We start from the raw sequence: 72,089 nt of genomic DNA on the forward strand, positions 1-72,089 counted from the left end.
AAGCCTTGTCCCTTCCTTTATCTGGGGAACAACTTCATATCTCTTTCCCTAGTCTGTCTCCCTTCTCCTTGAGGTAACTCCTCCCCACCGCATCCCATTAAAGCTTTGCCTGTGTTTTGTACTTTTTTGGCTTGGTTTCATTTCTATTGCCACTCGTCAGAAGTCTCCAACTCTGGTATATGGTATCACTTTTTGTGGAAATCTCTGAAACTGTAGCCAGATTCAGATATTGCTGTCATCTGAAGTCAGAGCGTCTTGCTGGTAGTCATGACCTTGAGTCTGTGGGGTCTGACAATAACTTTGAGGGATTAGCATCAAATTTGTTTGATAATATACCAGTTGGCATCAGAGCCACTCAAACTTGAAGAAATATGGGATACAACTGTATAGCATTTCCAAACTTCAAAATTTTTATTTTTTAAAGCAAAGAACTAGATAAAATTAATACTTATATCTTGGCATTTACAGAAGTTATTACAGGAACTTAGGCTGCTTTTGCTAGATGCAATGATTTTTCACTTAGGCCTGCAGATATAAATGGGTAACTGAAACGGTACCCTGAAAGGGTAACTTCATCTTGAATTGTCTCCTTTATTACTTTAAACTTTGGGTCTGATCCTGCTCAGCTTTTCAGTAGACATGTTAACATCTACATTTAAGGAATATTAATTTTAAAACTAGTAATACAAGGTTTATTAGCCCTGAATTTACATAACTTATAGCATCCCCCTTCAATACTGAGAGATTTGCAGAGACATTTGACTCAGCTTTTATAGCATCCTGTTTTAGACCCCTGGAGTGGTACCTGGAGTCTTCAGGAGTTGTGCTACACCTTCCTATAAATCACCCCATAATAAAACTGTGCCCCAAAGCAGAAGTGGTCATTTCATGAGAACTGAATTTCCCCCTTCCAGGATCATGGTCTGATAAATATCCTGAGCAGCAAGTGGAAATATCAACCCCCTCAAGCAATAAACACTTCTCTGGAGCTACCTTGTAGAATCAGAACTGAAATAATGATCAACTGGAAAAGCAGTCTGACCAAAACTGCTTATTATGCCTACCTCTCACTCCTTGCCCCAGTTTTTTCTCTATTTAAACCTTAAAAACTCCTGTCAACACCTTGAAGTTTGGGCTGAGATGCTGGCTGCCAACTTTGTCTTCCCAGCATGGTCATATAGATTAAAGTTCTCTTCCTGTTTTGCACCATTACCTTTTCTGTTTGGTTTTTGGAGTGGCCACACGTGGTTTGTTGGGACCTTAGAGTCAGGCCTCTGACTTAAGAATCTGGTAACAAGGCTATCCATTGATTGTCTCCTTCGTTGTCTCACTTTATGAAATTTATGCTCAAAAGAAACAAAATGGGAATCCAGAATTTTTGAGCTCATGCAATTTCATATTACTAACTTATGTTACCATGGATTCCATCACTAACCAAGGCCTAGTGATGAAACAGCTTGTCCACAGGGAGGTTTGGCAGGCTAGGACAAGAAGGCAGAGCCCCTGACTAAATCAGAACATGGCCTGGGAGACACTGATAATCACAATAAGATGAGCATGCTCATGGCCTAGTGGCTTAAAAGTGGTCAAGATTTTTCCTTTCCTTTCTTTTTTTTTCAGAGAAACATGAATCAAAAATATCCATTACCAATTCCATAGAAATGTCAGGAGAAGGGAACCTATTTGCAAGATATTTCAGGGCCACAGGGACAATGCATTATTTTCCTAGTTCCTTCAGAAACAGCCCTAACAGCAGCAGTATTCATCCCAAACACAACATCTATTCAAATCCTGCCTGGTACCCCCAGAGATGTTTCCCTGTTCCCTTGACACAGAAGGGCAGAGAATTAATTCTCAAAACAGAATTGGGAACAAAGGTGGAAGGTACAGGGACATTGTCAGCTGAGCATAAGAAAAGACCTTCAGAATGGATGGAGTGCCTTAGGAGACAGATCACTTCCTGTACCAGCAGGGACAAGTCAATCAGAGGATGTGCACAAAGGCAAGGAGCAGAGACGCCAGATAACATCAAAGCCTCTGCAGTTGCAACAGTGTACATTCAAAGAAAAGTCAGGGAAAATAATCCCACAAAAGGCTTTTCAGTTGTGTTCTTACTACTGATATTTTTTAACAATAAATCCCACAAGAGTACCTCCTGCATGATGTTATTTAGGGCAGTTAAGGGAGAATCTGGAATTACTGCAATGCAGTTTAAATTCATTATCTAATGCTAATTAAAATGATCTGTTTCGCTGTCACCAAGGAGAATCTTGTTAGGGAAACTGATGAGCTGCATTGAGCTGAGCTATCCCTGGGCTGAGCACAGACACAGGCTCACAGCACCTCACATCCCGTGTCACTGATAATTACACGTGAGGGAGAATTAACCTGGCAAAACACCCAGCTTCAGGCAGGTTGAGAATCAGCTGGGCACCTGAAGAGCATTCCACTGGGCAGCAGACCTGCCTCTGACCCTCTATGTCAGTAATTTTGGGGCAGCCACCTAACCTCTCTGGGTTGGGCTAAATCAGTCAACCTTAGATGCATCTTAGATTCATCAACGGAACTTTTAACAATCCTGTGCCAGATCTGCAAAAGATCACTGAGATAAAAATCTCTGGAGGCAATGTCCAGGTAGAAGTATTTCAGAGTTCTGCAGGTCATTCTAATATGCAGGGAGGGTTGCTCACTACTGCATTTAATGGTCTCTAAGGACCTCCATTCTGTGTTCTTGTGCCTCTCCCCATTTCCAAACTGAAGGAAATCATTGGCTTACTTCTCTCTTGCAGTCATTGGTTATGAGTATATTTGTATATGCCTACCACATAGTAAGGGTGAGCCTACTATATATTCATTTGTTAAATGAATGGTGCAGAGGACTACAATTCAATATGCAATTCACCTTGGCTTTCTGCTTGACTTTGAGTACCATTTAACCACTTTGCTTTTTACCACTTACCAGAACAGGGAGAGTGAGTTATAAAACTTAAATAATGTATTAAATTCATCTTTTAATAACAGATAATCCCCAAATAGTAATGACTTAAAGAAGACAGTTTATTTCTCTAAGACATAAAACATCAACTTTCAAAATGTGGTCTTGGACCAGGACATCCACATCTCCAGGGACCTTATAAAAAATGTAAAATCTTGGGCTGCAAACCAGACCTACTGAATCAGAAACTTTGGGGGTACAGAAATCTGTTTTAACAAGTCCTTCAAATGATTTAAGAACCACTACCTTAAAATAATTTGAAAACTAGACAGTCTACGGTTGGTATAGCAATTCCATGAAGTTAGGGACCCAGCTGTTTGCTCACCACTTTCACCCCTAGGATACAAACCTATCCACAGGATCCAATAGCTGTTGGAGTTCCAACCATTACATTCAGGTTGAAAAGACGACGGAGAAAGAAAGGCATTCAGACTCCTTTAGCAGGACTTTCTGCAAAGCACAATACTTTCTCTTATATCTCACTAGCAAAAAGCATTCTCTGTGAAGAAAGCTGAAAAAAAATCAACGTTCTGTTTCTGAGGTTTTGAGGAAGTAGTTTCTGCCTTAACTAATCACCCAACAATGATAATACAGAAAACTAACTTGTGAGTGCTTTTTATGAGTCTAGTACTGTGTTAAGTGCATGATGCAACACTATTTTGTTTCACCTTTCCAACTTTATGGGGGATTGATTCTCATTTTATAGATGAAAAATCTGGGACTTGAAGAAGTTGGTTAGTGTACCTAATGTCACCTAAATAGAAAGTGATGGAGCAGAATTTCAACACAGGCAGTTTTATCTCCAGAGCATGCATTTCTTGGACTCTCGGGTATGACATTCTGATGAAAGTGTTGGTGGAGGAGATGAACATTTTGCTAATGACTGATAGTTTATATTTGTCCTCATTAGCAAGAACAAACAAAATTGGTTGGTTTCACCATCACTTGGTAAAGTTGAGCTTCCAAAACCACCCCCATTTCACTTCAAATGGCTGGCTTATTCTATGATAGGATTTTAAAGCTTTTTTTTTTTTTTTCCTCCTTGTATTGAACACTGAACCAAGGGATGCTTTACACTAAGCTACACTTCTAGTCCTTTTTATTTTGAGCCAGGGTTGCTAAGGCTGACCTCAAACTTATGACCCTCTGTCTCAGCTTCCTGAGTTGCTGCCAAGATGTGTTTTCAGATCACTAAACAGGTCTGCAGGGAGCCTACATATCAAGAAGCACAGGGTTAATGCAAGGAAAATCCAGGGTTTCTGGGGACTGAATTTTTAGATAAATTTTCTTTAAAAAATTAAAAAGTGGGCTTTGGAATGCCCAGCAAGGGAGGGGCTATGATGTTTAGGACTTGTTGGCATCATGGGAAATCTGCCTCCAGCCTAACATTTCCTTTCCAGTACTGTTGGCAGAAAGGAAAAGGACCAAGGACAGGATGCAGGTCACTGCAATCAGGCAATGGAGAACTGTTTCATCTAGGGACAACACTGGAGGTTTCCTTACTTTCTTTTTTTTTTTTAAGAGAAAGAGTTTCCTTACTTTCGTTTTTTTAAGAGAGAGAGAGAGAGAGAATTTTTTAATATTTATTTTTTAGTTTTCAGTGGACAAAACATCTTTTATTTTTATATGGGGTGCTGAGGATCGAACCCAGCACCCCGCGCATGCCAGGTGAGCGCGCTACCACTTGCGCCACATCCCCAGCCCCGTTTGTTGTTTTTAACAGCAGAACCCTGTTACAAAAGGAAGTCTCCCTCTAAATCTGAACACAGTAAACAGATGTAACTGGGGACACTTCAGTTGGAGCCTAGGTGATGGATCTCTGCTCTGCCCTACGCAGCTCTTGTTGCACCTAGAGGAAAGCTGGGACTTCAAGTCTCTTACGTGAAGAACCACCTGAGATTTTCCAAGCTTTTCTTCTTATGGAGGATAGAATAAAGACCAAGAAAGATTAAATATCTCGTCTTGAGTCACCATTGGCTTATTGGCTAGGTGATGACTAGAATAGATCTGTTCACTATATCAAAATTCCCAAGTCAGATTCATAAGCTTTTTATCAGGCTGTCTCTCATTTTATCCCAAATGTAGTATCTATAGTATGACAGATTCAAATTATGGTATTACCTGCTGCTATGGGAAAAGTCAGAAAATCTCTCTCACCCTTGCAATCCAGGTTGGAGAGGGGTATATACTCCTTCAGCTCTCATTAGCAGAGGCTACTGGCCTGAACTGCCCATCCTTTGTCTCCTTAGTTCATCCTGCACCACTGGCCAAATTCTTGGCATACCCAGGGGAAGGCAAGAGACAGAATGAAGATAGTGGGTGCATCTGTACCACTGAAGGTGTCATGAAGGTGAAATACATCCATCCCCCAATTCCTAGGACCCACTGGGGAAACCATGACAAAATCCACAGATGCCCAAATTCCTTACATAAAATGGAATAGTATTTGCATATAACAAAGTGCATCACCTGTTACACTTTAAATCACCTCTAGATTACTCATCTAATGCAAAGTAAATAAATGCTATATAAATTCTTATATTGTACTATTCAGAGGAAAATGACAAGAAAAAAATCTGTGTAATATTCAGTACAAATATTTGGCTTATTGGCTAGGTGATGACTAGAATAGATCTGTGTAATATTCAGTACAAATGTTTTTGAATCCCTGCGTAGTTGCATCTACAGAGTTGACTTTATATTTATAAATTACGCATACAGAAGTATGATATCTAATAAATTAAAAAAGAAAACATTTAAAGAGATAGTACATGAAGGACAAGTTATTTTCTGCATTTGATTTTTATTGATGACTTAAACATGGGCTGCAAACTTATTCCTCTTCACTTGCTGAAATTTCATGTCTTTTACTATATTTCTGATCTTGGCAGAAATTTGCTTTAGGAAGCTTCTTGTGAAGCTTTTTAACTTGCTGCTCATTTTCACAGAAGTAGCACTACTTTTTGCCCACTTACAACTTGCAAAAAACTTTTCTATTGTGTTGTCTGCCTTTTCTTTCACAGCTTTTCTTGATTCAAGCAATTCTCAACAAAACTGTTTATGGGCAAAATTACTTGATGCTGTCTTCTAGTTAGAGGGGAAGTTCTTCCATCAGTCTCTCACTTTGCTTAATTATAAAATTTCACTAAAAATTCTCAATCTGGTAAGAGGCCTTAATGTTATGCAGTAACTAAAATTGTACATCTCAAAAGCTTTTTTTTTAAGACAAACTAAACTTGAAAATGCAATCTGAACATAACAAAATAGCTTTCTACAGAATAGTAACATCATGATTGCAGGTGACAATAAAATAGCAACTAGAGTCTGCCTTTCCTACTAACGAAAGAGGCATCCATCACCTAATGTTATCTGCTGAAGTGAACAAATCTCCTTGGTTTTATTGTACTAAAACTTTACAAAACATAATTATATCTAAAGTGCAATATAAAAACAAAAAGCAAGTTTCCAATGTCAAAAGTACAAATATAAACTAAAGATTTATGTAACTCATTAATGAGAAAACAAGGAAGGTAGTTCAAAGGAAGATACAGCAGAGTAAAATTATACACACAAACATACTCACACATACACACATTCAATGAAAGACAGACTACGGGAGTAAGAGGTCAAACTTAGATCAACTCCAGGTAATACTCCACAGGAAGATAAAACTTATGGCCCCTCCCTGCAAAGAAACTTGTCCTGTGGCTCTGCAGATAGTGCTTTAGGATGTCTTTATACAGGGCATATCTTTTTGTTTGGATTTTACATAATTTTACCTAGTAGTAGAGGCTTTTGCTTGTTGTTCTTTTTGTTGTTTATTCTATAAACCACAACCCTGAAATGTGAAAGCAAAACAAGTCAGGGAAGGGCTGGGGATGTGGCTCAAGAGGTAGCATGTTAGCCTGGCATGCGCACGGCGCTGGGTTTGATCCTCAGCACCACATACAAATAAAGATGTTATGTCCGCCAAAAATTAAAAAATAAATATTAATTCTCTCTCTTAAAAAAAAAAAAAAGTCAGGGAACATCTGATCCATCTAGAGTCAAAAACCTATGAAGTTCTACAAGTTGCCTCACATGTACAATCTTATTTGATTCTGACCTCAGCCCTGAGACTTTAGGTATTATCCCTACCTCCACAATTAGGAAGCTGGAGTTTCTGAAGACTAGGACTTGCCCACATTCCTGGTCAGAACCTGAGCCAAGCTGCAAAATCAGAACTTCTGAAAGCAAACCCCAGGGGTTTTTCACCTTGCTCTTAACCACTCGCACCGCAGGGAAACCCTGTGCAAATTAGGGAACATAGATGCTTTGCTTTGTAGATGAAGAAACTGAAAAACCAAGATCACCTGCCTAGCAAGTTGGCAGAGCGCAAGTAATTTTCACATTCTCCAAGAGTCCAAGGCTATTTCACCTAAAAATAACCACCTAATTAGCCCATTCTCCTGGCACAGACTCATTAAATCTCTGGAGGCCACGACCAGTATACAACTGGAAGCCCCCCACTTCTTTGCTGTACATAACTTGTTGGACTAGGTAAGTGACCTCAATTTATCCCTTTCTCCTTCCTAAGGAAAAAACCTCCCTCTTTCAAGTCTAGCTCTCTGCTGTCTTCTCAAGCAAGCTGAGACTTCACAGGAAGGTTTTATGGCAGGGAATAGCTAAAGGTGCTATTCCTGCCACAGTCACTTGCATTTTAGGAAGCTATTTGGGCTCAAATATATTCACCCTCTGCTTCCTAACCTGCAGGCACAAGTGATTGCAAAGGGCCTGCAAACCTTTTTTTTTTTTTTTTGGTATCAGGGATGGAACTCAAAGACACTTGAGCACTCGACCACATCCCAGCCCTATTTTGTATTTTATTTAGAGACAGGGTCTCACTGAGTTGCTTAGTGCCTCGCTTTTGCTGAGGTTGGCTTTGAACTCCCGATCTTCCTGCCTCACCTCCCAAGCTGCTGGGATTACAGGCGCGTGCCACTGTGCCAGGCCAAACCTTTCTTAATCCTAGCTAAAAATGACAGCTTAGCTCATGTTTGACTGTGGTATGTGTAGGGGTGGGAGCCTTGGAAATATTCAATAGTAAAAACTTGAAGGATCAGAATTTTGATTTACAAGTTGTCATAGGGGCCTTTGGGGTAACCCCCAAATCTCCCATGGTTCTACTTACCCATAGGGAAGTCTGGCCCTGAGAGGCAGTCCTGACTGTGCCAGGCCCAGCTTAGGTACTTACATACAAACTTGTTTAATCTACAAAGATGTGAAATATTATCTTCATCTTATAAATGAGGAAACTGAAGCAGAGAGGTTATGTAACTTGCCCACTGAAGCTGGCTAGAGTGAGGCTTCAAACCATACTGTGTTCCATATTACCTCTCATTTTACCCGATATTCATCTTCCAAAGAAGTGTAATTCACGTGCAAATGTGTTGCAGAAGACAGTTCATCCTAACCTTGCTCACCTCTAAGGAGGGTTCAATAATAAAAACTCTAGAGGGGTGAAAAACAAAGCAGGCTTACACAGACCCTGGAAAACACTTAAAGGAAGGAGAAAGCAGAATATTGTATTTTATCAACTATAAATATACTTTTAACTCTAAGGTCCACAATTATTTTATGTATCACTAACGAAAAAAGTTGCCAATCAAACAATGGTCATGTTAATATGCCACTGATGTCACATTAATATACAACCTGATTTATTAAAATGTGAAAAAAATTAGGCAGAAACAAATTTGATGAAATGCAGAAACATACAGGCAGGCTGCTCCAGACCAGGGTCTGAGGAGCTTGGGATTCTGGGAGAAGAAACAACATTTTTCACTATTTTTATCAAAGAAGTTCCAGAACTCTCAATGTTCTGGTTGGAGTTCCCCACCAGATCCTGATTTGATGCTATTTATTTATCAGAGTACCATAAATTAACTAATCACTGTGGCTATAGGAATGGTGTTGAGATTAGGAAGACCTGAGTCATGATTCATGGGCTAAGATAGGTCTCCCCCAAATAAGATCAATGTTGAAATGTGGGAGAACCACCCGCAGAGAGGTGCCAGCCAGAAAAAAAAACACGTCTATTGAATTATTATTACCAGCAGAGTGAATTTGATCAGATCTATATTTAGAACTAGACTTTGATATTCAACAATAGATAGGGCAGGAAAGTTGTTTTGGTAAGAAAAACCTACATCTTGTCTATTTCCTCAAAAATGCTTTCCTGCTGTTATACTGGTCTTTAAGATTCCCATTACTGCCTCCAGCTGAATGCAGCAACAAGGCAGTTACATCTTCACTGCTAGATGTATCAATCTGAATATGAGTTTTCAATGCAGAAGAATTTCTATCTAAAAGGAAAGTCTGTTTTCAAGCATCTGGAAGTCATTTAAATTTTTAAATACTCATTATGCTTAATTATAGTCATCAAGAGCACAAAGTCAGATGATTCTTATGACCTCACCAGACTCCTATCACCTTCCATTCAAGTAGTTGTCACGTATCAGGCACTACTAAGAGCTAATCATTTCCTACCAAGTTATAATTAACTCCCTAAAAACAGGGAAGCTTGGGCCAAAATTCCTCCTTCCCACATTCTGCAGCTCTATCTGTCCATTTCCATTCAGCAAAGGCACGGTCCAAGCTTACAATTGGATTAAACATTTTTATAAATGAATGAAACATTTTCATTTTTATGAAAGACTCCAAACACCATTCTTTTATAGGGACAGAAGGAGAGGCATTAGCATTGTATTCCAAGGCACCATTTTGAGAACATGTACACAGCAGTGTCTGCACACTTTGGAATGCAGAGCAGCCATCTAGTTACTATTCACAAAAGACAGGTAGGTCAAAGAGCACACTGCACCTCCTGTTTGACCCTGTTCATCTGAAAATCTTAAAAATCAGAGAATAAAGTTTGGAGATTTGGGGTACCTCGGTGGTGTTTCAAATTTAGAAAAAAATGAAGATAATTTTAAGCTTGTTTCCTTAAGTTAAGCAATATGAGAGGCGACAAGAGCTTAAGTGGTAGTATTTTATGTTTGTTTAGTTCATTAGTTTTGGTCTAGAAATAGCTTTTGTTAACTGGCTCTCTTCTAAGCGCAGCAGCTCTGAGAGCTTGTGTTCTCTTAACCATTATTCCAAATACACACACCTCCTAATCCTTATAAGGCTTACTCATCTGCTAAATTAAGATATAACTTTTCAAAACTGCCCTGAGCACAAAAACAGAAGTGCCATCTCCTATTTTAAAGCACCAATCCTTTGAGTTTGGATCATATCCTCCAAGGGGTCCTTATTCCAATATGTGAATGTTTATTATGTCAGACCTACAGGAAAACGGATCTCCCTTCCTTCGTTCCTTGTAGACATCTGACCCTTGGAAAAAAAGAGTGGAGTTGATGCAAAGTGAAGACTATAATAAACTGTTTTCAAATTAAGAATATTTCAAATCCAATAAGCTCTTCCTTGGAAAACAAGCCCCCCAAACAAACCAGTTCTATTGTTTTTAGTTTGTTAAAAGTCATTTTTAGACGGTTGCTTAAAAATGGAATATTGTTAAATTTATTTGTTCCTTCCAGAAAGAATCAGACGTAACTAAAAAAATTAAAATGATATAAACTCACAGGAACAAAGTAAACAGGAAAGAAGCTATCAGTAGGTGAGCAATAGCAACAGTTATCTGGAAGAACGGGAAGCACTGGGGAAAGTGGCAGAATGGAAAGCTGAATAACCAGTGCATGCAGAGAAGCAAGTCAATTCTCAGGTCGATGCACCCGGAATCCCAGGTACAAGATGTGCCATATCCTGGTGGAGGAATCTGGGGGGCTGGTCCAAACTTTGACCCTCCACACTGACAGAATCTGGTGGCATATTTTGGGGAATTATGCTGGTCCAACTGCACAAGACAAGAGGACTCCACGTATGAGACAATGTAAGAGAAACTATAAACTATAATGGAAGCAACTTGATTCATTAAAACTTGCACACTTGAGTGCCAAGCAACTGGAACATGGGCTGCAGGTGGTTTGCTCTCAGGAGGGTACAAATACTGACATCTAGAGGACTACAGCAAAACAGCAGGATCCACAGCTAGAAACCCACATAGTACAGCCTACAGCAGAGAACAAGAAAAGCCTGCCTCCTTCCCATCAGTTTCAAGTGTCTACAACATACAAGGAGAGCCAGAAACCTCTCCCGCAAAGCCTCAAACACCAAGACAAAAAAAGAAAAAAGAAAAGAGCAGACAACAGAAAAGGGGCAAAGTAAAACAAAACAATCAGAAAATATGACATTCCCAGAGACATAAAGATACTGACTACATCCAAGAAACAAGACATTTTACTGGAAGGGCTGGCAGACAAAGGGGAAGAAATAAACACCGCACCCAGAAAGCAAAACAAACAAACAAAAAAAACCAAAGAAATAAAAAAATAGGAGTAAAGGAGGAAAACTGGAGCTTCAGACCACCATTCAAGATCCAAATACAGGAACTCCTGAAACAAAGACAAATGAAAACTGGGGAGAAAAGGTATGAAAAATCCAAGAAACAATACAAAATAATTTCCCAGGATAGAAGTGCTTGGCTTTTCTAATTAAAAATAGTTTACCAAGGGCCCAGCATGAAGAATGAAAAGCAGACATACATGACATACCACACAATCTTGAAATATAAGAAGGCTGATGATTTTTAAAATAATAGTGTAAATTTCAAGATTAGTCTATCCCTCCCCAAAAGGCCACATATGAAACTGATAACATGGTACTGCATTTCTGCACATTCTGTGTGCAGATTTGCACACACAAAAAACCCAATGCTTCAAATTATTAAAAAAAATTAATTTAAAGCTAGAATTCTATACCCAGCTAAACTAGGTATCTGGGTATGAAAGAGTAGAATACACCTTTAGACTTGGAAGGGCTTTACAATGTTACCTCACATGTATTTCTGCATTTGGAATGTGTAAGAACCTGTGACCATTCAATTAAATGTATTGAGCAAGAAAGAAAAATGCATGGCATCAAACAAACCAGAGAAAATGAAGGCAAGGAGCGGGAAGATGCTGCTAGACATATAGCCCATTCTTTAGGACATCCAGAAAGCTGGGGGCAAGGGCGGGGGACAGGTCTCCAACAGGAAGTGGAAATGTTAATTGACTGACATGTAGTATTCAGTTAGATCGCATGCTTTTAGACATAAGTTTCTAAAGATCCAATTCACAATTACCTAGGTGAAAAATGGGGGTCTATTTTCTTATATAACCAGATCTTCGTCTAGCACAGCTTCGGTTGATTTATGTAGTAGTTAAATATCAAAGTTCTAGATTATTTCTAGCTCTTGCTCTGTTTCTAGCTCTCTTTTCTCTCGGTTGCAAGATGTTGCAACAGCTCAGGCACTGGTTGCACTGAAGGGACTCTTCCTATGGGGCTAGGGTCTTAGAAACCTTTCCCGGGAACACCATCTCTTTCCCAATTAACTGGCTGAGCTCCTTCCTAAATCAATCACTGACTTAAGGAATGCAGCCCCAGGATTAGTTCACACCAGTGCTTTTCTGCACAAAACAAGGGAACAGGTGTATAGTTGGGCAAGTAATCTCACATTTATAACCCACTTGAGACACTAGTTGGGAAACATGGAACAGGATGGCTAATCCACATGGAAAGAAATAGAAACAAGGGCATCTCACTAGGCTAAAGAAGAGAGGAAAACGGCCATCCTGTAGTTGCTAATGGAGCCTATGAGGGAAGTTTAAGCGATTCTGGTTATAAAAAAAAATTAAAAATTATGTAAATGAAAACAAATGAGACAATGATTTATTCTAGGAAAAATAAAATGGCAGAAGAAATGAAAGTTCACTGCTTGATTCAATATTTAACAATTTTTGTAGATGTAATATCATAAATCTTCTGACTGATGCAGTTCTATTGGGAAGTGAGAGGGAAGGGGAGGATAAGTGGTGGTAAAGTTCTTAATCTGTATTTTTTTATCATAGGAAGCCAGAAGACAACATCTAAAACTGAAAGATTAAAAATATACACTATAAAAATACGATATTTAGAAACGGCACAGCTAATAACAACTAGAAATCATTCTGGAGAGGATAAGACAGGGATATTGAGGAGGGGGTGGAAGAGGTGGCTACTTTTTATGTTTTACAAAAGTACTTTTTAAATTATTTGTTATTTTATATTTTTACTTTCAAAGATGAAAAAAAAATAGCCCTGCCCCCAGCCTCTGAATGGGCCCTTTATATGAACATAAATCACAATGTATTAGAAAAAGGCAAGCTGTAATGTAGCATTCTCCCTATTCACCTCCTCACACACTGCCCAATTCTCCCAGCTGCCCCACCCCATACCCTGAGACTCAGAAGGTGGTAGTCAGGAAGAAATTCGTGTGAAAAGTTATAGGTATCCGCTCTTCTGTTCTTTGAGAAGGGTTTATAAACCCTGGCAGGAGAGAGGGTAATGAAGTCTAGGCAGCTTTATGTTAGGAGCACTACTGGGACCCCACAGTCTGGACAGGAAAGCTGCACTCACTTCTCCAGCAGTGTAAACTGCAGTTGACAGGCATGACTGGGTGTCCTGTTTTATCAGACTACTTGAGACAGGATCAAGGCATGTACTGAAAGCAGCATGGCTACATGAGCCCCACTGACCTACCTGCCCTTGTAAGTTTTGCTGTTCAGAGCCAACTATAGTATTAACATTCAGACATGCTATTTGCACTCAGACTTCTGCACTAGAACAAATTTGTATCTTTTTGCCTTTTACTGTATAGACTTTTGACTATTTTAGTGCCAATCCAAAGGTAGAATGTCTTATCACAAGGAGCTTATTTACTTATAAGACCCAAATCCAGAGACAGGGAAATATTCCCAGTGACCCTTACCTTAACACTGTTATCCACTGTGATCCTCTAATTCATCTAGCACATTTCCTGTAATGAGCTTAATTTACCGAAGTAGCTTTCAAAGGAAACTTAACATGGAACTCAGTCCACAGAATAATTAGAATGCCCTCATTAAAGGGTCCCCCACAGCTTCCTACACTTCAGTTCAAAACCATTAATTCCCATCTAACTGATCCCACCAAAGACACCCTTGGCTCTTCTTTTCCATATTCTGGTTTGCTTTGGCACCAATGGTCCTCTCAAGTCTCAACTGCTCCAGGAAGCCTAAGTACATGCTCATTGAAGGTGTCTTCTCCCCTGAACCAACTCATTCAACCACACTTTATACATATTTGGTCCCACCATATAACCACATAGGATTTCTAAACTTTCTAAGTACTGCCACACATTGTGATCTGCTTACTACTCAAAATGAGAGAACTGCAATTTAAAAAATAAAGACCATTTTTAGAAATAATTTTATATAAACATATTCTTATACAAAGAACAAACAAATGTACAGAGCTCCCAAATTACAAAAAGGTGGACCCTTGCCATTCTTTTCTGTGCTGAGAAGAGAACAGAGAATGGGGAAAAAATGATTCCATTGTTGTTTTTTTTTTTTAACTCTTTCCACCTACGTAGTCAGTTTCTCAAGTAGAGTTTCTATTCCTTTGCTTTTACTTTTGTTTTTTTCCAACGTGGGAATCAGGCTTTTCAGCCCGGCTTTGACTTTGTTTGCAACTTCTTGGTCAGAACTCTGCAGAAGACTGAAGACAGAAGAAAAAATTAACAATAGTTACATTTCACCCCTAGATAATTTGCAATACTACCAGTACCCACAGTATAAAATATTTCACTAATGTTGAGTTGAATCTTCTAACTATATACACTCTAAATTTTTTTTTGTTCACCAGATGAATAGGGCCAGTAGTCTATATATTCTAAAACCATATAAGAATGTTTTATAATCTTGCAGGTAGAGTCAAAGACTTAAATGACTCTGATTATCACAGGATTTAATTATATCCTGCCTTAAATTATTCTCACGCCTTCTATCTTTTCTTTCCTATCTATATTATAAGCTCAAGAGCAGAGTCCCTGTGTTTTCTTTCCTTTTTTTAATTTTATGGCCAAGAAAAGATGAGTAGATTAATTAACCCAATTGAATGGGTATACAGGAAGCCTAAGTGGGGTCATGAAAGGTAAGAGACAGTGAGCCTTCTCACTGAGCTCTAGAACATGCAGTTAAGGAGAAAGAGTTTCAATGCCTGAGGGTGAAATGTTATAACTACACAACCAAAAGCATGATATTTAAATTCTCTAGGATTCAGTTTCCTGATCTGTGGAATGGGATTAACAAAAGAACCCATCCTTTTCAGTTGGTTGTTTCTTTATGGTGTGGAAATAGAACCCAGGGTCTTGCACATGCTCAGTACACACTCTACAGGGTTCTATTTTGAGTCTCAAATTACCTTGGCACTTAGCAAACAATAAATGTTATCCACTCAATAAAATAATCTGAAACCTTGTTTAAGTGCTCTGCCACCAAAGTGAATAGAGCTTGGAGACTAGTAGCAGTAGGCCCATTCTTTTTACTGGGGCCAAGTTATAGGCACCTCACCACAGAACACATGCCCAAGTTTTCTGTTCTTCCCCTGCTTCTTCAGGACCACATGTAAATGCTAGCCTCTGAAACATAGTCTAGAAAGAAATTACTTGGTATTTTCAAAAGTCCCAGAACCCAATAACTTTCATCATGTCAGCAAAGAGGAGGGCCAGTTAATAGCATTAAGCAGCATTCCACTGCTGGTGGGAGACAAGCAATCTACTTGCCATCTGAAAAATTGAAAATGATGAAAAGTGAAGTACCCTTTTAATGGATTTGTGACTCATTTGGTGTTTTAATTTTATACATATTGGCTAAATAGTTACATAATGTACACCACTAATACAAGATAACATTTAACACAGTAAACATAATGACAGGCATTTTATATGCATGGTTTTCATAACAGCTTTAGAATTATTAGTAATCTCATTTTCAATTAAGAAAAACCAAAAAAGTTCAATATTTTCCCCAAGGCTACCTATAATCTGGGTCTGGAGGCCAGGCAGCCTATCTAGAGCCAAAGCTCTTACATGATGGGAAGCTCAGCTTCTCTGAGTTATTGTTCTGCTAATATACAAGGCTGATTCTCTCTTTCCACTCAAAATAAGTCTTTTTCATTTGCTATAAAAAGGTACAGCACCAAAAAGACAAACATCAATAAACAACTACAACAACGAAACACATCAAGATTTCCAAATCACAAGTTTTAAGTAAAATATAAATAAGCAGGAGATTTTATCAAATAAATAAAATACTGCAATATTCAAAAATAATAATTGTATTAATTAAGTTACATATAGTTCGACTTCAGTTTAGAACCTCAAGTCTTTCATGTCTTCCTGTACTAGTTCCAAATAGTACCCCATGATAAACCTGTAGTATTCTTATATTTGAAATCTACTCAAGAGGAGCTCTAATAAGTACCTTTATAAATTAATTTCATAGTATCAATGAAATTTTTATTTAATTGAGAGTAATAAAAGAACGTGTCAGTAGGTGTTAACTTTCCAAATGTCTGGTAAAGAAATTAATAACAAAAAGTTCGTGTTTCAGGTAGTGAATTTTGACCGTTCAACATCAACTAGAAAATTAACTAACATTAATGAGAAATGAACAAAATGATCTACATGAAACACTCATGTACTTAGGCGTACTAATCAACCAGAAAAAAAAAAGGGAGGTTTTTATGAATGTGTGTGTTGAGAGTATATGTGCACAAGATCAAATTATATACTGAAGAAACATTTAACCTAACATCTATAAAAAATATTGTTAAACTGCAAAGCGAGTACAAATGAATTATGGTAGGAGATTCAATCTAGGATTAGTATCTGTTTTCCAAAACCATGGCAGCACAGCAGGGGAAAAATCAACAGTGACTGCCTCAAAGTAACACACAAATCTTATAAAACAAATGCTTTAAACAGAGGGTTTCATATGGGCACAAAAAGCCTGGAAAAACAATGACCTGTAAATTATAAACTAAGCAAAATCCAGGGAATAATACACAAGATTCATGCATCATCATTTTTCTCTCATTTTAAATTAGAAAAAAATTAGCATGCAGATTTTAGAAACAAATGCTTTCCTAATCCATTTAGAATCACTAAAAACAAAGAAAATTACATGTAAAGTTAGGCATGACTTAAAAAACAACAGGTTTGTCACTGCTTCCTAAGGGACACAAATTACTTACAAAGTTTATATATATACATATAAATAAATAAATTATGTTTTGGTCAAAACCATCATATGATGCCTTGTGAGTGTCATCATTTTATGATCTCTGATATCCAAAAGATGGCAGTAAAAGAAATCCTAAGGACAACTGAAAAAGCAACATTTGCTTTCTAATATTTGATCTACTTGTCTAGACTATGGACTAATTAGTAAAGACTAATGCCAGATTACTAGGAACAAGTATTAGAGCTGTGAGGTAAAGGGGAAGGAAGTGTACCTTTGTATGACTGGGTCCTGAGCACAGAAGAAACACGATATACCTACCTGGAAAGAATAATGGCACCTCGATTTATACTAGCCCAGGACTTCAGGTTCTTCATACCAACATGTTCTACCAGTGTTTTTGCAAAACATCCTATAAAGATATACTGAAACTTAGTGAACTTCACTTTTTTTAAGATTATAAATTTTCATATTGGAAAAAAAAAAAGCAGTGAAAGATAGCTTCAAATTCCTATTCTTATAGGGGGAGTGAGAAGTGGCAGCTCTACTGCTATACTAGTCGCCTCATAGCTAGAGAAATGTAATTTTCGTCTTAATTCACGACACCACCTTTTTCAGACAGTTCATAGCCAAAACTATTCATCTGGTAGGGAAAAAGTGGCTTAAATACCACATGGAATGTGAATACAGTAAAAAAGGTCAGGTTAAAGACAGGACTAAGAGGGGAATAGTATACAACATTTCAAATACAAGATGCTATTCTCTTTATAGATGAGTTTCTACAAAGCAGCTCTAAAGCTTATTTAAAAAGTGCCAAGGACTGGCTTGCCCTTTGGTCACACACATTCAATGCCAAATAAACAGGCAGCTGTCCAAAATTCTTTGATGAGGATAATATTCTTCAGCTTATTCTTTTCTCAAAACTAGAGATTAAAAACTAGGCCTTTTCATTGGGGGTAATGCTATACTATCTGCCAGGAACAGAATGGCATTCAGGGCAATGACCAAGTCTGGTTAAAAATCTAAAGTAGTAGAGGAGGGAAGAGAGAAAGCATGAGGGAGGGTGGGAATGAGGAAAAAAAAAAAAAAAAACTACAGGATTCTCGGACACAAGTTTTTATTCACAGACATCATTTCTAAACACTTGACAAACTTCATATGAACTTACTGGGCCAGTGTAAAGTTCAGGGATGTGAGGAATTATAGAAATTCCACATAAGATGCAAGAAAAGGACAAGTTGCATGGCTTACCTTCTTTTCCATTTTCTTTCATCTTTTTATCTTGTTCTATTAACCATTTCAGAACTAGATGTCCTGCAGGATGTTCTGCAACATGAAGCTACAGGGGATCAAGAAGAGGCTAATTCAAACATCTGTTTTCACCCACACCTTGGCCCAAGATTCAACCTATACAACCACATGTAGGTAAGGATAAAGTCAAGTTTCAAGTTCCACAAGGCTTAAGAAGTCTTTATCTAGGATATTCTTATAGCTAGAGGCACCAGAGATAGGCTGAAATGAACTTAGTTATGCAAGAATGCAGCCCCTGCAGAGCAGGACACATTTGGCTTCCTGAATTCAAGTCCAAACCACACCACCCACTACTACACTCATCTAAATTCATCTTCATCACCTTTCCAGTGGCAATTCGTAGTTCTGAGGTGAGAATAAACCTCTGAAACAGAATACCACAGCAGAAACACTGAAACCTAATTTTGAATGATGAATGGTGTTTAAATACATGTGACTACAATCATCTGAGCAGGTCAAGAAAAACTGTTTTAGCTCAACATGACTCCTTTTAAAGGGCCACACCAATCATTTCCATCTGGGGGCTCTGCGTATGAAGTATGGGAAACAATGGCACAATCTCCTTACAGAGAAACTTCCGCTACACACTGCTCATTCCCACTTGGTAATATGAACTGCTTCAGGAGGGCAGAGGCCAGGGCTGCACTTCTCCTTCCCAATTCTATGCATCAGAAGTATGACATACACTAAATACATGGCATCGTTTTCATTCAGAACCAAATACATATTGGTACAAAACATTTCCAAATGCCAGGCTTTGGTCTAGATGATTAGAGGGAATTAAAGCTGAATACAATATAACTGCTGCTATGGAAAAGGATCTCAACTGTTCACTCAACAGCACCTCCCTTGTCAGCTTTCTTTCCTGCTAACACCTCACCCAGCCACCCACCTTCTTTAAAGCTCCCTTTTTACTTTCAGGGGATACCTCCTGACTGGTCTGAAGCAGTTCTGTTCATCCAAACTGTTTCTGCCAGAGATTGGCCCACAAATGAATGTGATCTAGTTCTAGCCAATAAAATGTCAAGAAAGACTAGGAACTTGCCAGACCCAAGAGGAAGACTCATTGCTCTTGCTCTTTCCTTCCTGCTTGGGACCCTGATGTGTGGACTTGGGCTAAGATTGTGAATGCTAGCAAATGCAATGCAAGAATAGCTGCAAAGATGTTAGAGTGAGTCAGGAAGGTGGAATCTGGCATTGTGAGGCACTACTTTTATTACGGTAATTAACTATCTAACTGCTACCAAGAGGCAACTTATCATTTAAGCCAAAACACTCCTTTCTAGAGCAACTACCCGTAGTACTAGTTAAAAGTCCTTGGACACAGACTAAAATTCAGATGTTACATTTAGTTCCCATCACATCCTGAACATAATTCAATATGAGAATTGACTTTTACTACTTTAACACCTTGCTTATATGTCTCACCAATGGACACCAGGCTCTAAGGACAAAGACCCTGTCATTTCATCTTTGAATACCTTTTAAAGCATTTATTCAAAGCAAAAAACTTAAGTAATCTATTTTTTTTTTAATCTTAAAACTGTAATACTAGGGATAATAATGGAAGGCCACCGTGAGGATTGAGATCAAGGATTTGTAACTCTAGGCGACAGCAGAGGCCACTGCCTCACAAAACAGTAGGTTTACCATAAATATGTTAGCAGCTTTGGGAGCTTATAAACCAGCCCAACACATAGGCCCAGTATGTCCCGGCCTCTGCCTTCTTCTTCCTCTGCTTGACAATTTCCATTACCTACCCCACCTTCCTGTTTTCAAACTGCTGCACTTGTGCTCCCTCAGCCTGGAATCTTCTTTCTACAAATTCTTGATGAGCTTCAGGTTTCAGCTTAGCTTTCCCTACCTTCAGAAAACCTTCTTGGAGTAGGTGGCTCTTACAAAATTCCCTAAAACCTGTAGTTGTCCTTCACAGTTTTCACTTAGAATACTAAGATTTTGTTTTTATTCTGCAGCTAACATGAATCATTATACATTTCTAAGAAATACAAGTACTGTAAAGGCATGTCGTTTTGAATTCCCAATTTTCAAATGTACTGTCAGTGTGAGGAGGATTAATTGTTGTTAAAACTCTTTGTAGTGATGAACTGACTTGAGTTTTTACAGCCCCCGCAACTTTCATGCCTCTCTTACAATAGCACATTACCTCTCCGTCCTTGCCACCAGGATGTAGTTCTGTTGCCGCCAAGCTGGCGATGGCATTCATGGCAGGCTGAACATCTCCAGTGGCAGATCCCAGAATATCGGACACCAACACACATGCAGACTTATCTAGCACCACCTCTTGGGTGTGTCCTTGCAGGTAGCTTAACAAAGCTGGAGAAATGGATTCTAAGAGCTCGCGACGGCGGATCTCTGTGTCTTTCTTACTATAGGAATATGTTGAATGAAGTATTATGGTAAGAAAATTAGCAAAGGAAATAGTAATCTTATTATCACAAAATCCTTAGGCAATTATCATAGTCTGTGTCACAATCTATTGTAACTGTTGACAATTCTACTGAGCATATACACAACAGGTGATTTGAGGCTGGAAGCTTAGTTTATGCAATACAACAACAACAAAACACTCAAACAAAAGCCCAAACTCCCAGACAACAATGGATTATTCCATAAGCTAACACATGCTTAAGACTACTGTATGGACTCTACTCCTTTCCTTGGGTACTCAAAACCAGAGTAACAGTAGTTCTGAAAATAAAGAAAACAAGAAACAAACCATGCACCCGAATACCCACTATGTGCCAGGGCTCAGAGGTGTTCTTTTGGCATGACACTTTTATTTCCTTGTCAAGTTAAGAACTTTAAGAATCTGTTAAAATTACAGGATTAAAACAAAATTCACCTTTTGGGTTTTTTTTAAGAGATAGAGTAAGAGATAGGGTATGGATGTGTGACTATATATTTCTGGAAGCATAGACTACTCTGATTTCATGAACAGTCAAAGAAAGGAAAGAAGGACTCAAAGCATTCTACTAATTTTTACCTGTGTGCATTACCATCTCCTTTTTGCAGAACTTCAATGATTTCTGGTACTGTATGTGCAGGATCTCTTGGACTCAGTAAATACAAAAGGACCTTCCTTCCATATTTGTCATTTACTATGTTTTGCAAGGAACTGATAATTTCCTATAAAATTATAAATTAAAAAAAACCTTTATGTATATCTATAAATTAAGGTTGAGATTTGAATGGTAATGAAGAATAGACATATGACTATTTTCCCATGTATTTAATGGAAAATGTGGAGTGAGTTCTGAACTGTCACATTAAAACACAAAGAGATTCACATTTGGAGCACAGAGTCAATTCTCTACTGTGAGTAGTATCACTAAACAATCCATTTATATTAACTGACCAAGACCAAGGACTTAAAAACATATTTAAAGTAGTTATCTTCATTCATTATGACCAGTATTTCTTAGGCCTATTCCTAGGGACAGTTCTTGTTTGAGTCACTGAGTAGATGGTTAATTTGTAGCTACACTTAACCATAGCCTCAATGAAGAACATCCTTCTCAGAACTTCTCTGCTGAGACTATATGAGGGAGATACAAAAACTGTAAAACAGAAAAAAAAAAGGATAAAAGCCTTTAAAGTTAGGTTGCTCATTCACGGTGAATGAAGGCTATTTAATTATTATAGTGAAAAACAAGAACAGAGTGGGAAGGGAAAGTAAATCCAGAAAGACTCCACTGAGTAGTTACAAATTACCCTGTACAGTATTTTCAGTCAATATACACAGGCACAGGAACTTCCTTTTCTAGTGGCTGCAATCGAAGTGACAAAAGCAATGTTGCCCCATCTCAACTGAGGGCCTACGCAAATCTGCTGATGTTTTCAAAGACAGAAAGTCACTGTTTAAAAATTCCTTTATTCTTGATAGAGAAAACACAAAGAGAGAACATCTGCTTTCCCCCACCCTTAACATTCTTGTAATAAACTTTATATGCAAATGCACGTTTCTCAGTACCAAAGATTCTTAGAAGTGGCTGAGGCCAAAGGAAGAATTCAGTTCCATTGGCCATGTTTACAGATGAGGCACTCAGAAGGGAGAAATATGACTTGCCAGAGGCCATGTAGAATCATTACTAGGGCCCTAATCAGTCCTAGTACCCTGACTCTAAATCTAGTCTCCTTCAAAGAAATCGTATAATCTTTTTTGAAGAGGACTTATTTATAAAATCATATTCAGGTCTGCTCTTTTCCAGTATGTCTGTTTATTATGATAAAATTACTAATTTTAGTGCAAGAAGGAAACTAAATCAAGTGAGTTATGAACCATGAGGCCACAATACAGAAAAAGTCAAGATTCCATGGTTGATGATGAAACTCCAGATTTCCATGTACTGCGTTCCTTTTTTAAAAAATCCCAAACTTCCCTCATATTTTTGCATAAAAGTATGTTTCTGATAATTAGTAATAGTAGCTAACACTTGTTAAGTGCCACTAGGAGCCAGACACTGTTGAAAGCTGTACATCTATCACGTTAAATGACATTCACACCACAGTGCCTGTTTAACATGACTCCAATCCTCACTTAGCTCTCCTAACTACTTCTCAAGAAGTTTAAGTCACATCATAATGATTCCTACATAAAACATACAAGTTTTCAGAATAGATTCAATAAATCTAACCACCTCAAAATGGATATATAATTTCAATCACCCTGAGAAAATGAACTTAAAATTTCCATAATGCAAGGGAAGATGAACCAAAAAAATTTCCAAACTTATTGTAGAATAGGGAGCTTTTTTATATGCGTTTTTGATGATGGCATTCGATGCCCCATGTGGGCGGGTAGGGGGGACCTCTAGTATATCCTCAGGTATCTGTTTTAAACTTCCATCAACTCGGACAAGGAGACTCGTCTTTTAAAAATCTGCTCTTTAATCTGTTAATTCATTTCAAGATAGGGGTTAAGAATGATACAATGGTTGGGTCAATTTCCACAGTCTTAACAAAAACAACAACCCTTTGCTGTCCTTTAAAAATAACAGAAACTTCTAGAGTTAATACCTTTAAAACTTGGGTGACATAAGTGTCAAAACAAAGCATGGGGATATACAATAAACAACTATAATGGTTACTATTGGACTGACCTAATATATGTGGCTTGGGCAGAAATAGTTTTGGAACACAGAAGCTAGACTTCAAGAAACGTATAAAATCCACGCAAAAATATATTCAAGGACTAGACTCTGAATTCACTGATCTTTATTGCCTGTTGGTTCGTAATTAAGAAATTTAGAATTTAAACTCATGTTTAATTAAAATCTTGAAAATATGTAATATTTATAACAAAATTTTGTGAAACTCAAAACATTTACTTAAATATGTAGTATTTAATTCTCCATTTTGCCTTCATGATACTTTTTCCTACCTCTGAAATTATACATATTTGAAAAATACAAAGAAAACAGTATGTGAGTGTTGCAAATCAGAGATTTCTAGATCATTGCCTGGAGAATACCCTTAACACAGATAAACAGGTAAGAGATGGCTACAGCATAGCTGATTGTGTGCTTAATTTGATCTCCGGAGTCTTCAAGTCAAGTTGGAAGCCTCTGGCAAATCCTTTGACCTCCCTGCCCATTAATTCCCTTATCTGTAAAGGAAATGATCCACCTCCCTGACCCATGGGCTATTACCATGAGCAAAACAGAAAACCCACCATTCAAGCTGCTATAAAAGAATTATTTTCATATTTAAAACACACCACTGAATATACAGCATCCCCAACTATGGAGATTAAATAAAGCTAGTGGAGTCAAAGGTTTTCACTCTCAAAGAGAAATGACAACTATGACAGTTTGATTTTCACTTTGGCTTAGCTTATGCTTTATAAGAGTTAACTTAAGAGAAAATACAACAAGGACCATTTTTTGTAACTTATTTTTCTTATGCTTCAAAAAATAAAGAGCACGGGAAAGAACAAAAGACCTCCCTCCTGTTTCTTGAAGTTCTAGTTTCTCGTATTCCAAAACTATTTCTACCCAAAGACACCTTTGGCCAGTCTGAACTCCAAGTCTTAGGCCCCTGCCAGACTTCTTGGCACTCTTGTTTTGCCTATTCTCTTTTAAAGAGAAAGGGTAAAGGTCAAAATCAAAGATGCACACAGGAAGGAGAGTTAGAGCATACACATATTTTCTGTTAAGGACAGAAATGCAAAAAGACATAAATTACTGAGAAGCTGGTATATGTTTCTGTGTGGAGACAAATAGAAATGCAAGCTACATTATCCATAAGAAGCTAAAATCTAGCAGAAGCAAAAAAAAAGTTAATAGAATTCAAAATAAACTTAAATAATGAATACCAGCTGAAGTGTTGAGAAGGTTGTATTACCAGGCAGTCTAAGTGTTTTGTTACCAAAAAAATCGTGTTTTTATATCAAAGTTCATGGTTTGGCTACCCTCAAAACAACGACGACAAAAAACAACCAAAAAAACAGCAGGTCCTGTGTGATTGGGCATAGGGTTTCAGTCAGTTCTGAAACACAAAAAAGTCACGGAGACTGGTTGTACGACCATGCGAGTATATTCTATACTACTTGACTGTATCCTTAAAATGCTTAGATGGCACATTTGTGTTATGTGTATTTTATCTTAATTACAAAGAAAACAAAAACAAAATTGGGAAGGTCTATCACCTTAGAGCTCTCATTATCAGAGGCTTAGGTGAGTGGTTGCCATCACTTTGGACAGGGCAGGTGATCTCCTCATCGCTCAGTCCTCTACCTTCTTTCTCATACTTGGTCTGCCTTATTCATTTACCAGTTTAGTCAATGGACATTTTTCCTGTTGTGAGCCCTGTGTCAGATCACAATTAACTACTAAGTGAATAGGTAGAAAAACCAAAGAAAATAGTAGTTGACAGGATGGGCAGACCAGATCTGGCTGTGAGATCAAAGACTGATATCTAATCTTAACAGAAAACAAGGATTGATTATCAGACTATGATTTTGATGTGACATTTCAGTAAATCCAGACACTCTAACTAGAATGCTTAGCAACACTAAGCTTTGTTGGCTATTTTTAACAACACTGTACAATACAATATATAGTGATTTTTTTTAGTGGCTGGGTGGAAAATACTAAAACACTCTATCTGTAGTAAATTTGTCAACTCAGCAATTCTGGTAAGTAAATGCCTTCACAGACTTTTAACGTATGCAAGAAAATAGACATGATTATTAATGGAATTATCTGCACTAGCAAAAATAAATAAGAATTTAAAAATAGTTTATTAAAAAGAAAAAACTAAACATCTATCACCAGAAAAAGAAAATTACCCATATATCCATGATTGATAGAATACTACCTGGCATTGAAAAATAAATGACCAAGGACAAAGGTGGGCAAATTCAGGTCTTGTTCAAATCCACCTTGCAGCCTATTTCTGTATATCCTGCAAAGACTAGATTTTGCACCTTAAAGGATTGTTAAAAAGGAAAACCAAATCAAACAAGAAAATGAGACAGACACCATATAAGACCCATAAAGCCTAAAATAATCGCTATCTGGCCATTTACAAAAAAAGCTTGATGAAACTCACAATAGTTAAGTTACAGCCATTAAACAGCAACTGGCTAGTGTACTTATTTCCTTTTCACAGAATATTGTTGTAACACCAGGTGTGTCATACCAATGACTTCAGGGTAAGTGGATCAAGTTTTAATAAATATGTATGTTTCAGAAGGCAAAGCAGGTAAGAGTCAGTTTGTATCCATTTTGAAAAGTGGAAGGCTATCTGACCAGGCCGTGATTTCAACCTGACATTTCTGAAGTCTGAGTACTTTGAATAGAGTGCCTAACAACACTTGGCTTTCTTGGTTATTTTTAAAAAGCACTGCCTTCTGCAACAAGTTTTGTGATGATTGGTGGGGTGGGGAAATGCAAGAGCAATTAGCATTCCAGTTTTATCACCAGCTACACAGTTTAATGATACACAGAGCCTGTTGAGCTTTTGTCAGTTAGAAGCAAGAGTCAGCAGTCGAGCCATGCAGGGAAAGCTGCCCTGAGAGGGACAGTCATCAAGAATGTGGATTAAATAGTTGTGGGAATTGGACTGATAAGCACAAGGAATTGAAACTGTTTTAATAGCAACTTTGAGATTAATCTTTGGAAAAAAAAATTAAAGAGGTGATTCTGGGAAATTCTGAAGGAAGTCTGGTTTCTCCTGAAATCCATTTGGAACAGATATGCAAATTTTAGTTGTGGTAAAAATATTAAACAAAAGCAAACTTTCAATAGCCCAGCCTGTTTCCATTTTTGTGAAACAACTTTATTCATTAGCCAATTCTATGGCCTCACATTTCTGTCACAGGAATGAAAAACAATCATTATTGATTGGAGTCAAAAGGGTAATAAAGCCACAAGGAACATGTCAAAATACTCAGTCTGTGACATGAAAGTCTTGCCAATTTGTTTCTTCCCACAATCCTATCTCAAAGAAAGTCATCACCATCTTAAAATAGTCAAGACAAAGTTGGAAAATGACAGCAAGGGCATGAGAAATTCACACCGGGACTTAGAGCTGGCATTTAAGAAAAAAAAAAAAATCTCTTTCCTTTCCAGTGGCTGATACACTTTTTCTATTGTACCCAGTTCTACTGGTGCAAATGGGCTACTAAGAGAGGACACAGCACCACCACCTGACAACAGGTAAACTCTCTAGATAATCCATGTGCTTCTTCTCTTCTGCCAAGAGTACCATGTGTCCCCAGGATTTTTCCAAGATCCCCATTTATGTGTACCAAACACAAAAGTATGTATAATTTTCAGATGAATAACCTGTGTCTATACAGACTATTTTATTTTTAAAACATTTCCAAGTCTGGTCAGTGCTACCAATGTTGTAATTTCTTATCCCCATCTCAATCATACCATATACTCAATATCAACTGCATTCCAAAAATAAAGGAAAAGAAGATATAAGAGGATCATAGAAGCAGAAGTCAGAAAAAGAATAGAGGAATAAAAACAGTTTAGAATTCAACTTTTACTTTTGGAAAAGAACAGTTTGGTTTTTCTTATGTGCATGTTAAAGTTTAGAGCTAATAAACTGTACTTGAGCATAATCACTTTATGGTCATTAAGCCAGATTAGAGGAATTGCTGAAATGTAAAAATGAAGTTAATATTTTAATTTTAGTCCTAACTTTTAATCTAATTATACAAAAGCTTCCATGAAAGTTTTAACAAGCACCAAGACTAAGTGAGCTTTATGAATTTTTCTTCTCTATCAATCCAGAACAGATGTATTAGTAAACTGGATAATTGTAGAGAGACAGTCCATCCATAGGAAGAGAGTGTTAAATTGACAAATTACCTCCAAAACTAATTTCTGATCAAATCTAAGCACTGCTTTGTTGATTTTTCATTTTTTAATCTCTAATATAGTCTTAAAATACAACAACAACAAAAAAAACCTGTTACCCTAATCCAAAACAAAAGTCAAGTCTTAACCACAGTCTTTTAAATATTTTAAACAGTATTAATATCAAGTTACAAGATTATGATTCACATAGGAAAAGAGCAAATTTCCAAAATAAGACTTAGTTGAGACAACTAAAAAAATACCGGCAGAAGTACAGGTGAAAACTCTGTTTAACACTACACGTGTGAAATCAAAGTTATATACCCACAACTGGTATATCAATGCAACTTAAATCTAAGACCATCAGAATTACTTACCGAGATGATTATCTGCTTCACAAGCTTAGTATCATCAATACAATCAAATGCAGCCAGTAAAACCAAATGAGAGTATTGTCCCTGTAAAAATTGAAAGGTAGTAAAACTTAAAAAAGTGCAAAGATTTTTCCTCTTACTCCATCTATGGAGTCATTATATAAAGGCTACCAACAGGGACAATTTACCTAACACAACATGAATAAAAGCCATTCAAATGCACTTTCTTTCTTATCAGGACCTAGTTAATTACATTCTTAAGAAATGATTGATTAAAAAGAAAAAGAAAAAAGAAACGGAAAACCATATCCTTCATTGCTAAAGAGCTCCAGACTAACCAGGATATAATACCTGTCTAAATAGGTATCCTGTTAATGAATAGCTATCTGAATATCAAACTTAAAAGAAAGTCCAAGTGATAAGATTAACACTATGTGTGTGTTGGGGGGGGGGGGGAGTTATCACACAGAGAATATTAAAACCACACACAAAAATACATAAGCTTACATGTAATTGCACACACACACACAATTCATAATACATGACAGAAAATTCTAGAAGGCAAAATACTCTAATGTAATAATCATCTCTGGGATAAAGGATTATAATCTTTTTAATCATGTATTCTCCAATTGTATTTAGATCACAAATTTTCTTAAAATAATCCTCAACAATTAGAATATAAGTAAACTACAAAACAAACTATAAAGGTACACTTACTTAATGATATGAGAATAAGACAAAACTTTTTGCTTTAAAAGAAGTATGGAAGCAAGACCCATGTAAATTCACAATTGTGGCTTTCACAACAATCTCCTCTTGAGATAATACAATTATTTCTGCAATGTTGATAGCCCTCCAAACATTTAAAGAACTCCTACTTTATGTATAAAACCAAAACAAAACACTGTTTTAAAAGTCTGTTGCATATTCTTGTTAGTATCACAGATGATGATATCAATGTTGTATGTGTCTGTTTTAATTAGGGAGAATCAATTTTTTATAATAGCCAGCACAGATTCATAGCAAGATCTGAGGAACATGACATTGTTTTAATTAGAAACAATGAGGAATTTGCTAAATACACAGATGTAAAAACAAACTGGAGAAAAACACCAAAGATCTAACATATTTACGATCTAATGATCAACAATCAACTAAAACAGCAAAAAATGAAAGTCCTTTCACAGAATGGCTTAAAAAATATAATGCCTTAATGGAATAATTAGGGTCAATAATTAAAACAAGGAAGCACCATTGTCCACTTATCCTATAGACAATGTTGAAAACCTCTGATAACAGACAAGTTGAGGTAAAGCAGGCACACTTTTATGTTGGTGAGAATGCAAAGTGGCTCAACTTTGGAAAACAACGGTAACAACTACAGATACACATATACTGAAATAAGATGGTCCCTAAGACAAATTAAGTGAAGGAGACAACAAGACATGGTACAAAATCATTAGTTTCAGCTTTCTGAAGTCATACACCCATAAGCTTGACCAAGAGTCCAATATTTCTGGGTAAATACAGAAGAAGTCTGTAGAGCATTGAATTTAAAAGGCAGACATACTATCTTTTGAAGGCAGAATTACATTGATCAATGATGATTTCTGTTCAAATTATATGATTAATATGCATAGATGTTATATATATTAACAGTATAAGTGAGCAATAAGCAATTCCATAATCATATTTGGAGGTTTTAACATGTTTTGCTCAGTAGCTAAGAAAACTAAAAAACAAAATAGCAACCAGTAAAAACACTGATTATTCTGAACAACACTATCACCCACCTTGATCTAACAGTTATAGAATACCACAAACAACTTCAAAATAAATTCTTTTTAAGACACAATTAAATAAGTCTCAATGTATTTAAAGGATTAAAATAATAAAGAATACCAAGAAATCCTCAATATTTAGAAATTAAATTACATTTATAAATAATGGATGGTTCAAATCCATGAGTTATATTATTAGCTCATATCATCATTTCAGAGGTTATTCTAAGAGATTAAAAGACATTGGATTATTAATTTCTATTATATCCCAATGTCATAGTAGGATTAGGTTCTCAAAAAACTTAATTGTTGCATTACCTAAAATAACCAAACTATAAAATTAAAACATTCTAATTAACTTGATTACTTAAAAATCTCTTACTACTACTAATACAGTTTAGAACTTTCTATTCATTCTATTTTTACTCAATTCTAATTCAAGTATGCAAATTAAAATGTCATATGTGAAGATTAAATTACTTAATAATGACTGAGGAATCAGAAAATACTCTCATATTGCAGAAATAGCTCAAGAGATCGAATACCATATAGAATGCCTTCTGAATGGTTTCAAACTTAACTTTTCTAATCTCCAACCCTATAGAAGACAATAGGTAAGTACACAATCACCAAGCATTACCTTTATGTTTGAATTAGGATTTGCTATATTATGAAGTCAGCACACATTATAGTTCCCACTGGATTTTTCATTGAAAAAAGTAGTTGGTCATGAAATATTTTTGATTCACCACTTAATTAGAATTTTACTGATGAATTAAGTCATTAAATATATAACTCAAAAATTAAAATTATATTTACTATCACATAATTCCAGTTATAGTGTCATTCTATAATAACAATGCAGAAAATATCTAAATATATGCAAACACTAGTTTTGAGGCAATTATTTTGTGTCCACTAATTTCATTAGAAGGTTGTCACTACATCTCCAGGGGATTCTAAGGAGCAAAACCACCATGGCTACACTGCAAATTTATTCTAAGAAAAAAAGGAGATGATTTTAATTTTGGGGGTGGTAACAAACACTGATACTAAATTTCTGAATGGCAACTGACATTATTTACCTTGAGATAGATATAAACATAGATACCTTAATCAAGGCAATAATTTTCACATTTTATTAACATGATTCAGCAAATTCATTAATGAGACCTAGTAAACATCAAGTCTTAAAAAAATATCTAGTAAAAATGGGGAACTGACACAATACAATGTTAAATTTAAAAGAGGGCTGGGGGTTTAGGGACCTGGGACTGCAGTTCAGTGAAGAGCCCCTGCCTAAGCATGTTCAAGGTTCTATTCAATCTCCTGTACTTCAACAACAAAACAAACAAAAAAAGAGGAGAGAGAGAAAAGAGACATGTGGTTCGAATTCTAATTTTTACAAATAATCATTTGAAAATATGCATACAAAAAGACTATAATAAAATAATTTTCTTGATAAATTTTTTTGATTTTTCAATTTTTCTTTAAGACATAAATTCATTTTACTACTAAAAATAATTAAAAGAAACATGTACTTTTATTGTACTTACATTAGCCACCTTTTCAACATAAGTCTTCATTGTTTTCACAATCACTTTCCTGTCCTTAAAAAGGAAACATTGCCTCAATGAACCTTTAGTAATAGATTAAACCTATTTCATAGTTAAAATTTTTTATATATTAAGATTTCATTTGAGTGGAATACTTTTCTTTAGTGAAAATAATAATTATGCAAACAGAATGAAAAATTGCAACATACATAATTCCTTTCAGAGTAAATCTTAGACTTATAGTTGACAGTCCATTTAGACATAAAGAGGGAACCCAAAACATGTAAGTTGCAAGCAACACAACCCTAATGGACCAGTTTTTACAGTAAGACCTGAGAGATCTCAATGAAAAGATAGAATAATACAATTTCTTTTGAAGGCATAAATAAGTCATTTCCATTAAAATTCTGTAATATGGATCTTTATCTTTTTTCTCAAAGTACTTAACACTCACAGTAAAAGTGTTTTAACACTCACAAGTGTGACTGTTCACTATCTTATCTCCATCACATATGATCATTAAATGAGAAATAGAGTCTAACAGATACCAAAACCTCTTGTGTTTACTTGCTTGACAGACTCTTTCTTATCTTCAACAAAGCTCAAGGTTTCTACTAAAGCAGAGAAGAAATACTAGGCCTAAAGATGATAAATACCTGTGAAGCCTTGAGACACAACTTGATAATAAAATGCTTATGCATAACTGGGGAAAGACTAGAGGGGATTGACAATCAATGAATAAGCAAGTCCAGCCTGCAGGTAAGACATGGCCCTGACTGACAACACTTACCTTGGGTGTGCCGTGCCACAGACAGTGCATGGCGACTCGGGCACCATCATGTGTGTGTGCCAAGTATACCACTGCTTCGCGGATGGCTTCAATCAGTTCCTAGGGAACAAATGCTGTCAGGGCATTGGTTTATTTTTCCTTCTTTTTGCTGTTTTATCTGTCTACAGAACAGTCAGGCACAGAAAATAAAAGGAAGAGAGCACAGGTAGCAAACAATTTAATTTTTAATTCTGTAGACAATCGGACAAAAATACAACCTCATTCTAGAAACATCCTTTTCTATCAAAGCAGCAAACACTGCTGGCAAGCAATTTTTATTAAACAACATATCTGACTTTTACCAATGTCTATTTAAAAAAAAATGTTACAGGTAATATGGGTAACATAATATATTGTAAATGATTTTCCAAGAAAAAAATGTCTAGAAGGTGGCAGCGATAAGGGAGTTTCAAACAGAACAATGAAAATAAATAAAATGCTCTTCCCTAAGAGACATGTATGTAATAAATAGAATCGAAACTCATTCTAACAAAGACATTTCCTTTTTTTTAGTTTATCACTAGATTATTTCCAGAAATCATATTGATTCTTTATCATAAACAAATAGCATTTCCCAAAGAAAAATTAATCTCTATATTATAAAAATTTAGGCTAGGTCTTCACCTATAAACGACACTTTTGTAGAAAAATCATTTAGTTTTTTTATGAGGTAGCTTAGCTTAATTTAATCTTTAGCATTCATTTTCAATGTATACAGCTTCTTATTCATATCTTCAAAGTCTATGCACAAGTTGTAAATGAGATCTGGCAGCTAACAGCTGCAGGGCCTCATTTTAGCCTATTCCAACTTTAAACAAAATACAAAGCCTCGAGCCAGGAAATGGAAAGGTAGTTGCCTAATTTCATCAGTAAGGAACAAGCAATTTCACTCTGTACTATCTTACAATCCTTTCCCAGGATAAACCTCTAGAACACAGATTTCATCCATCATACCTATCCAGTTGGAAAGTCATATATATATTCCAGTTATGCTTCCAATATCCCCAATGATATATTTTTAAGTCTCTCATTTGAAAACTGCCCCCGGTGCCAGAAAAGATCCTTTATTCATTTCTTTATATCCCGTTCCAATTTTTTTTGTTCCTAAAACACACTCAACACTAAAAAGATAAATGCTTTCCAGCACTGAATATATTCAAATGATCATTTTGCCAGACAGAACATTCAGTCCTATCTCAGAAAACACACAAGTGTGAGATACTGTGTTCTGTGGGAAACAGAAATCCCCCAAAGAGAAGATGCTGCTATGGTCACTTCACAATGAGCTTAGGAGAGTACCTACTGTTGAGAAATTATTTTGCGTGCTAATTGACAGGGTCAAAATTCCTATGAATATGTAATCTGGCATATTTGTTAAAAGAAGCCAGATTCATTATTTTAGTTATCCCGTGTGACTAAAAATGAGGACAAAATGGATAATGAGCTCACTGAATGATGAGGCAAGCAAAATTCAGGAAACTAAATGAACTCTCATTTGTATTCCTTTCACTAACTTGAAGGGCAGTGCAATTTACCTTCACTCTCTGTTCTTTCTCCTTCTATCATTTAAGGTCCAGGTTTTCATGGGCCATTTAGTTTTACATTAAAACTAACCTTTTAATGTCAGCAAGTTTTTTTTTTTTTTTTTTTGGTACCGGCACAGTTGAGTTTAAAAACTACCTAAATGCAAAATATTCCTCCCAAGTTACTTTATTAGAGGATATCCTCTGGTTTATAATTAAAATATAAAAATTCAATCGTATTAATAAAACTAGGGTCAGTTCTATCATTTTTCTAGACAAAAAGTAAAACAAATTAGCAGGCTTATTCAAGGGAAGTTTAGTGAATCATCTATTCTAAATAAGAAAGCAACTCTAAAATTTCCAAAGGAGTGTGTATATCAAAGCAATGTGTTAAAATATCTACATGACTTTTTTTCTACACTTTGGTTTAAAAACAAAACCCAAGAACTTACTGATCTGAGTTTTGGGGGTGCGTAGGTAAAAAAATCCAAGAATACTTTATGAACCAATGAGTGCTTAATCACAGCTTCTCTGAAAACAGAAAACAAAAACAAAAACAAAAAAAACATCAGATCTGGCAAAAAGCCAAATAGAGACAGGCAATCTTGAAACTAAAATAATCTAAATAAGATGGTTTTACTAAATATGAAATTGATTGTATGTTTCAACAGTACTAAGATTTAAAAAAAAAAATTATAATATTGACCTAAGTACAAATTTCTAGTGTTTTATCAACAAAGATTATATCATCGTTCAAAATTTGTTCTACCTTTGTAAATAACAACTCTATTTCCCTCAGTTCTGGAAACATGATTGGAAATCCACATTTAGACCTTTATTTTTTTTTTTTAAAGCTGTTTTCTTTCTGAAAGCACTCTTCAAAATAAATTAGTTTCACAAAATATTAGCAGAACTGAAACCTGAATGAACCAAATAGTGAGAGAAATAGCAACAACCATATTTTATCAATGCCCCATAGTGTGACATTTGGTGAACTCAGGTAAAAGTGGAGGTTGATGTTCAGGCACCAAAAACGTAAGTTCACATACTTTACCCAAACAGATAACAAACTATTCTGCTTTTATGGGCAAAGAACTGTTTTGAGTTCTTTGGAAATATTATCCCATTTAATCTTCATAAAATTTTATGACATATATACTATTAGTATCCCAATTTGACCATATGGATACGCACAGAGAGGTTAAACTGTCTAAGGTTACAGTTAGTATTTGTGGGGGAGGGGACAGCAGGAGTCACTCATGCAGTCAAGTTACACTCCCAACCATTGTGCTATGTTACCAATTCTAAGAAGGTCATGTCGTAGGATTCTAAGTCTTAAAATCCAATTTAAATAACATTACGTTTGTGAAACTATTCAATATAACATATAATATTCCATAAAACAGTTTTTTGAGAATAAATGTTTTGTTGCTTAAACAAAATTTATAAACCATTATTATGTTATCCTTTTACAGGATGTAATATCCGAAAAAATGATGCCCTTTCATACTAAGACAGGCTCCAAACAAAAGTTTTAAACTTGAATTTAGGACAGATTAATAACAGTAAAGGGGAAATACCCACCTTTTTTGGGGCAAGGGTTATATAAAACTTTCCTCCTTCAAATATCTTTTTCAAATGTATTAAGAAAATACAAGACATCTTTCTTACTTTTGGGCCATTGGAGTTAGAATCTGTTTCATTTCATCCATAATAAGCTCTAATTTTTCTGGCTGTACCTCCAATACTTTGTCCAGAGTTGGGTGATCTGCTGACTGTAACAAAAGAAAAGTCAAACCCCTCTGAAATTAATAAGTTTCTTCATTTCAAACAAAAAAAAAAAAAAACAATTATAGCTATTTTCAATAAATTTAAAGTAAATGTAAGGTGTTCCATATGTGCATAACTCAAGCTTTCCTGTATACACACTCATGGAATAATTCTTGATCTGATTCAGAGACTGTACAACTACCAATGTCTAGTCATCTTTGGTATCCATAAGGAATTGGTCCAGAAACCCCTGTGGACACAAAACACTGAGGATGCTCAAATCTCATGAAATGGCATAGTATTTGTTTATAACCCTCCCACACGTATGTATATGTAGTAACATTTTATATACATATATACATATATATATATATATATATATATATAAATAAAAATACATAAATACCCTTGAGGATCCCTATATACTTTAAATCATCTTCAGATTATTTATAATTCCTAATACAATGTAAAATGTAAATGCTGTATGAATGGTTGTTACAACTGTTTAGGGAATAATGACAAGGAAAATATCTATGTATATCTAGTATAGATTCATCGTTTAAAAAATATTTTCATTCTGTGACTGGTTCATTACTCGGATGCAGAACCCACAGATACAAAGAGCCACGTTAAACCATCAATCATGCCAACCAGCCAACAGACACTTGCTAAGACCTAATGTGTCTAATCACAAGATCAAGTAGATCACAAATCTTGCTGTCCTGTGTTTTTTAGCAGCTGCATAGTCCTAAAGTGAGGTATTACGAAAGTAAAACAACAATAAGTTCAACTCAGGAACATAATTGCCTAATGCAGGGAAACCAGTAATCAATCCATATCCCTCAGATAAACATACATTAATGTCCCATGGTTTACAACAGACCTTCTAGCTGTCCTAGTCTTAGATTCAGTCCCTGCACTCTATCCAAAGTGGACTATCTCTACTCCCCTCCTTCTCTAGACCATCTGGAGAAGGGTAATGCAACATCATGAAGAAAGGTGGGAGAAGGCAATAACAGGGAGTCCAATGCCCTTCAGCCAGAGCTGGATAGAGAGTGGTTCTAAAGCTTTGCTAACTATTAAGAATCTTTGACCTCAGTCTGATTCAGAAATGAAAGTACTTAATTAAGCATTACACACAGAGCATTAGGAATAGAGCAACAAAAGTAGTTTCATTTGAAGGAGATTTAAAGATAACACCTGGAAGACAAAAATTTAAGTGTGATCACTTGTCCACTATATTAGAGACAAAATCATCTACAAGAAAAGAGACAGTATATTAAAGGAGCATCCAAAGTAAAAATGCCTTCTGAAAACAAGGCACTAGAAGTTCAGGACAACACACAGAACAAATAAACACACAAGAAAAGGCCTTATGGAAACATCACCTTATAAAGCTGAAATGTATTTCCATAGAGTTCCTCGGTCAGCATGTTCCGCTGCTCCAAAATGGCTTTGTCATTGTATGCATACTCCACAATGGCAGATGCTTCTGCGTGACGCAGCATCTTTCTCACATGGCCTTTAAAACTTCTGATTATCTCAGCAATCTGCGGTTTACTCCTAAAAATCATGGGGGAAAAAATAATATGTGTGTATGTGTATATGAGATAAAAGGAAAAAGCTAGATGACAATAAAATATAATTTACATCTCCTGAGGCTGACTAATCACTCTATGTATGTGTGTGTGGTGGGGGGGAGGGATCTCATTAAAAATAAATAAAAAGCTTATGACAGGAAAATCTAATTGCCTTGTATTTCAACTTCAGGCTTTTAAGTGATTGAGTAACCAGACTTTCTAGGACTGACACCTGGCTCAAAAGACCCTGAACAAATTCTTTAACCTCAGCCTTTCCATTCATATAGGTGAAATGATGCTGCTGTAAGGATTAAATGAACTAAGAAGCATCAAGCCCTGTGTGCACCACATTGTAAGCGCCCAATAAATGTCAGTTCCTATTAAATTGTTGAACTTGAAAAAAAGTAGTGTAGGGGAAAAAAGAAACAGTAAGTCAAAGATGCAGAAAGATAGGAATAAAACATATTCTAGGATTCTCTTTTAAAACAGGACTTATCCTAATACAATTAAGCTGCTGATAATCAGTCAGGAATACATATGAATCAGTCAGGAATACATTTGTCATGTTACACCTTTTTTCTTATTGGTTACCACATTCTGGGACATTATTACACCCAAAATGATTGGCCAAGACAAACACTAATTCCACCTAAATTTAGGAAATCCTATCTTGACATTTTCTAACCCACTTATCATATTTCAAGAGTTTACTCATTTGCTGCTCCAACTCTCTACCCTTTAAATACTGCTGATTAATTACAAGTTAATTATTCCATTTCTAATGGAGCTTCAAGACACGAAAATAGTCTCTTAAGAATAGGAACAGGGGGGAGAGGAAGATGGCGGCGAGGGGAGTGCATTGCCCCCGTGTGCTGCTTCACTGTGTGGGAGTATGACAAGTCAGGACGGCTAAAGGATATCTTGTTAGGAATTTACAGCAATAGTGGGGTGCTCCGGAACCTGGAGGAAGGATTTCCATCGCACGAGGATCGGCTACGGGGACTCAAACGCGAGAGGTTTGTCGCACGGAGGGTAACACTGCTTATTCAGCAAATCGCCCCGCGGCTAGAGTCTGCAGCGCGCGCTGGGATAGAGACGCAGGGTTACAGCGCTGCAGTTTCTGCCAGCCGCGCAAGCACCGTACTCAGGGCTGAATTCTGGGTTCGAGACAGGGGAAGGAAGCGGTCCATCTCGGTTCTCCACACTGGTCAGACCACAGAGGAGGCCAGCAGCCACCATGTTGGTAAACTGACGTCACCACACCTGTTTTCGACTGACCGCAGCTCATTCAGCCATAGAACAGGTAATTTCAGGCTGCAATTCGCCTGCGGCTTGCAGACAGATTGCTGGGGTTCAGCGCCTGGGTGCTTCTTAGAATCTGATCTTATCGCAGCGAACATCGAGCGCGGGGCGGCCGAGTTCCGGCTCCCGGAACCGTCCCGGAACCGCCCTGGCCCAGGGCTGCGGAGCCTGCGGAGGCTGCTTCTTGGACCCTGCTACTATCAGAGCATACACCAAGCACTAAGCAGCCGAATTCCGGGTCCCGGAACTGAGCCCGCGGGGACTGCTTCTTGGAGCTTACACTTATAGGAGCTTACACTGAGCACGGAGCGGCCGAGTTCCGGCTCCCGGAACTTCCCTGGACCGGGGCTAGGAGCCCGCGGAAACTGCGTCTCGGTCCGGGTCCTGCTGAGGGCCGGTCAGGACTCACCCGTTGTTTTGGTTGCCCGGCAAGGGGAACGAAATGCTGCCATTCGCATAGGATACCAACATGGCAGAGATCTGATGTCAGCAGAAAGCGGTGGAGGAGAGAACTTCATCAATACCAGCAGTGACATAAGCAGTTGTTCTCCTGGTAGGGGGGGTGAGGCACAGTCACCCGAGTCTCCTCAATTTGTCCTCGAGCCAGAGGGGAGGAGCCGGGCCACCGCCAGCGCCCGGAGCAGGCCCAGCGGCTCGCCAGCGTGGTGAACGCGTGACCCCAATTGGAGAGGGGGCGGAGCGGAGCCGCCACCCACACCCGCAAGGTGGGCAGACCCGCGACCCAGTGGTACATGGGCGTGGTAGGAGGGGCAGGGCAGAGCCGCCCTTCCCGCTTGCAAGGTAAACAGACCTGTGACAGCCTGGCGGGTCAGGCCCAGTGGCCTGCCAGTGTGGTACACACGTCACCCCAACTGGAGTAGGGGCAGAGCAGATCCTTCTCCCATGCCCGGATCAGGCCCTGCCGGTGTGGTGGTCACGTGACCCCAATTGGAGTGGGGGCGGAGCGGAACCGCCACCCGTGCCCGCAGGGTGAGCAGACCAGTGATCAACCTGCAGATCAGGCCCAGGGGTCCGCAGGCGTGGTAGGAGGGGCAGGGCAGATCCGCCGCCCGCACCTCCAAGGTAGGCAGACCTACAACAGACCGGCAGATCAGGCCCAGGAGCCTGCCGGCGTGGTACAAACACCACCCTAATTGGAGTAGTGACAGAGCAGAGTCGCCGCCCGTGCCAGGAACAGGCCCAGCGTCCTGCAGGCGGGGTAGTCACGACACCCCAATTGGAGTAGGGGCAGAGCAGAGCCTCCACCCGTGCCCGAAAGGTGGGCAGATCTGCGACCGACCAGCGGGACAGGCCCAGTGGCCTGCTGGTACGACAGACACGTCACCCCATTTGGAGTAGGGGCAGAGTAGAGCCGCCGCCCGCGCCTGCAGGGTAGGCAAACCTGCAACCGACCGGCGGATCAGGCCCGGTGGCCTGCCGGCGTGGTACACTCGTCACCCCAATTGGAGTAGGGGCAGAACGGAGCCGCCGCCAGCTCCCAGAACAGGCCCAGTGACCTGCCGGCGTGGTAGCCACGACACCCCAATTGGAATAAGGAGAGAGCAGAGCCGCCGCCCGCACCTGCAGGAAAGATACGCAAGCAGTATGAAAAGACAAGGAAAGAAAGGACCACAAGCAATGCAGGTCAACGCAACTTTAGAAGAGGTAACAGCTGCAGCAGATGGAATGTCAGATAAAGAATTCAGGATATACATGCTTCAGATGATCTGGAGTATCAAGGAAGACATTAAACAGCAAAATCAGACAATGAAAGATCACTTCGACAACGAATTACGCAAACAAATCCAGGAAGCAAAGGATCAACTATACAGGGAGATAGAGGTTATAAAAAACAAGCAATCAGAAATCCTAGAAATGCAGGAAGCAATAAACCAACTTAAAAACTCAATGGAGAATACTACCAGCAGAGTAGAACACTTAGAAGATAGAACATCAGACAATGAAGACAAAGTATTTCAACTGGAAAAGAACATAGACAGCTCAGCAAGACTGTTAAGAAACCATGAGCAGAACATCCAAGAAATATGGGATAACATTAAGAGACCAAACTTAAGAGTCATTGGGATACAGGAAGGTACAGAGCTCCAAACCAAAGGAATGAGCAGTCTATTCAATGAAATAATACGAGAAAACTTCCCAGACTTGAAGAATGAGACAGAATCCCAAATTCTAGAAGCCTACAGGACGCCGAATGTGCAAAATCATAAGAGATCCACACCTAGACACATTATAATGAAGATGCCCAACATACAGAATAAGGAGAGAATTTTAAAAGCTACAAGAGAAAGGAAGCAGATTACATTTAGGGGTAAGCCAATCAGGATAACAGCTGATCTTTCAACACAGACTCTGAAAGCTAGAAGATCCTGGAATAACATATTTCAAACACTGAAAGAAAATGGGTTCCAACCAAGAATTGTGTATCCAGCGAAATTAAGCTTCAGGATGGAGGATGAAACTAAAACCTTCCACGATAAACAAAAGTTTAAAGAATTCGCAGCTAGAAAACCATCTCTTCAAAACATCCTCGCCAAAGCATTACAGGAAGAGGAAATGGAAAATAACAATGAAAACCAACAGTGGGAGGTAGAACAGTAAAGGGGGGGGGGAAATAATCAAAGAGGAAAACAAACCATGTTTAGTAACAGAAATAAACAAATATGGCTGGAAGAACAACCCATATCTCAATAATAACCCTAAATGTTAATGGCTTAAACTCACCAATTAAGAGACACAGGCTAGTAGAATGGATCACAAAACAAGACCCAACAATATGCTGCCTACAGGAGACGCATTTGATAGGAAAAAACATACATAGGCTGAAGGTGAAAGGTTGGGAAAAATCATATCACTCATATGGACTTCGGAAACAAGCAGGCGTGTCCATACTCATATCAAATAGATTTCAAAACAAAGTTAATTAAAAGAGATAAAGAGGGACACTACATACTGCTTAAGGGAACCATACACCAACAAGACATAACAATCATAAATATTTATGCCCCAAACAATGGTGCAGCTATGTTCGTCAAACAAACTCTTCTCAAGTTCAAGAGTCTAATAGACCACCACACCATAATCATGGGAGACTTCAACACACCTCTCTCGCCACTGGACAGATCTTCCAAACAAAAGTTGAATAAGGAAACTATAGAACTCAATAACACTATTAATAACCTAGACCTAATTGACATATATAGAGTATACCACCCAACATCAAGCAGTTACACTTTTTTCTCAGCAGCACATGGATTCTTCTCAAAAATAGATCATATATTATGTCACAGGGAAACTCTTAGACAATATAAAGGAGTAGAGATAATACCATGCATCTTATCTGATCATAATGGAATGAAACTGAAAATCAACGATAAAAGAAGGAAGGAAAAAGCATACATCACTTGGAGAATGAACAATAGGTTACTGAATGATCAATGGGTTATAGAAGACATCAAGAAGGAAATTAAAAAATTCTTAGAGATAAATGAAAACACAGACACAACATATCGGAATCTATGGGACACATTGAAAGTAGTTCTAAGAGGAAAATTCATTGCTTGGAGTTCATTCCTTAAAAAAAGAAAAAACCAACAAATAAATGATCTCATACTTCATCTCAAAATCCTTGAAAAAGAAGAGCAAAACAACAGCAAAAGAAGTAGAAGGCAAGAAATAATGAAAATCAGAGCTGAAATTAATGAAATCGAAACAAAAGAAACAATTGAAAAAATTGACAAAACTAAAAGTTGGTTCTTTGAAAAAATAAACAAAATCGACAGACCCTTAGCCATGCTAGCGAAGAGAAGAAGAGAGAGAACTCAAATTACTAGCATACAGGATGAAAAAGGCAATATCACAACAGACACTTCAGAAATACAGAAGATAATCAAAAACTATTTTGAATCCTTATACTCCAATAAATTAGAAGATAGTGAAGGCATAGGTAAATTTCTTAAGTCATATGATCTGCCCAGATTGAGTCAGGAGGATATAGAAAACCTAAACAGATCAATATCAATTGAGGAAATAGAAGAAACCATAAAAAGACTACCAACTAAGAAAAGCCCAGGTCCGGATGGGTATACAGCAGAATTTTACAAAACCTTTAAAGAAGAACTAATACCAATACTTTTCAAGCTACTTCAGGAAATAGAAAAGGAGGGAGAACTTCCAAATTCATTCTATGAGGCCAACATCACCCTGATACCTAAACCAGACAAAGACACTTCAAAGAAAGAAAACTACTGACCAATATCTCTAATGAACCTAGATGCAAAAATCCTCAATAAAATTCTGGCGAATCGGATACAAAAACATATCAAAAAATTGTGCACCATGATCAAGTAGGATTCATCCCTGGGATGCAAGGCTGGTTCAATATACGGAAATCAATAAATGTTATTCACCACATCAATAGACTTAAAAATAAGAACCATATGATCATCTCGATAGATGCGGAAAAAGCATTCAACAAAGTACAGCATCCCTTTATGTTCAAAACTCTAGAAAAACTAGGGATAACAGGAACATACCTCAATATTGTAAAAGCAATCTATGCTAAGCCTCAGGCTAGCATCATTCTGAATGGAGAAAAACTGAAGGCATTCCCTCTAAAATCTGGAACAAGACAGGGATGCCCTCTCTCTCCACTTCTCTTCAACATAGTTCTCGAAACACTGGCCAGAGCAATTAGACAGACAAAAGAAATTAAAGGCATAAAAATAGGAAAAGAAGAACTTAAATTATCACTATTTGCAGATGATATGATTCTATACCTAGCAGACCCAAAAGGGTCTACAAAGAAACTACTAGAGCTAATAAATGAATTCAGCAAAGTGGCAGGATATAAAATCAAAACGCATAAATCAAAGGCATTCCTGTATATCAGCGACAAATCCTCTGAAATGGAAATGAGGACAACCACTCCATTCAAAATATCTTCAAAAAAAATAAAATACTTGGGAATCAACCTAACAAAAGAGGTGAAAGACTTATACAATGAAAACTACAGAACCCTAAAGAGAGAAATAGAAGAAGATCTTAGAAGATGGAAAAATATACCCTGTTCATGGATAGGCAGAACTAACATCATCAAAATGGCGATATTACCAAAAGTTCTCTATAGGTTTAATGCAATGCCAATCAAAATCCCAACGGCATTTCTTGTAGAAATATATAAAGCAATCATGAAATTCATATGGAAAAATAAAAGACCCAGAATAGCAAAAACAATGCTAAGAAGTGTGAATCAGGCGGTATAGCGATACCAGACTTCAAACTATACTACAGAGCAATAGTAACAAAAACAGCATGGTACTGGTACCAAAACAGGCGGGTGGACCAATGGTACAGAATAGAGGACACAGAAACCAATCCACAAAACTACAACTATCTTATATTTGATAAAGGCGCTAAAAGCATGCAATGGAGGAAGGATAGCATCTTCAACAAATGGTGCTGGGAAAACTGGAAATCCATATGCAACAAAATGAAACTGAATCTCTTTCTCTCGCCATGCACAAAAGTTAATTCAAAATGGATCAAGGAGCTTGATATCAAATCAGAGACACGCCGTCTGATAGAAGAAAAAGTTGGCTACGATCTACATTCGGTGGGGTCGGGCTCCAAATTCCTCAATAGGACACCCATAGCACAAAAGTTAATAACTAGAATCAACAAATGGGACTTACTCAAACTAAAAAGTTTTTTCTCAGCAAAAGAAACAATAAGAGAGGTAAATAGGGAGCCTACACCCTGGGAACAAATCTTTACTCCTCACACTTCAGATAGAGCCCTAATATCCAGAGTATACAAAGAACTCAAAAAATTAGACAATAAGAGAACAAACAACCCAATCAACAAATGGGCCAAGGACCTGAACAGACACTTCTCAGAGGAGGACATACAGTCAATCAACAAGTACATGAAAAAATGCTCAACATCTCTAGCTGTCAGAGAAATGCAAATCAAAACCACCCTAAGATACCATCTCACTCCAGTAAGATTGGCAGCCATTAGGAAGTCAAACAACAACAAGTGCTGGCGAGGATGTGGGGAAAAGGGTACACTTGTACATTGCTGGTGGGACTGCAGATTGGTGCAGCCAATTTGGAAAGCAGTATGGAGATTTCTTGGAAAGCTGGGAATGGAGCCACCATTTGACCCAGCTATTCCCCTTCTTGGTCTATTCCCTAAAGACCTAAAAAGAGCATGCTACAGGGACACTGCTACATCGATGTTCATAGCAGCACAGTTCACAATAGCAAGACTGTGGAACCAACCTAGATGCCCTTCAATAGATGAATGGATAAAAAAAAATGTGGCATTTATACACAATGGAGTATTACTCTGCATTAAAAAATGACAAAATCATAGAATTTGCAGGGAAATGGATGGCATTAGAGCAGATTATGCTAAGTGAAGCTAGCCAATCCCTAAAAAACAAATGCCAAATGTCTTCTTTGATATAAGGAGAGTAACTAAGAACAGAGTAGGGACGAAGAGCAGGAGAAGAAGATTAACATTTAACAGGGATGAGAGGTGGGAGGGAAAGGGAGGGAGAAGGGAAATTGCATGGTAATGGAAGGAGACCCTCAGGGTTATACAGTGGAGGAGGTAGAGAGAGAGAAGGGGAGGGGAGAGGTGGGGAGGGTGGAGGATGGGAAAGGCAGCGGAGCACAACAGACACTAGTATGGCAATTTGTAAATCAATGGATGTGTAACTGATGTGATTCTGCAATCTGTGTATGGGGTGAAGGTGGGAGTTCATAACCCACTTGAATCAAAGTGTGGAATATGATATGTCAAGAAATTTGTAATGTTTTGAACAACCCACAATAAAAAATTAAAAAAAAAAAAAAAAAAAAAAAAGAATAGGAACAGCAATACCAAAATCTCACATTAATTTCAATAACTGTTTCTAAGGTGGTATACCTGTAAAACTTCAAAGGCATTTGTGGAGGGATATTAATATGACCACAGACTTCATAAGTAACACTTGAGCACAGTAAAAAATAAGAAAAAATGTATTTTATAAATAACACAACTTACCCATACATGAGAAATTTCTTAACAATATTTCTGGAATATTTGGCTTTACTTAATTCAACCAAGTCACCTGAAAAACAAAATACCCTATAATGATCTGATATCCTCATTTCAGTTTTCCAAAAACAAGGGGAAAAGCTAAATAAATGCACAATTCTATGACTACAACTGTTTGTCTCAGGCAAAGAACAAATAAAAACAACAATGATCCTATAGAGGGTACCTCCACAGAATTATTTTCTAGGAGTCTTAGATATTCCAAGAGAAAACAAGTTAGTTATTTACAAAAATAACTTCAATATACAGCCAATACCTCGTAATTCTTCAAAGGCCTGTTTTCTCTGTTCTTCATTACCATGCTGAATGTAACACTGGATCACACGAGTTGAATCATGTGCAAAAGCAATCTGCAGGAAAAACAGTTGGAGTCTTTAGACTAATTCTCTCTGAAGAGTTGTATTTCTTTCTTATTATTTGTTTTGTTGCTACCAAAATTCCTTGTTAGAAAAAAGTAGCATATTCACAGATTAAATCAAATTTTTGACTATTTGGGCGTAAAAATACTTATTTTAATTATGCAAAACATCATTTGAGGTTTTGTTGCCTATTGTACTTGATAAGTATAATTAATAATGAAACTGAGGCAATGATAAATTAACCCATTTTGCAATATGCCTAGCATTATAATTAAATCTACACCAAATAAAAATCATCTAAGGATTATATAGATTATAGTTTTTGTTTTTCTGACAGTTACCTTCCCTAAAAGAGGGATATTCCGGTATAAAAACTCTACTATTTTATGATTTTTACATAAGTGATCTAAGAATGTTTGGCTTTGGGAACCAAAAGTAGATATATAAGATCAATATAAAAGTGTTGCTAAATAAAAAGATGTAAAAACATTGCTACATATAGGCAATCACATTATAAAATTAATCCTATTTTCACATTCTCCAAACCATTCCTTCTTACAGGTATTGGCTACATTAGATTGCCATTAAAGAATTCATTGATCAATTTTCCACAATAACATCCACAAAACACCAGTCACGCAAGACTGTTTTGAATATGCTACATTAGCAATCTATTTTCAAAGTGTTGTTTACTTTGTCTATCAAAATTTTTAATGTCAAAAAATTAAACAATGGAGATACATCTCCAACATAGACAAGAGATTTTAAAATTTCTTTAAGGTAGATTTTAGACATCTCTAATAAACCTTGTTTTTAAAAATAAAGTTGTTTACCTTACTATATATACTGAGTATCTACTATCTGACCTATACAATTGCCTTAATAATATTTTCTTATTTAGATCCCAAAGCAATTTAAGAATGAGCTGCTGTTCCTACTTTATAGATGAGAAAGGTAAGGTTATAAGAAGTTAAGGAACTTGCTACCCACCCCTGTGACCTTGGGGAAAAAACTAACTACTTTGAGACCCACATGTATCAAATGTACAAAAGGAATAATGACTAAGTTAAATGAAACAATGTGTGCATGTGTTAGCACAATTCCTCATAGTAAATAATAGATAAATAGGTTATTATTACTGTCCAAAGGTACAAATAGTTCAATGAACAGAGGTGGAATTTGAGCACCAGACTAACTCCCAAGTACATTACCATGCTACAATGACTTAAGGGTATTTGACAAAGAATTCTGAGTATAAAATATTTATAAACTAAGGATAGAAGACTACAGACAAAGCTGAGGGGCTGGCTATTCCATCCTATGGATCTTACAGAATTAATAAGAAAGAAACAGCTGAAGACTAGACATTTTAAAACATTTCCTCAAGCTGTAATATAGCATGTTAGACCTATGCATATGGGTTGGCAAAGACTATCCCTTCAGTCTCCCCTCAAATTATTGAAATATATTGCCTTATAATCTAAGAATCAATGGAACTTTATTACAAAACAGGACTGAAGAGCAACAATATAATACTACTTAGACCCCAAGTGACAATGGGTTGCAATTAACTCAGCCTCACTAAAAATATTACATAAAATTACCTTTGGGCTATGTATATATAAAGTGTCTAATGAAACATAAATGAATTCTGTATTCAGACTTGGATTCCATCACCAAGATATCTTCTTATGTATATGCAAATTCCAAAATATGAAAAAAATTAATCCAAAATTATTCTGGTTCTAAGCATTTCAGATAAGAGCTATGCAACCTGTATTAATTCTTATTTAGCCAGTGTTATGAAAGACAGTTGAAATTTTTAGCCAAATAAACTGGAAACAATGAAAAGTTCCCCTGTAATGAATGGTTAACTGCCCTTCCCTAAGAGTGAGACAACTCTGATGGCTTAAAATTGCATGCATGAGTACGCACTACTTACAGTTTTAATTTTCCCTTGGATCAACTTCTGCAAGTCACTCATCAACTTTACTCTTTTTTCTTTGTCACAATCTTTTCTATAAATGAGAAGAGGGAGAACACACAGTTAAATGAAGAACTTATTTTAAACATATAGAATTAAACACCATACGAATATACATTCATCAGGTTTAACATAATTTTCTATTTGAAGGCAGCAAACCTCTGACATTAAAATTACCATTCCAGAGCAGTCAGACAAAAGTAATTTTCTCAGAGGCAGAAACTCATCTCACAAGGTATAATTTTATGGATCAATCTAAATCTTAACAACCAGAACTTTTAGAAGGGAAGAAAATAATAAAATAAGTCTATGATACCAAATACTTAAGTATCTCAAAACCTAGCCAATAAGAAAGTATCCTTCATTTCTCAGAAAACCAAGGAAAGATGTCAAATCCATTTTGACTCTCATATATTCCCATAAACGTATCTGACACTGTCCTAATGACTCCACACACTTCTGCATAAGCAGACACCCAAACACTGATGCCTCCTACTGGAATGTTACTAGTACTCCCAAATAACATAAGTGTTACATCATTTATTTTAGGACATTTCTAATTATAAGGCATGCTGTTACTTCTCCATATAGTCTCAAAGGGACTGATGAGGATGCTATTAGGTACATTACCTTCTTAAGATCTCCCAAATCTGCTTTGCTCGAACAACAACATCATAGTTGGTTTTGTCACTGAGCTGCCTGCTCTGCTTCAGTTCTTTCTTCTTCTTTTTGAAGTCATCCCATTTAGGTTTCTTAGTTGCTGATTCTAGATGTTATAGAAATTATTTCCAATTACATTTAACATTCTGAGTACCATAAACAAATACAAATTAGATACAAAGGACAATCACTAATCAGGATGATACTCATTATGGAAGCTAGAAGGGGGGAAATATTTATTTATTTATTTATTTATTGCTGCATTTTTTGAGCAGTTTGTATAGTTTAAATGTTTTAAAACCAATCATTTAATAGCTTTTTATTGATTCTTAATAGGGTACCTGGTGAGAGAAAAAAAAGGATATTAAAAAGATTATAAAAACAATTGGTAAATTTTAACATCTTTTTGACTGTAAAATAAAATTCTACTTTAAAACATTAATCTCATTGGACTTTATAATGAGAACACATTGTTTCCATGAAACAAAATTAGTTCAATAAAAACAATTAGTCCAAAATAAAACAGGAAAAAACCTAAAAAATTCACTGTTCAAGGGCTGGGGATGTAGATTAGTGGTAGAGTGCTTGCCTACTGTATGTGAGGCTATGTGTTCAATCCCCAGCGATACAAACAAACAACCTCTCTTCTGAGTACAAATGCTTATTAAGTCAACATAATTCTTAAAACACTACTGCCAGATGGGTACAATTATTATCCCTATACCCACTCTTCTGTGTTGGGGAAACAAAGGGTTTAGAAAGTTAATTATGTTATGTGTCCAAGGCCATTCAACCATAGTGGTAGAGACAGTATTCAAATCCAGAGACAACTCTTCACTGCCTTTCACTTATTACAATGCATAATCAAAATTTCTTTTTCTGCACACAGAATGATGCTATAAATGTCGAATTTAATTTTCTTTCTATGATGATTTTTCTTTGGTCTTCAAAATTTGAGTATCTTATCAATTGAACCAAAAATTCAATAAGGCTAAACAAAAAAAAATCTTAACAAAATGGGTATCATTTACATGAAAATCCTACAGGTAAGACTTTGGAAATTAGTTATTATAAATATCTTTCTCTGATATACTCATTACAAAAATCTGGGAAATAAAAAAAAAAATCCCCAGCAATGCTAAAAATCTAGGTAAAACAACAGCTTATTCTTTCTTGCCCCTTTCCCATGTATGATTTAAATAAATCTTTAAAAATTCAGAATCTTTCTGTTTTAACATTATACTCTCAGCATTTTTCAATGAAACTAAATATTCATCAAAAACCTAACTTTTAATGACTATATACAATTTACTACAATGTATTTAATTACTTCCTTTACTATTTGTTTATTCCCTGTCTGATAATGGAAGATTAGTGGCAAGGGAAAGCATATTTACAATTAACAGTAAGGCATCATGTACTACACAGTAGGATAATTACTGATAATTACTAATTTAATTTCACAAACATTTGGGTACTCTTGACATGCCATGCTGGGTTTTCAACAGATATACAAATTCTGAAAATGTCTAGTACCCCATATCTCTATTATTCATATAAAAATATGAGAAAATAAAATCAAGAACTTCATTTTAAGACATTAAGAATATGTCTCTCAAACAGGGCCATAGCACAGCAAGATCTTAATCATAAAAATGAATGTATATATATTTCAAATGCAGGTATCAAGAACTTTATTAAGGAGAGGAAGATTTCAGACTTACTACCCAGGCTAGGAGAGAGAAGGAAAAAGGAAAAAGAAGATGGAACAGGAACTACGGGGAGTAGAGGAGATGCAAAGAAAGGTAAATAGAAAAGAAAGAGGCTGGAGTGGGAAAGGAACCTGGCAGGCCTGATGAGAAACAATGAAATTTCCTTCCACTTCTTCTTTCTCACCTTCCTATCTTAAGACAACTGTCTCTCTAATGAGCAGCCCTTGGGAATAAATAGCAAAGTCCAAAGATAGAGAACTGACCTGAAAAGGCAGTAATCTCAGCTCACAGAAAACAAGCAATATTAGAATATATTTTGTGTTAGAGAAAAAAGATTCAAATGCACCAGAGAAATTCTCATAAAGGTGCAAAGAAGGTATACATGTGTCTGTACATGTAACCAGCACAGGACAATGCACAATATGGGCATGTTGTACAACAAAGAGCAAAGCCCTGGGTCCAAAATGATCCCTTGAAAATAGTGAGGAAAAAAACTAGTAGTCTGTTTTAATGACAAACAGAAGCCCTGTCAACACTTCTACAATGAACATCTCGTCCTAAACCAATTAAAATCATGTCATGTGTGCACTACACCCTCTCTGAAGTTGCGACTAGACTTGGGCCATCTAATGGGTTGACTGTATTAGACTGGGCTAAGCTCTGTAAGGGCAGTCTATAAATCCCTTGTTCACCAAGGCCTTTTTGCCAAGGATGACACATAGCTAGGACACAACTGGTTCTTAAAGACTAATTTTTTTGATTAGTTGGGAATCTTTACTGATGATGGTGATCATTCTGCCCCACCTCCTAGCACAAAGATCGAAAACTCAAATATTTGTTGAATGAATAAATGAATTTAAAAAATAATTTTGGCCTACAGAAAGGAATGTTTTATTTAAGGTTCCACTTAAGGAGCAAGAAGTAAGGTCTCTAGAACTTGTCCAGAGTCCCTGTGCACAATGGTCCAGATGCTACCTCTGGCAAGGAAAGGCTCTGCAAAGATTGTGCTAGATGCTGGGTGTGGTGATGCATGCCTACAAACCCAGCGACTTGGGAGGAAGAGACTGGAGGATCACAAGTTTGAGCAAGTCTCAATAACCTAGAGGGCCCTCAGCAACTTAGTGAGAACCTGTCTCAAAATAACACTCAAAGGGCTAGGATGCAGCTCAGTGGTAAAGCATCCCTGGGTTAAATGCCCAGCACCAAAAAATAAAATAAAATAAAAATAAATAAAAAGGACTGCTAGAAGAAATGGTGCTTACCATCACTTTTATTGTCTGGCTGGAATTTTCTCTTTTTGTTGAATTTATTTGCCTGCTGAAATTTGTTCTTCGGTCCTTTGTCCCCTTGTTGTTTATTCTTGAATTGTTTCACACCCTTTTTCCCAGGCTTTGTAGCACTTTTCTCAAAGTTCTTAGATGTGATTTTAGGTCCACTATCCTTACCTTTTTGGGGGAATGCCTTTGAAGAACTAGAATCTAGTGGTGACAACAAATAATTATTACCTTAATTATTCTGGGACAAGATTTCTTTTATCTACTGTATTATATCTGCTACAAAGAATCATATGCTCTCTAGTGGAACACAATTGTCCTACTCACAAGTATACATTTATATAAATTTACTCTTCTGAATAGAGTAGGATTTAAATAATCAAACCAAAATGTGAAAACTTCATTCTCTGATTATAAAAACCTAGGAAGTAGAGAAATGTACAATCAGAACCATCTATACTTCTACTACCGAGAGGTAACCACTGCTGTTGGTTTGTTATATTTCTTAGTGTTCATCTTTATAGATAATTTTCAATAGTACAATAACATAACAGGTGTCTAAGAATAAAATTAACATGCTTGAAATTTAGAGAGCATATAAATAAAAAATTTAAAATGTCAATTTCTCAAAATTTCTAGTTTCCACTGAGGAAAATAATCTTAAAACCTATAATAAAATCATTCGATACAAACATGGAATCAACAAAGCCTGCAAATTAAGTACCAATCAAGTGAAATGCAAATAGCAACAGCTACGCCTTAAGACTATTACAAGGAAATAAAAGACTTCTCAGCAAACATTAAGTTCACAGCCCTTAACTTTTCTATTTCCCAATACTGACACCTGATGGAATAAGAAAGACATCACAATTCACAATTCTGAAGCTTCAAGTATTTGGTTAGTCAACAGTACATATTAACCAACCTCAATTTACCAAACATTAAAATAAAATATACAGTGAACGAGTGTGCATAAAATGAAGCAACAGCAACAATAGCTGAGAGAAGGGATCTTTCAAGAGTAAAGCACTCCTCAATTATTCTTGCAATTTTATAATTTCTAAATTTCATGAGAAACATGCTAACTCATAAACAATAACACCCATTTCTTCCTATTTCAATCCTAATTCCAGTATATGAATGCAGATTGGAATCTGCTACATATCCTTCCATCCCCTCAATTATAATGGTCAAAACAACCACATGAGAAGGATGTTTTGGTACAGCTATCTTACCTCTGGTTTTATGAAATCTGTTTTTTCCTTGCAATGCCTTTGTACCCTTTCCTGTGAATTTTTTTTCCCTTTTGACTTCCATCATAGCGACTCTGGAAGACAAAAACCAGAATGAATCACTGAATTGCTTATAATCAAATAAAAGTCATTTAAGTAGTAATAGCCATATTTAGTCCTTGAGTTCAGATGTAGTATACATATCACCCAGATAAAACACAGGTACCCACACAAGTCTAGCAATTACCCATCACTGTTTCCAAGACTTTAAAAATGACCAAAAGGCCAGGAGTAGTGGTGCATGCCTATAATCCCAATGACTCTGGAAGCTGAAGCAAGATAATCACAAGTTTAAGGTCAGCCTGTGCAATTTAACAAGACCCCGAGCAACTTAAGACCCTGTATCCAGTACCAAAACCAACCAACTAACCAACCAACCAACAAGATACCAACATAAAGACTAAAAATACACACCCTAGCTATTGTTTATGTATCTGCAAGCAACAGTTAGCAACAGCACTGGTTAAAAACAGAACATTAAATATAACCTGCATTTTATAACCTGAGAAGACTTGTGATGAATTATTGGCAATATTACCATTTGATTTCTTAGTCTCTACCCTTTAGGAAAAAACAACAGGCTGTATTTTTCACATATCCAAATATAATTAAGGAAAATAAATGATTCTCTGAAAGATCTCTATGTTCCTAATGTAGTTAAAATAAAGGTTACTGACCAATGTTTGAGATTGTTTTAGAGGCACCTAAATAACTTACAGTGAACTCCAAAATAAGATTATGTTAAAATATTTATTAATGTTTCATTTAAAAAAATATGTCCAACAGATAACATGTGAAGGAAATCTCACAGTGCACAGGACAAGGTTCCTGCAAATATCAAGAACTAATTTCTCAAGATACTGATAGTGTAAGAAAAACCCATTCTGGATTGAAATATATTTGAGAAACATTAAGTCTGTAAGAAAAGGCTTTTCAGATTCTTTAATTTGGTAACATACTATCCATGTTCATGTAAAAGCTAAAGTATGTAGCATTTTCCAAACCTAGTTGAACCACTTTTTCTTGGAGCCATCTTAAGAGAACAGTAAGTTTCCAGGGAATGCTCTAGTTCCGAGAGAAGAGTAGAAGATGTTGTTCTAATCTAAATTTTACAAATAAGATTCTAAAAACACGGATGGCTCCTGACTTATAGAGCTTCCTCAGGGCATGTAGGACAGCAGGGTCACTATCACTTGGCTATCACCATCATACCCATACCAGCATTTCTTAGCTCTTAAGTGCATGTGGTTTTCCAAAAATTCATTACACATTTTCCCTGTGTATTGTTTTAATTTGTATTTTTAAATAATTTTAGTTTTACAGAGTTGAAGAGTTCCCACTTATCATTTGTCCAGCTTACCTTAAATTAACATTTTTTTACTGTGATGATTTATCAAAACTAAGAAATTAACATTAACACTAATTAAGCTAAACACTACTAATTATGTATTCCACCATTTTTCTGTAATATCCTGTTCCAGGATACACTAAATTTAGCCATAATGTCTCCTTTAGTATTTTGTAAAATATGCCTCATTTGGGTTTGACTGATGCTTTCTAATGATTAGGCAGAGTTTACTGATCCCCTCTTAACCTCCAGTATTGGGGATTGAACCAAAGCAAATAAATGTTCTACCACTAAGATTCTTCCTCAACCCTTTTTTCGAAACAGTCTAAACCTGGACTTAAACCTAGTGGTCCTCCTTCCTCAGCCTCACAAAGAAGGACTCTCTTCATAGTACCATAACAAGAGGTACAAGACATCAATATGACTTATTAGTGATCATGTTAACCTTGACCACTTTGTCAAGTAGTGTTTGCCAAGTTTCTTTAAGGTTAAGTTACTATCTTTCACTTTCTTTACTCTATTATAAGCCATTACATCTAGGAAATTAAAGAGAAGGAAATTAAGCTCCAGTTCCGAGAGAGGAATAGCAAAGAATTTATAGACATATGTTAAACTACTACAGCAATTAATATTTTGGGCAAGATATTTGACACTATACAAATGTCTGTGTCTTCTTAAAATTTTGTACACTAATTTTAGTTTTCCTCATTAATTCAAATTCTCCTAAAGAGAAGATCTGTCCTATCTTTTTCATCTATTTATTTATTGGTACGCAGGGGCACTTGACCACTGAACCACATCCCCAGCCCTATTTTGTATTTTATTTAGAGACAGAGTCTTACTGAGTTGCTTAGCAACTCACCTTGCTGAGGCTGACTGAATTTGCCATCCTCCTGTCTCAGCCTCCCAAGCTGCTGGGATTATACATGCATGTACCACCACGCCCGGCTACTTATTTATTCGTATCAATATGGTCTCAGATATTTATTCTATTCCTTAGGTATAACCCAATATCAACATTATTTTATTGCTCAAAAATAGCTGCAGCTTTGGCCAATGGGAAGTATTACAGGTTGCTTCTATCCTTCTAATATGGTCTGTCTTTCCTTTTCTTTTTAAGCCTGTCTTTATTTCCTGGCACTTGCTATAGACTCATATTTTCTTTGTCCTTCTTGAAAGTAGCCATTTCTCCATTGAATTCTGGTTCCTTTTATTATGAATGGTATTTAAAAACCAAGAACTAACTGCCAAGTGTTTGCCGTTGCTGGGGTCATTTCTTCTAGGTCTTTTCAGCTCAGCATACAAAGCTGGATAATAGATATGCACTTATTAACTCATGTATTCATATATACCTATATTTCTATATTTGTTAAAATAATGTAAAGTTCATACTAATGTTTCCAACTCTGGTCAAATACCAGAAGTTTTATTCTGGTACACCCCTTTGTTAAATTTTAACTTCTTCCTCTAAGAAGTCAGCTTCCCGGGATCTATAATTTATTTATAAATTTGTTCAACCCTAATATAAATGTAAAGTAGGTTTAATATTGCTAAATTGTATCCCATGAATTAAAAAAAGTAATATACTAATTATTGCACTGTTGATGTATAGTTCTTGTCTTTTCCTCATAAATACTGTTTTCTAAAGTCTTTAAATCACCCTCCGTCTTCAGTGACATTATAGGTTTATAATAAAATTCATTTCTCATTATCTGCATTCCACCCAAGAAATACCAGTTGATTTGTTAACCCTCCAGATAGTCAAGTTCACTTTTTTTTTTTTTTTAGTTGTAGATTGACACAATATCTTTATTTTTATTTGTTTATTTTTATGTGGTGCTGGGAACTAAACCCAGGGCCTCAAGCATGGAAGGTAAGCGCCCTACCACTGAGCTACAACACCAGCCCTCAAGTTCACTTTTTTAGTGTACATTTCTGGGGGTTTTAACAAATGGATAGAGCCATGCATCACAGTACCATACAGAACAGTTTCATCACTCTATAAAAGTGCCCTGTACAGCCACTCTGTAATCAACACCTGCCCCCTTCCTTGGCTGCTACTAATTGGTCCTTCATCTGTTTTGTCTTTTCTAAAATGTCATACAAATGAAATCAAATAATATGTAACCTTTTGGGTCTTGCTTTTTTCATTTAGCAAAATACATTTGAGAGTGTTGTACTTTATAACCAATCACATTCCAGTGTCTCTCATAATTGCGCCTTTTCCTCTTTCCCTCTATTATCCCATTTAGACTTTTGTTCTCTCTTGCTTATATTGTTTTGCCCTTATATCCAATCTGCCGCATTCACTCTCTGCTTCTTGATTAATCTTCCACTAACACACTGATTTCATAACATTTCAATACTTGCATAGCTTGAAAATTTCCCACTGCTTACAAGGAAAAAAAGTCTCAAACTGGCATTCATAACTACTCAAAATTTGGTTCTAATTCACCCCAAATACTACACAAGAACCAAACTTATACCCAATTCTTTTTCAGGATCTGAACTTAAATGGAATTTTTTCTATGAACAGAATCCCCTACCTATCCTACAAATCCAGCTTAAATGACATTTACTTATACATTCTTCATATGGTTTCCCCTCTTTCCTTTATCATTTTCCTTTTTATTCTATGGATATACATTTTACGGTCTTTTCAAAATTTAACACTTTAAATTTATTCATGGATGGTCTACTTTTCCTCTACAGAAACTTACTGAATACCTACAAACCACTGCTAAAAAGCTGTTGGGCTGAAAAAAATACTGGGACAGGAGGACCACAGTGTGATCTAATGGACAAAAAGCAAAAAACTAACACACAATGTATTTAAAAGTGCTGCAATATAATTATATACAAAGTGTTAAGGGAGCCAGTGGCTGAGAGCCCTCTGCCTTAGCCAAGTATCAGAGATTTCCAGGAGGTAGAGGGATATCTGACCTACTTTTCTTCACTGCCCTCAGCAGGCCCAGCAATGTATTTTGAAAGTGGTAAACATCTAATATCCAAACTCTACATACTGGCATTCCTCAAGTCTTTTGTCCTCATGAACCCCACTATCTTCACACTTGACCCCAGATGATTTCATCCAATCTCCTTGATTTCAATGCTGAGGACTCACAATCCATTAGTAAGTTCTCTTAAATTTCCCGTTAAAATACCTTTAACTCCTGATTTCTCTCTGCTACCACTACTCTTAAATGCAGAACATCAAAAATGTCCTTAACGAACTTCCAAATTAAATACATTTTCTAACGAAAACCAAGGCTTGTCATGTTTCCCCCGCTTTTTTAAAGCTTTCAATGTTTTATTCACACAAGGATACAAACAGTATAGAAAAAAAAAGCTTTGCAAAAACTCATGCACCCTTCCTCTAACTTTAAAGTACTCTAAGATCTAAGGGCTGTCTCCCGTCCTGCTTTAGTTCTCGGATTAAGGATAACTTCTTGAGATTCCCTTATCCCTCAGCGCCTACAACCGGCCACGGTACATTCAGGTTGTAACCTCAGCACCCAGCACTAATCGAATGCAGAATGGATGTCTGACAAACATGGTACGGAAGGCTGACGGGAAATATCACAGGCCATGACTTTAAATTAAAACTACTTCAGTCTAAATCAACACTCAGGGTAACGTGGTGGGAAGACAGCTCGTAGACCTGCCCTCCTCTCCAAGTTCTTCAATGCCCAAACTCCCAGCCTACAAAAGGGTCACAGAAAACTGCTCAGCGGGCAAGAGGTCACCAACCTGTGCCCTCGCTAGGTGTCCAGGGACACCCTCCCGACTCCAGCGCGGAGCAAGTGAACCCCTACCCCTAAAAAGAACTCGGGAGTCGGCAACACTCACCGTGCACGTGGGCCTGAAGCAGCTCTCCTAGTCAATTGCCTACCGTCGTTTCCGGTTCCTCGGCTTGCCCCACCCCCTGGCCCGCTTTTTGTATTCTTCCGCTTTGGGCGCTGGGGTTAAGGGGTGGAGCTTAGCGAGAAACACGAAAATTCCGACTCTTTATTGGTCCATCTTCGTTACAGCTCATCTCCGGGAGCTAGGGCTGCGCCACACACACACGGATTTTGGCCCTTGAAAGGATCCGTCGGGCGGAGGGCGAGTCAGTGGAGCCCGAAAGTGACGTTATTAACCCCGTCGCGTCCGTAACCCGGGAAGAAACGGGATTGTCGCGAGGGCTGACAGGTTGTTGAAGACGCGATCTGACACTGTTGAGAACAGGCGGTTCATGCTGTAGTCTGAACTAATCTTAAAATATCTAATCTTTAGAGTGTGTTGATTTAATCTTTTTTGAGTAGTTCAGCGCCGAGTATAAAAAAAAATCTATTTTAGGAGTTGGCTTTGAATTGTAATCCCCCCCCCCTTTTTTTTCCCCGTTCTCTAGCTGGCTCTGGGCGAATTATTAATTTTTTTGCTTGGTTTCCTAATCAGTAAAATAGAAATGCGTCACACGTGCAGGACGCTTAAGACAGTGAATGAACTTGAAAAGCTCTCTATAAATGCTTGCCATTTAAAAAATATTCTCGGGTCTGAATCCTGCATATCCCTTTTCTACTTCAAAAAACAGAATATTACACCTATTTTACAGACGAAGAAATGGACATAACGAACTTATTCGTATCAATTAACAGAACTTTATTCTCTTAACATTCTGAAGGCTAGGATTCTGAAATCAAGCTGTTGAGGCCAGGTACCTTTGAAAGGATTAGGGGTGAATCCTTTCTTTCAGCTTCTGGTGTTTCCTTGGCTTGTAGTGGTATGACTCCATCTCCCTCTGTCTTCAAATGGCCGGCTCTTCTGTGTATGTGCCTTCTCTTTCTATTGCAAGAACACTTTCATTGGATTTAGGGCCTACCAGAATAATCCAGAATGAACTCACAGTCCTTAATTTCATATACAAATAAAAATAAATATAAATATAAAGTATTTAATATAAAGATAAATATTTTTTTCCAAATAAGGCCACTTTTACAGGTTCTTATGATTAAAACATGGACCTATCTTTTGGAGACCATGCAACTCACTACAAGTTCCAATGCTTCAATTCTGGAAAATTGAAGCATTGGAACTTGATCCCAGGTGTACAGAGCTCAAGATTTTGCTATCTTCCAATTCATTGTTTCTTGCCTTTCATTCAGCTTGAGATTGAATAAAAGCAGTCCCCAAGATTGCTTTCAAGGACAGGTGTCATGCTTCCTTCCCAGGCACCTATCCCACTCCTTAGCAATAGATATTTAATAAGTACTTATTGTCTGCTTTGTTACAAGTATCTTTATATTTCACTTTAAGTCTCATCAAAAAATTTTTGAAGTAGGTCTTTTCTCATGAGAAAAGGGGAAACACTAGCATTGATCCTGTGAGCCTGACTAAACTGAACATGGCTGCCTCTTGGTTGTGTTTTCTAATCCATTAATTCTTTGGTAAGTGCTCAAGAGAAGAGAATATGGAACAAAATTACAGGAGATCCACCAGCAGTACCTGTGGGTAAATAATGTAATAGTGTGAGATATTAAATACCTTGAAACTTCTGATAAGCAAATTCTGGTCTACAACATGTACACTGAGAAAAATAAGAAATCATATCCCATCTATGTATGACATATCAAAGTGCATAAATGCATTGTACTGTCATGTATAACTAATTAAAACAAATTTAAAAATTTAAAAATCAAAATACACCCTACATCATTATCCTGGGAAGGGGGTACATTTGTGTCTTCTACTCTACAGAAAGTACTACCCTTAGCCTCGTAGACACACCCAAGTGGCTCCCTTAAAAATAATACACCAAAAACATACTTTTTATTTGCCTTTCACCAGGGAAAAGAAAAAGTTATATACCCAAAGCCCTAGGTTGTTATTAATAACATTCTTACCAAGTCTTCTGTGCTGTCAAAAATTTGGTTTGGGTAAGGTTGTTGTTAATTTCTTTGTTTGGAGCAAGCAGAAAGTGCCTTGCAGTGTTACAGAAAAGCACAAAGAAGATGTATCCTGTAATTTTGATTTTAATCCAGTAGGCCCACCAATTATTCAAATATCTACTGATCTAAATGTAGACCACTACGTGGATTCCTAGAAGCATAAGATGCTCTTCTTGCATGTGGAATACAGTTAGATTTAGAGTAATTAGATTTATACACATCCAAGAAGTTAGTGGCAGTACTAGTGCTATGCAATTAAGAGCATTGGCAAGTGGATCTGACTTACAATTCTAAATTTGTGTGGTAACAGAAAATAGAGTTGACTTGTATGGGCCTCAGTTTTTGCATATATAAAAATGGATGTAATAATGCTTATATTTTGGGTTGTTGTATGGCCCCAAAGTGATAATATACATGAGATTCTTAGTCAATAGTAAATGTTGAATGATTCATGGTAGAGAGAATCAAGATATATCCACTAGAAATGCTTTTGACTACAAGTGATAGAAAGTTCAGCTAATAGTGGCTAGAGCAATTACTTTCTTCACACAACAAAAATTCTGAAGGTAGTTGATCTAATTCAGTGACTCAGTAATGTTATCAAAGTCCCAAGATCTTGCAGTTTCTATCTTCAGCTACCATCCTCAACATGTTGACTTTTAATTATCTCATCTGTTGGTTTCTGACTGCCAGATGTGCTCCTGAGTTTCAGGATTTATATCAGAGATTGGGGCTAGCGAATGAGAAAAGGGATGAAATCTACTTTTTGTCCTCCAATATGGCTCTGTCCTCACTCCAGAAGGAAAAGACCCAGCAGCGATCTCCTTCTATTTCAGTGCCTATAACTGTCTTACCTGGCCACTTCCAAGATAAAAAGACCATCAGATATAATATTAACCAAGAATTTGGATTACATTCTTTTTAGAGTACTCTGATAAAATTAAAGATCATTTGGTAAATATTCTTCCATACAGCAGCAGAGATTTAATGTGTAACTTAAGCAAACATGGTTTAAAAGTTAAAATAACTGTAATATCCAAGGTGATGGATCTCAATCTTGATAGCATCTCAAATCACCTGTAGATGCTTTTTATAAAGATATTAGTAATTCTCATTATTTTTACGATTGTAAAAATGTTGGTATTGGTATTGAGAATTTGGTAAGTTCCCCATGTCTTGCTAATATGCAGCCAAAATTAAGAGCTACTTGTTTAAAAAATGGGGTTAAAGTTGTTGATTTGATTTTATAACTAACTTGGGAATTAAATATTGCAACCTCACAACCCCTCTTTTTATTGCAGTCACTAAAATTAAGAATTAAATGTGTAATACACTTGTTTGTGTAAGTATAATGTCTCAAACATAATTGTATCTTTCTTGTTGCTTATAGTTTCCTATTGATGAAATACTATTAGATATTGAAAATTTGAAATATATGCTTCCAAATATATTCTGGAAGATGTTTGCTTCTTTTTTTCAATTCCTTAGAATTTTGTGCAATTCTCTATTTTTTGTAAAAACAAAATATGTTAGTGTCAGCTCCCACATATTCCCCTCCCCACAATCAGTTCTAATTAGTGTATTTTTAACTAATTGAGGTTGTTTTTCTATTCCCAAATGTATAAGCACAGATAAAGGGCATGTTGTTGATATAAAGCATAAATAAGTTTTTGGCAAAGATTGGGTTTTATTTTCAGGATCTATTAGAATGATAAATCCATGGAAACAGAGCAGTTGCCAACAATTTTTCTCTTAGTAAAAAAGAACTGCTTCTGAATAGGGTACATTATGCTCTTTCAATACCATAAATTTGCTAAAAAATGCACTAATATAGTCTAAACATTAATTGAGCATTCGTAATGTTCTGGTTGCTGTCTAGTAAACACAAAATTAACCTCACCCTAATACTCTTTCTTTGGTGACTCTCTTGAGAGCAGCAGAAAAATTGTATGACCAGGATAAGAGTTTATCTGATTGTAGGTAACAGAGAAACAAAATAAAAATTAGTTAATATCCCTTAAAGTTATACATAGAACATTTATATCATATCGTGGTTTTGTAAAGTCATAGTCAAGTACAAGCTGTTTTTGTAATCTAGAACAAGAACAGTTAACATGTTTACAGCTTACCTTTTTGTTTAAATTTTACTTTCAGGCTCAATATGAGCAATTTCCTTTGGAAAATAACAATTAGTTTTATCTTGTGATTTCCTTAATTTATGAACAATAAAGACTGCATAACTAAGCATATATTTTATTAAGCTAACAAATAAGAAACTTGTCTTTTCAAATATGAAAAGAATAATCAGTATTTTCTAATTATTCTTCCCATTTTGCTTTTAAGTAAACTATAGAAATTTTAATTTGGTCATTAGCATAATGACCTAACCCTACCTATTTACCTACTCAACTTACCTCTTCCTTTTTTAAAAAATGTTTTTTTTAGTTGTAGATGGACACAATATTTTATTTGTTTATTTATGTGGTGCTAGGGATTGAACCTAATGCACATGTGGTAGGTAAGTGCTCTACCACTGGCCACAACCCTGGCCCTACTTCTTCCTTTTAAGATTAAGAAAAATATTAACTGAGTTATCCAAACTCATTTTATCAGTTTGAGTTCTCCAGAAAGCAGATTCCAAGACAGAATTAAGAGGCCCAGAGATTTATTGTGAGAAAAACGAATGAAGGACAAGTGGGTAGGGGAAAGGAGTCAGTGGGGAGAGTCTCAGACTGTGATATGCATCTGACAACTGTGGAGGGAGAGATGGAAGGAAGATGTGGTAAAAAGTCTTCAGACTACAGTAAAACTCTCAGAAGGTCTTGGCTAGGCCAGCCTGGAACTCCAGAGTAAAGATTTCCTTTGAGAGGAGGATATTCAAACTGGCTAGGAATGACCTCCTTCTACTGCCCCTGCACAGTCATTGGAGGGGAGGAACCCAGGAAGGATATGGCTTCAGTACAGTGCTGCCGTGCAGCTGGAAGTCATGGCAGGTAGAAGCTGCCAGTCAGCTGTTCCTCTCACAGCAGATCTCTCTTGAAAGGAGATTGGAGCAGGTCACACCCAGGGCTGCCAGAGTCCACCCCTCCCATCTATGCTGGGCAAGCAAATTGAGGATGGCAAGTGGGACCATTCCCACATCTATCCCTCAGTTCCTAGACCCATGCGTGCTTATTAAGACACCTCTGATATTGATTTATTTATTCTTTTCTGGAAGATGGTACCCAGTTTTGAAGACTATTGTCTTCAAAATTCAGCTGTGTTTTCAGCAGGCCACTACAATGCTCTACCAGGCCGGCTGCCTCTGGTGATGCAATATGTGGTATGACCTGTGAATCTTATGCCCATAGGACCACTCCTGCACCTTCTCTGCTGTGAGCATATCCCCTGTTTGGAAGTTTTATGTCTATGGATCAAGTATTTCATGAGCTTCTGTATACTGATGCTGGTGGAGACTCTGAGGGTAGAAAAGGCAAGCCTATACTTGCAGCACTTGGTTCCTACAAGGAGAAACTGCTGTGTTTTCCATAACGAAAGGAGTACAATGTCATTAACTTTCCACCAAGTGGCCTGTTGGTCTCTTTGGAAAATAGTTTCATATGAGGGGCTCAGCATTGTTTTCTGTGGTTGGAAGGTTCTACATTTAGAGGAAGCAGCAATTTTATTTGATATGTTAAAGTGAAAGTTTATGCTGTTCATTCCCTGCTTGTACCATTGTGGTCACTACATTCATGTACCCACCATGCCCAACTCTGAAGACTGACTAACGTCAACTGGTTGACTTGTCTGCTTAATTATTCAATGTCTCCTCCTTATCGAATGCTTCTCGATAGGTGTTAGCATGTGAAAATGTCTGTGTTTTGTGTCTACTCTCTTACGACTCCTAGAAGCTTTACTGAAGTGGCCCATCCCTGAATCTTTGTCTCCTGCCCTCTGAAACACATGTTTCTTACCAAGGTCTCTTGCAGCCCAGCCATCTCTTTATTGATGTAACAGATCAATGTGATATGCTGTGGGGTGTCCAGATGGTCCACATTTCTTTGGACTATATTAAGACAGAGGGTGGGCGAACTAACATAGCCCTAGTGCAAAACTGTAAATGAATATTGCTGTTCATTCCAAGGAATGTGAACTGTTTCTGATCTTATTTTCCATCTATTTTTTTCATTCACTTTTACCATCTGTGATGGCAACTCAAGCATCTAACCCTTGCTCAGCGCTGGGGCACTGCTTTTATCAGACTTTGGAAGCCACATGACAATGTGTTTGCCCTATCCTTCAGGGACCTCCCTAGGGTGCTAAGTTCATGCCCTTAGAATATAACCCCAAGTCAATGTATCCTTGAATGTTCACTTTTACCTGCCAGACCCTTGGTAGAGCACCCTTATAATCCAGTCCCTGGGTACCCTTCTACTTTTAAAAATGCAAGCTGGGCAATTCTTGAAAGTCCTTTGTGGTATAATATCTTTCTCCCTCATCAGTCCTAGCATGCCACTGAGATTTAATCCTAGTTACTGGCCTGGCCTGGCAGCCAGGAAAGTTGATGGGGGCAACACCTGGTCAGGGGAGGGCTTTGCAATGCAGGGAGAAGCCTGTGCAACATCTTCCTATTTGGGGGTAGTCTAAATCTTGTAAAGGAGGGAGGAGAAAGCTCTGTGTGTTCAGGGCAGTCATTGGAGCCATATTCTCTCTATTCCCTATTTCAGTCTCAAGTTTGCCCAACTAGGATGCTGATCTCAGTGCAACATATTACTTTGGCTTGGCATTTAAACTGGAGATTCATGACTGTAAATCTTGTGCTTGCTCCTCATGTTGTCCTTTATCCTCGAAGGAGTTAGGATCCCATTTCTAAACTATTAAAAATGCCTCTGGCTCTCCCATTAGACTTTAATAATAAACTGCATCCTGCTTCTCATTATCGGTGTGTAGAAAATCATCCACTTCCACTGCCCTTAAATGTATTGAAGCCCTCACCCTGTAACTTTCGCATGCCTGAATTGTCACACTGGCAAGAGTGCTCCTTTACAGCAGTTCCTTTACCATGTTCCCCAGGCCATCAATGGTGAAAAATTTAGCAACAGGCAGCAACTTTGCACTTTGGCTCATGTGTGTCTCATGTACCCACACATGGATTATAGTCCCCCTTTCTAGGTGGTGGGGAATAATCTACTCTCAAAACCCATCTCACTGCCAACTCTCTAATTGAAAAGTGGGCTACTGACCTAAGTAGCCATTTCTCAAAAGAAGATATACAAATAGTCAACAAGTATGTGAAAAATGCTCAATATCTCAAATAATCAGGGAAAAGAAACCCCCCAATGGATAACATCTCATTCCAGTTAGAATGGCTATTATAAAAAAGATGAAAAATAACAACTGGTGGCACAGATGTGGGATGAAGGTATCTCTAACATACCATTGGTGGGAATGCAAATTTGTGCAGTCATTATTGAAAACAGTATGGAGTTTCCTGAGAAAATTCAAAATAGAACTACTATATGATCCAGAAATCCCACTAGTAGGTCTATGTCCAAAATTAATGAAATTAGTACACTGAAGAGACATCTGAACTCCCATGTGCATTGAAGCACTATTTACAATAGCCAAGATATGGAATCAGCCAAGGTATCCATCAATGTAATGCTGGGTAGAGAAAATGTGTATATACACAATGGAATATTATTCAGCTATAAACATTCTGCCATTTGTAGCAACATGGAGGAGCTGAGGACATTATATCAGGGACATTATGTTAAGAAATGTCAGGCACAGAAAGACAAATGCCACCTGTTGATCTCATAGAAATAGATGGTAGGATAGTGGTTACCAAAGGCTGAGAAGGTGAGAGGAGGAGGGAAAGAGAATGGAGGGTTAATGGGTACAGATTGCAGTTTCATAGGAGGAACAACTTTCAACATTCTATAACACAGTCAGGTGGCTATGGTGGACAACAATTAATTATATATTTAAAATTGTTGGTAGAGAAGATTCTGGGTATTCCAAACACATAAAAATAATAAATTGTTTGAGATGATGGATATACCAATTACTCTGATCACTACACATTATGTACATGTATTGAAATGTTTCACTGTACAATTATGTGTCAATTAAAAATAAAAATATATTTTACAGAAATAATAAAAAATCTCTCAAGGGTAAACTATAGACATTCTATAGAAATGTTGTCATTTTGTATATTGTTACTTCTTCATACTCAAAACTGCACTTTGGTGATCCTGGATGCATCCCAAGATTGGCTCAAACTGCACATGAGAAATAGATTTGGGTCACTTTGATTTGGGGGTCTTTTTTTAACACTATAAGCATCAAATAAACCTGACATTGCCCAGGATATACTTGAGAATGATCCAAGAGAGTCCATGGGGGCAGGGCAGAGCTCACAGCAGTCTACCCAACAGGTGGAGCATGATCTTCTGATGGCAGGATATATGAGCCTTTCAACCAACAGACATTTTATTTTCTACCCTGTGACTTAGCACCTTTTTAGACACCAAGGATACTACAACCAACTGAAGAGACAATAATCTCTATCTCAAGGAGATTATATTCTAGCAACAGGAGGAAGACAACAAAAAATAAGTAAAAAACATAATATGTTAGATGGTGTTAAGTACTATAGAGAAAATTAAATTGGGAAGGAAGGGGTGCAAAGTCTCTGGGCCTAAAATTGAGAGAGTGAGCCCTTTAGTACCTAGAGAAACAGTGTTTTAGGCAGCAGGAACAGGTGTAAATGTCCTGAGGCACAGGTGTGTCCCACTTGTTTGAAGAACATGAAGAAGGCCAATGTTGCTGTAGGAGGCAACGAGATTAAAGAGTTACCCATAGGCTTGATCATAGTGTCTTGTAGGATACTATGAAGAATTTCAATTTTACTCTGACAAGGAAGATATGAAATTTATGATCTGAGTGTGTTTTTAAAGGATAATTCTGAGTGCCATGTGGAATGAAGTGAAGAAGGCAAGGTGGAAGAAGAGGGAAAGGAGGTCGTTTAAAAAATCTGAGAGAAAAAGCTTGCGGCTTGGATCTGGAGGAGGAAACAGAAGTTGTGAAAAATGGCCCAGAGGAGACAGAAAACTAGTGGGGCCCAGGTAAGGAACCAGCACCAGCGCTGACGGATCAAGGGCAAGTCGAACAAAATGTGAAAGAAAATCCGTGATCTGTGTGTTAGGAGTTCCAAGCGTTTACTGGGATCAACTCCCATTTAGGCCTCCAGTGAGCAGAGAGATGGACACCCCACAGCCTTCCTATCTGTGTACACCTTGCCTTTGAAACTATTCAGGCACCAGCACAAATCAAAATGCTCTTCTGAGGGAAGAGGGACCTTCCCCATTATAGAATTCTGTGATAATCAGAATTCAAATACTGCCAACCACTGCCCCCTGCTGAACATTTCTAAGAACGAATAATAATTTTTAAAAAAATGTGTTTCCACAGAACCCAGCTTCAGCATTATATCACGCAGTGAATCCATGGAATATGGAAATTAACAAGACTGAGCACAAGCAGCAGGAAGAAATGGGGAAGAGCTCTTCACCAACCCTGGAAATGCCACTGTGATTTGCTGCGACTGTTTCTAATTGCAAGACAAACAGAAGTATGTCCAGGAAGAAGACCATTGGCCACCAGATGGCAGTATTATCCCTGAAATGTCTGATAGTACTGAACCCCAGGATTCAAAGTGAGGCATAATTATCTTTTCTAAAGCCAGGTGCCTACAGCCACAGAGGTAAGGGGTGAGTGTAGTTCTATCTGTTCTCAGGATTCCCCCACAAAGGATGACTTGAAGGATTCTGTTCTTCCCACACCTCAGTAGTTCAATACAGGGGTTCTAAGGCCTGTGGCACTCAGGTGAGGCCTCTGAAGTCCTTCTCACCCTTGTGTTCTTAAATGCATAAAATAGAATGCATTGAATTACAAAAAAAGCCAAACATACTGAAACATGGTTGTTAGAATATTTAAGAAAATGTGAGATAACAGCAATATATGTGCATCTTTACTAAGGCAGTAATTAATAAAACCCAAGAGTAGGCCTCCTGTCCATTGTAATTTTGAAATAACTCTGACAGGATTTCAAGATATCTACAATTGTTATATTATGTTGGTGGCCTATGATTTTATTTGATAAACTGCTTCATTTTAGTTAGAGTTTAATAAAAATAAAGACATTTTCCCCCCTTCTCTCTGCACTCTCTCTGTCTCTCTACTTCCTTCCCTTCCCTGTCCAGTTCATGGATTCGGTCTTTGGACCTCTTGAATATTCCAAGACCCTACGTTCAATGCCTTTTAATGGATCAGTTAAATCAAATGTGGCCTGAGAATGCCTGGACACAGGTCCTTACTTAAACAACTTCAGCCTAACTTCTTCATATGTAAACTAAATGAAAGCCTAGGTGTGAGCATACTTGGGTAATGTGTAGCTGAGCTTCAGCCAATAACAGCCTCAAATCTTCATTCAGCACAGGTAATCAACTGGTGGCCCTTGTTCAAATAAGGCAAAGGCTGTTTTATAGCGCAGCAAGCCTCCGGCAACCTCACTTCTGTTTCCTGTAGGGCATTTCTGTTTTCTGTCTGTTGATGCCCTCTGACCATGTGGCACCCTGTAAGTCTTTAAACCTGTGCAAGTTGCCAGAGTTTCTGGATTCTAAAATCATGAATAAAAGCAACTTAAGACCTTTAAACTAGAATTGTTATAATTCTGTCTTTTGAGACATTTGTCATTCGTTTTGCCAGTTGAAGGAAGCAAAGCCTCATTCAAGCTGGCCAGGTTGGAATGGCTTAATTAGAGGGATGTGACACATCCTTTCCCTCTCCATCCCTCTTGGACCCCAACCCCTCCTGTTCACAGCCACAGCTCCTCCTCCCCCCACTCTTCTGTTCTTGTCATGCCTCTGAAGTGCTAAGGTTTCCTTCCCACATTCTTTTCCTCGAGGCTCCCCTTTCTTCTTTTCTGACTGAAGCCAAAGCCACTTCCTGGAACCTCTTTGCTCCTCCATTTATGCTTTATCCAAAGTCACTCGGTCTCAGGAATACTGCCCAGTCATTTGCCCTTTGCTTCTCTTCTTTATTATCCCTCCAGAGGTGGAGTAAAAAGATGGAAGATGTGGTCATTGTTGAAAGCCAGCCAACTCCAGTAGTTAGAGTCATAGAAAACATGGAGCTTCTGCATCTCTACATCAGATAAAATATCCTTCTTTGTCCCCCATTACTTTCTCTCCCCTACTCTGCTTTATTCCTTTTTAGCTCTTTTCTTTATTTGACATTATTTACTTGTGTACTTACCTTGTTATTTTCTGTTTCCCTCACTAACACACAAGCTTCATAAGACAGGGATTTAGCTTTTTAGCTTCAGTCTCCCTAGTGCCTAGCACAGAGTTGGGAATGTTGTAAGTGATGAATTAATACTTACTAAAGGAATGAAGCAGATTGAAAAGGAACAGAAATGTCAATAATTCTCAAATTTCACTTTTTCAGACTTTTTTTCCCTCTATTGTCTTGCATTGAATCTAGAAGTACAAAATCACCATGGGTGGGTTTCATGGGGTGATTTCAATGGAGTGTAATGTTAGTCTGTAAAGGTTATTTCTTAAAAGTTAGAAGAGTGAAAATAGAAAATGAGCTTTGGCAATTGCACAAATAATACAAGATGCATACATATTTTAATTTTCTGTAAATACAGTTTGCCTTTTTATGCAAACTAGATAACATTTAATGAAAACAAATGTTTCCTTCTCTTTTTGAATTATTAAAATAACTGAATTTCATATTGTCTCTTTGAAAAATGCTTTTGTGGGTTATGAGTAAATTTCTATTAAATATTAAATAGAATAGATATACATACTTAGCTAAACTTACTAGAGAATATGACAAATGATATATAAATATAAATATAGAATGGAGTAAGAGACCTAGATATAATTAACTAACTTTCCTTGGTACGGATGAAAATTGGTATTTTTATTATTAATAATTTAATTTTTCATAAATTGTCTTACTTTCTTACAATGTACAAATGAGTAAGGATATTTAATTATTTTTCCTTTGTGCCTCATGGCCCAGGCAAATCAAGGTGTAGTTTACTGAAGAAACATGCAAATGAGATCACTGAACTGATGCTGGTGGGACTTCTGGTACCTACTGGGTACCAGGATACTGGTATCAGTAGAGGGAGCCATGGAGCAGCTAGCAAGGACAAATCCCAGCACAGTTACTGCATCCTGCCCCATTCTCTGCCCTCTAGAATTTACTGGACTAGTTTAGTATATCAAGACCCTGTGTGAGTCCTCTGAAAGATATTTGGGGACTTCACTAATGGTATGCTTTCTGACAATTGGAGAGATGCAGGCTGTTTTAGTCAGCTATTTTTCTAGTGGCTAAAAGACCAAACAAGAATAATTTTAGAAGAGTAAAAGTTAATTTGGGGGCTCACAGTTTTAGAGGTCTCAGACCCTGGATAGTAAACACCATTCCTAAAGGCTGGGGGTGAGGCAGAACATGATGGCAGAAGGGGGTGGCAGAGGAGAGAAGCTGGGGACATGGTTCCAGTAAGCAGAGAGAGAGAGAGAGAGAGAGAGAGATGCCGCAGTCTGGCTGGGCACAAAATAACCGAGCCGCCACAAAGCCTTGTAGGTTCAAACAGCAACTCTTTATTCCCGAACTCTCACCGACACTCTACACACACTTCCCGGGAACACACTCCCTCCACCGGGCTCTGCGCACCAATTCTCCCGGAACCCCGCGAGAACTCAACCGGAACTCCAAAGGAGCGGGCACCCAAGGCAGCAGGATCCGCCCCTGAATCCCAAGCCGCCCTAATCCTGGAGCAGGGTCACCTTTCAACCATTCCCTCTAGCAAAATGCCAGGCGTCATTCCGACTAAACTGTGGCTCTCAACAGAGAGAGCCTTTGCTTCCTCTGCTTAACAAGGACAAAATATATGCCCCAAAGGCAGGCCCCCCAATGACCCATCTCCTCCAGCCACACCCTCCTTGCCTTCAGTTACCACCCAGTTAATCCCTATCAGTGGATTAATTCACTGATTATGTTAAGGCTTTCATAGCCCAGTCATTTCACCTCTAAACCTTTTTATATTATCTTACACATAAGCTTTTTGGCAACACTTAATTTCTAACCATAACACAGCCTAAATGCAAATTAGGTACATTCAGAGCACTTAAAAAATAAATACTGTCCTATCATCAGTTTACAAGCTACATCATCCCATCTTTCTATGAGCAAGCAGTCTTGATCACAGTGGAGTATCAACTTGTTTTCATTGAATGGGTTAATAAGAATCGGAAGGTTGATTTGGGCAACTTTGGGCTACTTTGAATAAAGAAGTATAATGTCTAGAATAAAATGGATGGTGGGTTTACTCTTCCCTCTGTGCTAGGCAGGCTGCCTGGAAAATTGTGCTCAGTTTAGAATATCATGTTTTAAAAGTAGATATAGACAAACTGGACCACCATAGTCAGAGTGGCAAGGATGCTGAAGATGTGGGACATGATATGTATAGAAAGTACAAACAAGACCTGGGGTATTTAGGCTTGAGGAGCAGGGGGAGGAAGGGGAAAAGTATGTTGCTCACATCCTGCAGTTGACAATCAGAAGACTGCATGGTTTGACAGCAGGTAAATTGCATCTAGTAACAAAAAGCAAAAGGGAAACAAGTGGAATTAGGTTCAGCCTTCTGATCAGAAGGTTCAGTCACATGTTCAAAAGTAAAGAAATGTTATTAGGAGGCAGTGAACTCTCATTCGCCCCAAATGTTCAAGCATAGCCACTAGCACCACTTTTCATGGATTTAGGAAAGAAAACTCAAGGACTGGATGGGTGGTAGATGGGG

The 72,089-nt window shown here is 37.3% G+C and overlaps 1 protein-coding gene across 1 annotated transcript; it reads right to left on the minus strand.

Moving 5' to 3' along the window:
- Positions 1 to 14,330: 14,330 nt before the first annotated feature.
- On the minus strand, positions 14,331 to 58,261 carry Pum3 (pumilio RNA binding family member 3). The gene is made up of 18 exons (XM_046459457.2): positions 58,146 to 58,261; positions 52,892 to 52,983; positions 51,645 to 51,860; positions 48,641 to 48,776; positions 47,969 to 48,044; positions 45,924 to 46,017; positions 45,614 to 45,680; positions 37,049 to 37,223; positions 35,562 to 35,665; positions 34,343 to 34,421; positions 32,329 to 32,427; positions 31,539 to 31,592; positions 28,202 to 28,282; positions 21,494 to 21,636; positions 20,654 to 20,876; positions 18,430 to 18,517; positions 17,500 to 17,590; positions 14,331 to 14,653 (listed from the first exon to the last, which is right to left on the minus strand). Exons 2-18 carry the CDS (start codon positions 52,974 to 52,976, stop codon positions 14,521 to 14,523), a joined length of 1,944 nt encoding a protein of 647 aa, XP_046315413.1. The 5' UTR covers positions 52,977 to 52,983; positions 58,146 to 58,261; the 3' UTR covers positions 14,331 to 14,520.
- Between the last annotated feature and the right edge of the window lie 13,828 nt (positions 58,262 to 72,089).

Source organism: Marmota monax, unplaced genomic scaffold (assembly GCF_021218885.2).
Source record: "Marmota monax isolate L192 unplaced genomic scaffold, Marmota_monax_Labrador192_F-V1.1 WCK01_AAM20220418_F8-fsc00059, whole genome shotgun sequence".
NCBI classification, from domain to species: Eukaryota; Metazoa; Chordata; class Mammalia; order Rodentia; family Sciuridae; genus Marmota; species Marmota monax.

What these genes read in the sequence shown, in the direction of transcription:
- Pum3 (XM_046459457.2), bottom strand. Translation starts at nt 52,976, where the DNA reads ATGATGGAAGTCAAAAGGGAAAAAAAATTCACAGGAAAGGGTACAAAG. An exon ending in TCCAAGGGAAAATTAAAACT is followed by an intron (nt 46,018 to 47,968) that starts GTAAGTAGTGCG and finishes TTTTTCCTGCAG; the next exon opens with ATTGCTTTTGCACATGATTC. An exon ending in CTGGTGGCAAGGACGGAGAG is followed by an intron (nt 18,518 to 20,653) that starts GTAATGTGCTAT and finishes GATCCCCTGTAG; the next exon opens with CTTCATGTTGCAGAACATCC.